The sequence below is a fragment of the Crinia signifera genome, chromosome 6 (assembly GCF_055691185.1).
Source record: "Crinia signifera chromosome 6, ASM5569118v1, whole genome shotgun sequence".
NCBI classification, from domain to species: domain Eukaryota; kingdom Metazoa; phylum Chordata; class Amphibia; order Anura; family Myobatrachidae; genus Crinia; species Crinia signifera.
Window position 1 is genome coordinate 227,194,173 of NC_139222.1, and position 72,089 is coordinate 227,266,261.

Consider the following 72,089-nt stretch of genomic DNA (forward strand, 5'->3'; position numbering starts at 1 on the left):
CTGAAAAGACCTAGATCTCAGCTAAATAATACAATATACAAAGAGTGGTGGTAACCTGTGCTCAGGACTAGTAGTGGCTGGTGTATAGTAATTCTGATGTGCACGTTGCTATGAATAGTGGTATTGGTACAAATATAATGCTGAACTGCACGGAAGTAACAGTGGTGACAGAGATGCAGTGTGGTGATGTGCACGAGGGAAATATGAATAACCAGAAAACATGAGATGTACAAACCATGAGATGCACAATATATGCTACACGGATGGTAATGAAGGAAATAGGCTGTATAGGCAAGCAGTAGATGGATTTATTGTGATAATGCACAACAATACTGGCAATGGTATGCAAGTGGGGATGGGGTATGGTGGGCTGCTGAGCAGCGGGGTGGTTATGGTGGGCTGCTGGGCAGCGGGATGGGGGTGAGTTCACAGTCCAGACGTGAGGGGAGAGAGAAATGTCACAGTCACAATGGGGGTGGGTGAGTGCACAGGGGTGGTGGTGCAGGGGGGCTGGCGTCCCGTCCCCTCCGCAGTGCACCTCTCACCTGTGTTCACCACTGCAAAGTTCCTCTTGGTCCCGGCTCTTCTGTCCGCTTGTGAAGTCCTTCTTGCCGGAGCTCGTTCAGCGCTGCGGCTGTGTGGCGAGCCCGACTCCACAGTGCCTGAGCGGGATTGTCACTTCCGGGTTGCGGAGCGGGGTTTCACCGTCACCCGGAGTCACTGTCCTGCCGGCTCCTGTGCACTCAACTCCCGGCCGGGAGGAGACTTGGGTGGATGGGGCAGTAGCTTGAAAGAATGGTGTTGGAGGGGTAATTCTCCTACGCGTGTCGGCTTCCTAGCCTTCTTCACTCCCTGAAGAAGGCTAGGAAGCCGACACGCGTAGGAGAATTACCCCTCCAACACCATTCTTTCAAGCTACTGTCCCATCCACCTAAGTCTCCTCCCGGCTGGGAGTTGAGCGCACAGGAGCTGGCAGGACAGTGACACCGGGTGACGGTGAAACCCCGCTCCGCAACCCGGAAGTGACAATCCCACTCAGGCACTGTGGAGCCGGGCTCGCCACACAGCAGCAGCGCTGAACGAGCTCCGGCAAGAAGGACTTCACAATCGGACAGAAGAGCCGGGACCCAGAGGAACTTTGCAGCGGTGAACACAGGTGAGAGGTGCACTGCGGAGGGGACGGGACGCCAGTCCCTCTGCACCACCACCCCTGTGCACTCACCCACCTCCATTGTGACTGTGACATTTCTCTCTCCCCTCACGTCTGGACTGTGAACTCACCCCCATCCCGCTGCCCAGCAGCCCACCATAACCACTCGCTGCTCAGCAGCCCACCATACCCCATCCCCACTTGCATACCATTGCCAGTATTGTTGTGCATTATCACAATAAATCCATCTACTGCTTGCCTATACGGATTCAGTATTGAATCCCGGCGGTCGGGATCCCGGCGTTCAGAATCCCGACGCCGGAATCCCGACAGCCGAAATGCCGACAAGGGCGGGGACGTGGATCGCCCCCCCCCTTGCGGGCTCGCTGCGCTCGCCACGCAGCGGGCCCGGTGCCTCGCTACGCTCGGCACACTAATTTATTCTCCCTCCAGGGGTGTCGTGGACACCCCAGGAGGGAGAAAGTGTCGGCATTTCGGCGGTCGGGATTCCGAATGCCGGGATCCCGACCGCCGGGATTGTAACTGCATCCCGCCTATACAGCCTATTTTCTTCATTACCATCCGTGTAGCATATATTGTGCATCTCATGGTTTGTACATATCATGTTTTCTGGTTATTCATATTTCCCTCGTGCACATCACCACACTGCATTTCTGTCACCACTGTTACTTATGTGCAGTTCAGCATTATATTTGTACCAATACCACTATTTATAGCAACGTGCACATCAGAATTACTATACACCAGCCACTACTAGTCCTGAGCGCAGGTTACCACCACTCTTTGTATATCCTTAAATACAAGCCTGTAACAGCGGAGTTCAGGAAATTCTGGGATAATAAATGTACTCATGTCTCCGGCTCTGCAGTAGACTAGTATTGGCCATATTTTTTGGCATGGTAATGGTACAATGAGAATAGGTGTGTGACATGTTAAGTGGGTGATGGTGTACGTCAGAGTAGGAAGCATTGATGCTATATGGAAGCCTTCTCACACTTTCCTATCATGATAGGAAAAGCACATGGGTGGTCACTATCCACTATGGATATTATTATCGTGGGTGATACCACGCTGCGGCTGCAGTCCCGGCTGGCACAGTCCCGTTCTTGCCTCCCCCTGTCAGCAGGCGGTGGGCGGTGCATGACGTCACGGAGGCAGCAGCACACACACTCGGTCTCGGGTACTGGAGTTAGGGGACATGACCTCGCCGCTATCACCGCGCAGGAGCCCCTCAGCCAGCCATTAGCGCCTCTGCCCTCCCAGCAATACGCGCAGCCCTGCGGGAGGAGGGAGGCAGCTGTCAGCAGCGGATACGAGGGACGCCCCCTCGCCGATCTTCTCTTTGCAGTGATGGGGGATCATGCGCAGCCCGAGGCGGCCTCAGCTTCGCACTTACAGAATGGATTCCATCCACCGGGTGCCCATCTACTCAGCAACGGGGAGAGCAGCCGTGGCCTGGGAGATCCCGGAGCGGTGCACCACCGAGCACTCGCTGACTCCCTGCATCATGGCTCCCCGGCCAAGAAGAGCAGGATCAGGAGGAGGTTAGACTCGGGCAGGAGGAGTAGACCCCGTAAGTGGCTCATCCAACATGTGTTCATTGTTCCAGCGTAACCCCCTGATCCCCAGGACTTCACTGGTCTGATTCTTCTAGTCACCGCAATGTCACATTATTGTATGCAGTGCATGACAGCTGTGCTGTAGCAGAGCTTCCCAGCTGCATAGGCTCTGCAGTGCTCCCAGCCCCACACTAATCAATGAGGAATCTTATATATTGGATAGTAAATACCCGGCCGATACCGTCATGGCCTGCCTTTCCAGGAGGAATTGGGGTTCCCCAGCCTATAGCTGGGTGTGGGGTGGATTTGAGTTTAGAACTACAGGTATAGAATACAGATCTGATTCACCACGTACCATTAGAGGCTGCTGACCTACAATAACACTGTTCTCAGTTCCACCCTGCTCCTAGTTATACCTGCACGACCTGTCGTGTGTGTCTGTGTGTGTGTGATATCACTGGATTTTCATTCGCATCCACACGCTCCCTTTTTCTATGTACCCTTGGCAGCCTACATACAGTCCCCAGTTGAAGTGTCCTAGCAGCTCCTGGGTACACTACAAATAGGACACATTTTTGTGTATGACAGGAATACTGAGGTTGGTCAGACATGCCTCCCTCCCACGCAATGTATGAGGAATTGCGGCCTCCCTGACGCTACAGTATAGCCTGGTGACGATACAGTCAGTAGACTGCTTAAAATCAATGCGGAGTTAAATGCCAGCTCTGCTCAGCCAATGGAATAAACGAAGGTGGTAACACACCCACTGACACCACAGGGGGCCGGGCTGCTAGATAGCCAATAAGGAGCCCGGGAGCATGGCTTTGTGGTTGCATGGTAAATACCTTGTGCAGAAAGCGAAGTTCACCGGGCATTTCGCAATTTACATGCAGACAAAATATGTGACCTTGTTCTTAAGTTGTTTCAGACAGGGCAGTCCTGAAATGCAGTGGTGCAGGCCACATCTTCTTTAAACACCCCGTGTTGTTTAGCGGAAAGGGCTTGTTTCTAGCTGAGCTCTCACCGCTGTACATCACAATGAGGATTATTGACGGAAAGAAACACTGTAAGTATACTGCAATCACAGCATTGCTCTGTGCTGCTGATAAGTGCATTATCTGAGACGTGCCTTACATTGTAGTGCATTAATGTGTGTCTAACTTTGTCCAATAATGCCACTCTAGTATAAGGTGACAGATAAGACCAGGGATTGTTGATGTTATGAGTTTATTCTGCAGGAGGTATTGCCAACACTTCATTTGTGTGAAGTGCTATGATGGCTAGCAGCCAAAATATTTCTATCCCTCATGTGAATGTTAGCCTGTCATTTTTCTTTATTTGTAGTGTATTATTTCTATTTTCTAAATCGTAAAGTTTTCTGTTTCTTAGGTTATGTTCTAATGTATTATTGTTTAGTGTTGCTAAATTATATAGTGTTAATTAGTGATCGTTTGTGACCTACATAGTCCTATTTTACAACTTTTTTTCATTATATGATACTTCAATCAAATTATAATACTATGTGTTTAAGAAATCTTGGAGACAGATAAAGAAGAGTAGTTGCCCATAGCAGCTAATCCACTGCTATATGTTATGTTACAGACTACACTTAAAACTGGTGATTTGTTGCTATGGGCGATTTCTGCACTTGTGTCCAAGTGTTGATAAATATTCCCCTATATCAGTGATTCCAAAACTTTTCTAAATCACAGGGCCCTAGAGTATAAGCATTTTTCCTAGAACCCGTAGGCCACTGCTTACACTATGGAACTTATGTACGTACGTTGATCCGTGAGCGTGGATCCACGCCACCCTCCTGTGTCCACGCCACCATCTATTACCTTTAGTAAAGTTGTGGCCAGGGGAGAGGAGCGAGCCACCGAGCTCGAAGCGTGGCAAGTGATGTGAGCCCGTGAGGGGACAATGATGCTCTTTAAGTAGCGGCTAACATAACTGTCGTAGCGGTGGCCACAGAGATCTGGATGTACCAATTCAATAAATTGTGCCTTCGTGTCATGCGGTCAGTTACGTGAAAGTGTACAGTTGTTTTTCGGATTGTCTGCATAGTTTATGATTGGCAGCCACTACCACTGATTTTGCCTATCACTTTCACCATAAATTATTTGATTTGGCTCTGGACAGCCAGCCTGAGACACCTCCGGAAGAGTTTGGCAACACCCAAAGGTGCCTAGAGACAAAGTTTGGCGATGGACTTGCTAATAACCTTAACGAAACATGAAGCTGCAAAATCGTGTTCTGGTTTGCTGTGGTATTTCAGTGCTGCACTTAGCTGCAGGCTATTGTGTCCTATAGATTGTAAGCGCGCGAGCAGGGCCCTCCTACCTCTATGTCTGTTTGTTACTACCCAGTTTTATCACTGTTTTTAATTGTAAAGCACAATGGAATTTGCTGCGCTATATAAGAGACTGTAAATAAATATTTGGTTTTCCATTTAAAAAGAAAAAAGTGCCATGAAAATCAGTATTTAAATGTTATGCATTTTCTGGTGCACTGAAGCCTACAGGCATTCAGAGCAGCTATAGATGGAATGGCATTATTGATAGGACAATGGGTTTACTTTAAATTGTGGTGATTAAAGTAAATACCTGTTTATCCAGTTTCTTACTTATTTTCCCCAGAAGGTTAAAGGCGTATAATCACTTGTACAATATGGGCCCATGTAGTTATATGCCACATTGTAACGCTTCTGCCTAATTACATCATTGTGTTTTGACCTGTTTTTTTTTGGTTACTGTAAACATACTTATTACTGATCTTCATTATATATTTCTATTTCCAACTATAATTTAGGAATAAAATGAACTGGAAATGAACAAATAGCAGTATAGATTAGCGTCAGTGCTGATTTAACCCTGCGGATATTTGGCACATCTCTCTCAGCCATGTTGGCACTCCGAGTTAAGGAATGCTAGAGGTGATTCTTCCGTCTTCTTTAAATACTAAATCTCAACATCAGTGTGAATAATAGTACTACAGGTTGAGTATCCCCTATCCGAAATGCTCGGGACCACGAGCATTCCGGATAGGGGAATTTTTCGGTTTTTGGAATAATTTTTTTTAGGCATACTTACCTGTCCCCTGATGGTGTCCGGTGGTCCCTCGGCGTCCACGTAGTCCCCGGGCGTCCACAGCAGGCCTCCGGCATCTTCTCTGGGTCTCCAGCGGTCCCAGGAATGCATTGCGCGAGTGTGCGCGCGCACCGGTGACGTCACCGGCGCGCGCCCACACTCGCGCAATGCATTCCTGGGACCGCTGGAGACCCTGGAGAAGATGCCGGAGGCCTGCTGTGGACGCCCGGGGACTTGGTAAGTATGAAAAGAGGGTTAGGGGGGGGTAAATAATAAATTCGAATGATTCCAAAAACCACGGTTTTTGGAATAATTCGGATAAGGGATGCACGGATAGAGGATACTCAACCTGTATATGTTTTCTAATGATGTGGTGGTTGTCATGACAGTGTATACTGTAATCTGTGTTGCTGGTTGGTTTTTAAAATATAATGTGGAAGAAGGGAATTCATTTTTATGGCAGTTAATGGTGGTTCCGAAAATGTAACTATACTCCTGTCCATTCAATTGTTTTCATTATACACAACAGGTAACACTTAATGTTTGGTGACAGAATAGGGATTGGCTCTGTTTTCGGTTAACACAAGCAATAAACAAAACAAATTCCACTCCCTTGAAATCTCCTACTTTAAACAAAATAATGGGTGAGGTGGGATAGAATTCTCCTATATGAAGTAAGCAAGAAGAAGACTGAAGTCTAAAGCACACTATGGCCTATATTCAATCCCGGACAAAATTTTCACCAGGCGAAACAATTTGGAATTCTATTTGCTCGATTCAATTCCACTGCTGATTTTTTGCCTGGGTGAAAAACCCAGTATCAGCAAAATTGCCTCAAATTCATATGATTTTGACGAATTTGTGGCTGTTTTCACCCATGCCGATTCGTCCTCCAAAAACAGTGAAAATGGGCGAAAATGTTCTCAAAAACTGCAGAAAATGCCTGTGATTTCAATACTGAATCTTTACCCTTTTTTCACCTGGTGAAAAACTTGGAATCCAAGGTGGAATACGCCCCTATAAGATTCTTTTCAATCTGGCTGGCTGGTTGGAACAAAAATTAGAATCAACCATTCGCTCCCAAAAGTTGGAAAATGAACAGTAATTTGCACACAATGGGTAATTTAAGATAATTTAACTAATTTGTCTGGCCATATTTGTCTGTTTTGCATGTTTGGGAGCAAACAATCAATTGTTGTTTGCCCCCAGAAATGACCAGATACCAGATTTTTGGTATTACTGCCTCACAGCGCTGAGGTCATGGGTTCGATACCCGCCATGGCCCTAACTGTGTGGAGTTTGTATATTCTCCCCGTACTTGCGTGGGTTTACTCTGGGTATTCTGGTTTCCTCCCACATTTCAAAAATATACTGGTGGGTAAATTGGCTTCCAAAAAAAATGAACCAAAGAGTGAATGTGTGTGCATGTACATGCGGTAGGGAATATAAATTGCCAGCTCCACTGGGGCAGGGACTGATGTGAATGTTCAAATATTCTCTGAAAAGTGCTGTGGAATATGTATGCGATATAACACTCTATTTCTACTTTCGATTCCGACGCCGTAAGGCTGGGTATCAGGATCTAATCGTATGCAGCAACACACAATGCACTTGCTTTCGATTTTGACTATATAGTCAAAATCGATAGCCCAAATTGCGCCATGTGCTTGTTAGGCGCACATACTGGCCCTTACCTGGGAGTCAGGACATTGCGCCTCTGTCTCCCCACCCGGCACCTAGCAACAGGTGGACACCAGGCGTAATGCTTCCTGCTCCCCTCCCGGCGCCTAGCAACAGGCTGATGCAGGGTGCTGGCGGCCGCCGGTTGCCTGGCAATGGGGACGCCAGGAGCAGGCGGCATTCCAGAGAAAAATCAGTACGTGCAGCTGGGCAGCTTCACTCTTTTAAGAATTAGTTGACTCATTGGCTACTGCCCCTTTTTAGTCTCTGGCTGGGCACTCCCCAAACTGCTGGTGATAGTTCCTGCTTTGTCCTGAACTTGTCAGCTGTGGAGTGTCTTTGTATCGGAGATCTTGCCGTTCCTGATTTGACCTGCTGTTGCCCAGATCTCGGGGTGGAGATTCCATTCAGGCTGGTCAAACTTCTGCTTATTGCTTATAACATCCTATGCATTGTTGCATTAATTCCCAAATAACATTCTATGGTAATATGGCTTATAACATCCTATGCATTGTTGCATTTACTCCCAAATACGTTCTCTGCTATTATTTTGTATAACATCCTGTTGCATTCCTGTACCTTAGGGCTCTGAGAACAACTCACTGTGTACAATTTCTTCTGCCCAGCCTCCAATAGCCACTTTGTCTATTGTAAGACCTGGGGGCATCTGAGTACAGAGGGGGGGGGGGGGGGGGGACACCTTATCTGTCCTGGAAAGGCGGCTGCTATAGGTGAAGTCTTTGGCTGCAGGAGGCTAAAGAACTGCTGGGCAGAACAAGAATTGCGTGAGCATACTAGGAGGCCGCCAGTTTGTGCAACACAGGGTAGAGTTGTTACAGTGCACACAGCATATGTAGTTCAAAATGCACATTGTGTACAGTCCAAATCGCATAGCATACATTGTATAGGATCAAATTGCACCTAGCACACATCTCAAGCTCGGTAAATCTGACGGCCTCCATAGAAATAGGGCTACCACTAATGTATCTGCTGCTTTCCCTTAATGGTACTTTCGGAGTATACAATATATTTCACTTGAGTCCACATGAAAACCAATTGTATGTTTGGTGTGAGCTTATACTCTATAAATGTGCCTGTATAAATGTATTACTTCATTGGTTACCATTTCTGCCCTTGCTAGTTACAAAATGTACAGAAGATTATCCCTATTCATCTTAACCCCTGTAAATTATATCCTTGGAACGGAGCTAGCGTATCATGGCCAATAACATTCCTTCTCCTCTATATAATTAGGATTTTTGAAATCCTATTGTATGTTCATTTCCTGTTGTACTACTGCATTTACTGTATATGATCATCATACTCCTCATTCATTTCAAATATGGTTCTAATTTACAGCATAGGTACAGTTACAGGCACATGGTAATTACATGTGTTTTATGTAGGGTATCATTTTTACTGTGCACTTAAATAGACTGATGCATAATTAAACTTTGTTCATTTGCAGAGTGTATATTTTATGAATTCGCACTACACCTGCCTCCCCTTGCAGTGCACATGGTTTTGTCTATTAGAGAGAAAATTTACTTTTGCGAGTGAACCAGAATCGGGCCCATAGTGTGTATATAGACCTTTTTCTGTGCAGTGTAAGCCAAATTTATATCCAGTTATGTATCAGACAATAGAGCAATATTTACACTCCTTATAGCTTCTACATCTTTACATGACCTATGACCTCACAATGCAACAAAAAGTGCATTGAAACAAATGTGGTATGTTTTGTTGAAATTCACTATGTAGAGGCTGGCATTGCCAAAGTACAATCTCATGTACATTGTATCCTAACCTGCAAATGGCTATTGACTACCTACCCTTTAAAGCTCTCTAAAGGCCCCCATACACCAGAACAAGATTGGACCCAACCGTCCAATCTCGACTGGTCGTGCGACTGATTGTGTGCACACGATCATACAATTCGCACTCCCGCGGGTCGAGTTGTTTGTCCTCTGATAAGAAGTTATCAGACTGTCCTGATGTATGACCAGTAACTCCATTGTACAGTATATCACATAACCCTTTCTGTATACAATTATACACTTGTATTTGAAAGCGATGTTAGAAAGACTCTCTGTCTCGGAGTTCCTGAGAGCAGGTTATTCATCGCCACCGGATTCAGACCGGCGGGACCGTGCATTTAAATCGCTGTGTGGTCTGCACACACACACACACACACAGCGATTTACACGTGTTTTCGGGCATTTTCAGAGCGATTTAGTAAAAACGCTCAGAAAATGCCTGAAAGTTGGCCCGTGTGTAGGGCCCATAACTTCCTTGGAAGGCTAATTACATTGCTTATCTGAACAATAGAGTTTAATTTTAACTTGCTGTGATATGCACCACAATGCACCTTAGACAGTGCCATAAAGTCTGGCCCTTATGTAACTTGTCACTTGATTAAAGGCTGACTTAAACACATAAATAACTTAATTCCTCGCATTGTTTAGTATAGAACAAGCAATTTGTTGTCATTAGTCTAGCTTGCATTATCTTGCTCAAAGCTCACAACAAGTAAACCTAATGTACGCTTGCGATTTTTAAGTCCTGATAGCAGAAAATGTATATAAAGTATTGTGGTTATTTGTGCACAATAATGCTTCATCGATGCACTGGATGAACTTGTGATCCCCGGCCCCATCATAGTGCTGGCCAGTGTTAAACATGTACAGCGGGAATTCTGCCAATTGGAGTGGAGGTGCTGCAGGCTACTTTGAACCCTAGCACAATGTGAAATAGGTTATTTGTGGTGGAATTCAGAGAAAGTTACTAAATTAAGTCTACAGGTAAAATATATATATATATATATATATAATCAGGGCTATTTTTGTGCAGGCTCTAGCAGGAACTGTGGCCCTTATTCTAGTTCACTCTTTCTGAAAAATATTTCTTAGATGGACAAAACCATGTGCACTGCAGGTGAGGCAGGTGTAAAACCCCACCCAAATCTAATTATCTCTGCACAAGTAACACCTGCCTCACCTGCAGTGCACATGGTTTTGTCCATCTAAAAAATATTTTGTCAGAATGAGTGAACTAGAATAATGGCCACAGTTCCTGCTGGAGCCTGCACAAAAATAGCCCTGTATATAATATTATAGTGTCAACGATTGCATACTTTGAGGTGTGGACAGTGGGGGATATTCTGATTCACTCGGAAAGGCACAATCACTCTCTAATGGACAAAACCATGTTCACTGCAGGTGGTGCTGATGTAACTTGTGCAGAGAGTTAGATTTGGGTGGGGGGTGTACTTCAACTGCATATTGCAGTGTAAAAATAAAGTAGCCAATATTTACCCTGCACAGGAACAATAAAACAAAACACCCAAATCTAACTCTCTCTACACATGTTACATCAGCCCCACCTGCAGTGCACATGGTTTTGTCCATTAGAGAGTGATTGGGCCTTTCCGAGTGAATCAGAATAACCCCCTATGTTGTTTGTAGCATTGCTTAGTGTGTATGCACTAAATAATTTGTCAGAGCGTTAAAAAAGGAAAACCTTGACAATATCACATCATTTGCAGTGTCCTCTAAATCAGTGGTTCTCAACCTCGGTCCTCAAGTACCCCCAACAGTGCACATTTTCCAGGTCACCCAGCAGGTGCACAGGTGCACTCGTTATTCACCGACACATTTTAAAAGATCACAGGTGGAGCTAATTATTTCACCTGTGATTGTCTGTGGAGACTTGGAAAACATGCACTGTTGGGGTACTTGAGTACCAAGGTTGAGAACCGCTGATCTAAACAAATATATCCAGTTTATGAAGAAGATGTTTTTTAATGGAAAAATAATTAACAAAATTGCAAATATCATGCTACAGAATAAATAAACTTTAATTAGATGAGTCTTCATTCACATACCTCTATATTGAGAAACTGCACTGACTGTTTCATATATATTGTCCATGTAGGATTGGGGCATGAAGGGCCCACCCGGAAACACAGTGGTAGTTGCCAGGGTTGCCAGATCAATAATAAGCGCACATATGATTTGCACAGGTTCTTGACTGCTCATTGGATGTAATGACAGTTGGTATGGTTGGGACGTGTCAGAGTTCAAACCAACTGTCATTATATCCGATGAGCAGTCAAGAACCTGTGCAGTTCATATTATTAAAGGGATGATCTGATAGCCCTGGTAGTGGCCCGTCCTTGGGGGTGTCTCCAGCCAAAATAGGGGGCTTTGCAAACCATTAGAAAGTGTACGGTCTGGGTCCCTTTATAAATATATTCCATGCATGATAAGTTACCAGTTTAATGCACTGTAGAAAATACACCGTAGTCATGTACAGTATAATATACTGTGGGCCAGTACAACCATGTATATTGTAGGCCCATTCTTTGTCCTAGGTAATGCTAGCTTAGCAATCTTGCTATGTTCCTTTATGTAGACCTACCATAGAGAGACAAATACTTCCATATGGTTCACAAATTGTAGTTCATCAACACCCACATCTTGGGCGAGATGCACCAAACTAAAAATGCCGTAAAAACCCCAGTTTTCGGGTTTTTTTACCGCATTTTCATATGCAGCAAAGCCCCACCGCCGGGGCTTCGCTATGGGGTTTTAAGACAGTTCTAGATGGCGTAACCCCATGGAAGCCTATGGGCTTCCCTTCGCATCCCCCCCCCCCCCCCTGCTGATCTGCGACGCACCTCCCTCACGTGATCCAGTGATCTCGTCCTTGATGCACCGGTTCTGGGTGCAGGGAGGAGGAAGCAAAGCCCTCACAGCCGGGTGAGGGTTCCCGGAGGGAGAGGGGACCCGCTGCACATTGCCTCCCATCGCCTTTACCCAGTTTTCGGGATTTTTACCTAATTTTAATTTACAGCAAAGCCCACACCGCCGGGGCTTCGCTGTGGGGGGTTACGACAGTTCTAGATGGCCTAACCCCATGGAAGTCTATTGCGTTAATAATCGCATATGTTACTGCATATGCGATTATTAACAATGCGGATGCCGGGGGTGTGGTATAGGGTACCGACAGTCGGGATCCCGACTGCCCGGACACAGCATGGTGAGCGCAACAAAGCCCCTTGCGGGCTCGCCTCACTGTGGGCACGGTGGCTCGCTACACTCGCCACCTATTCTATTCTCCCTCTATGGGGGTCGTGGATCCCTACGAGGGAGAATAGCCGGTGGCCAGCGGGCAACCGTCTGTCGGCGTTTTGACAGTCGGTATCCCGACGTCGGGTAAATGACTGTCGGGAACCCAACTTTCGGGACCGCGTCCGGCACCCGGATGCCGGTGATGTGCAGCCGGGGTTATTAGAAAATCCCGCCCCTTGTGTTTTATGTCTCATACAGATAGTTGCATTTTTGAAAAGAATACCGGAGCTATGGATCTGTAGCTCACAACAGACATGTGTCCTGCGCACCACAGCTTGTGTTCTTGTGGAAAAATACTACCTGTCTGTACAGTACTGTGGTGAATAAACTCTGCACTCCATACAGCTGAACTTTGATCTGCAGTAAGAGAAAGCAGTGGATTTAGTTAATGATGATACATTTATTACCGTGTCACCTTCACACCTTGCTGACCATGATTTGCTACATTTTTCTGTTTGATTTGAAACGAAAATCATTAGGCTTCAACATATGGAATTAATGATAGTCTATAGACTGTGCAGAACACAGAATATTAAGGTTTCAAAGTATCTGTGTAACAGGTGATGTGTGAGCAATCTTTACTGCATGTGAAAAGAACTAGGTGACTTGTCAGCTGATAATTTGTGTAAAATAAAGTCGCATTGTACTTTGCCAGCAATGCCAGTGCATGTTATAAAGCTGTGACAAGTGAACTGTAAACCAATCATACTTGCTTACCTGACCCTCTCCATGAGGGAGAAAATGCTCTGTTCCTGGACTTCCCTGGTAATGTATGATTGCCATCACCTGTTTGGAGCTAGGTAATTGATAAGAAAGGTGATTCACCACAGGTGATGGCAATCATACATTACCAGGGAAGTGCAGGAACAGAGAATTTCTCCCTCATGGAGAGGGTCACGTAGGTAAGTATGGCCTAACTGTGTTTAAGGGCACACACAGATATATATATATCTCCTTTTTCGATATCATTAGGAGGTTGCTAGCATATATTTGGCCAAAGATATGAACCTGCCAACAAACGTTGAGGTCGCCTATGTCTAGCAGGTCCCTAAAACTCTGGGGTAAAGTATGCACCAACTCGACTTGCACCAAAAGGCTCCCGGCGACCTAACGCTTGCTTATAACCTCAGTTACTGTCGATCTAGATTCGGTCGATTTATCTTTCAGTCTAACTAAATGTGGTGGACCATACATGGTTGATCTAGATATCATAGATCCGTTGACCGGATACGGTAAAGCACATACTGTACACAGTAACGCTATACTTCTAGCAGCCTCATTGCACTCAATGTTGAGTAGGTTACATTGGGGTGGAAGAAATTTAAAAGAAAATTTGAGAGATAACATACATTATTATTACAGTGTATTAAAACTGTACACAAGAGTCTATAGAGTACATTGATCCTCTGAATTAGAAAATTGGTTCCCAAACTCTGTCCTCACACATGAATATTTAGCTCCACATGTGGATCTTTTAAAATGTCAGTGAGCAATGAGCGCACCTGTGCACCTGCCAGGTGACCTGGGAAAAGGGAACTGTTGGGGGACCGTGTTTAGAAACCACTGCGTTAAGACGGTGGTACACTTAGATGCCGTACAGTTTGTTATCCGTATATAGGTCGTTATTCAGACCTGATCGCCCGGCTGCAAATTCACAGGCCGGGCGATTGCTAGACTGTGCACATGTAATCCTGCAAATTTATTTAATCGCTGGCCTTACGCAAGTTGATTGACAGGAAGCTGGTGTTTGGGGGAAGTAGCTGCTTTTTTTGGGGGGGGGGGGAATGCAGGCGTACCCAGATGTTATAGGGGAAGGCGCGTGTCTGATCTGTCTGTTTCTATCGCAGACTGCACACACAGGATAAATTATGGGATGGTGATTGGCTTGCAAATGGATTTGTAGCTATTCGCCAATCCAGGCAATTTTTTTGCCAAATAAGCAATTTGCAGGCTTGCGCAGAGTTTTACTCTGACTGTGTGCCGATTAGCTAATCTCCGAGCTCTGCAGTTTATCAGAGCAGTGATCAGGTCTCAATAACCCCCATATTACGCACATACATCTGTTAACTAGCCTGGGACATGGATAAGACGGGATGCAGTTCAAATCCCAGCAGTCGGAATCCCGGCATTCAAAATCCCGACCGCTGAAATCCCGACACTTTCTCCCTTCGTGGGTGTCCACGACGGATTCAGTATTGAATCCCGGCGGTCGGGATCCCGGCGTTCAGAATCCCGACAGCTGAAATGCCGACAAGGGGGGACCTGGATCGCCCCCCCTTGCGGGCTCGCTGCGCTCGCCACGCAGCGGGCCCGGTGCCTCGCTACGCTCGGCACACTAATTTATTCTCCCTCCAGGGGTGTCATGGACACCCCAGGAGGGAGAATGTGTCGGCATTTCGGCGGTCGGGATTCCGGCGTGGGGATTCTGAACGCCGGGATCCCGACCACCGGGATTTTAACTGTATCCCGTCCACGACACCCATAGACGGAGAATAAATTAGTGTGACGAGCGCAGCGTGGCAAGCCCGCAAGGGGGTTTGATCCACGTCGTCCCCCCCTTATCGAGATTTTGAGCGCCGGGCATTTATATCAATCCCGTTAAGACTACTTTTGCAAATGCTCAGCTGCCCCAATTACTTTTTCATGATAAATTCTCAAAAAAAGCAGCTCTTCTCTTTGGAGGTACCTATTCTTTATTTATTTATTAACAGTTTCTTATATAGCGCGGCATATTCCGTTGCGCTTTACAAAAGGAGACCGTGATACAACAACAGGGTATTTACAGACAGTCAAAAGGTAGGAGGGCCCTGCTTGCAAGCTTACAATCTATAGATTGCACTGGTTTTGATGTTTTGCTTTTTGTTTTCTTATTTTAAGGTGTATATATAACATAACAAATACACAACAAACCATGGAAACGTGTGCGCTTTTATTAAACGCATCTGTACATAGGACGAGCCCTGTTAACGGTTTAATATGTTATGTTGTTCTTTGTTTCATGTTACCAGTGTTGTATTATACATGTTAGACCTTTCCCCCAGATAGCTATCAGCCGAAGCCTAGATCAGATTTCATCCTTTTAGAAGCCACCTGCTTGGCCGGTCATGTGATTGATCATAGACTGTAAGGTGCACAGAACAAGATTAATTTCCTGCCGCTGTTTTCAGCTGTTTCTCTCTCTTTTTCCCTTCTTGCAAAAATAAGATCTATTTTAGTGTTGGGCTCATAGAAATAAACTTCACACTTTATAAAATTAAAAAAGAAAAGAAAACTTTCTGTTTCTTAAGTTTGTATTCTTAATAGGTTTTGTTTCCAGATAAACTTTTTAAGTGAAGGTCTGCTTTTCCAGGTACATATTGTGACCATTTTATTATTAATTTATACCCCTTTTACGCCGCAACAAAAACCTGGGTCAACGGAGGTGTAAATGGGTCAAACCATGTCCCTTCTACCCAGGTCCTGACCTGGGTTGAACACGGCTAGGACCTGGGTAGAGGGCAGTGTAAACAGGAGCGCTGGGTCAGCTGGGGGGGGGGTACATGGGGGCGATCGGCGGTTCCGGTGGGGGTGATCGCAGTCCCGGCGATTGGAGATGTCAGCTCCAAGCGCCGCCTCAGTCTACACTGCGGGTAGACACCGCAATGTAAACGGTGCAAATTCCAGATCTGACCTGGCTTGGATCCATGTTCCAAATGCCGGGTTGGATCCGGCATTTTTGGTGTAAAAAGGGACTGACCCCAAATATTTAACAGACTATGGGGGAGATTCTCTAAAACTCGCCGCCCAGCTCTGCCCCCCTTCGCCGCCCATCGCAATCATAATTATCGCATATGTTCTAACATATGCGATAATGATGGCAAAGGACAGCTCTTGCGTTAAGAGCTGTCCTTTGCGGTGATAGTCGCCGGGTCCCAGCAGGTCCGGCGGCTCCCCCCTCCCTCCCACACCCGGCGCTGCTGCTGTTGCGCCGGGCTCTCCTCCTCCCTGCACCCAGAAGAGGATCAGTGCAGGGAGGAGGTCACAGGTCCGGGCAGCACAGCTCTGTGCTGCCCGGACACAGGTGAGTGGGGAGGGGGGGAGGCGGGGGTCCGTGCAGGGCGGCGGTCTGTTTGCGTTAGAAGCCCGATAACGGGGTTTTTACCGCATTTTTACCTTAGAGAATCTCCCCCAATACTTGTGTGTTGGCAATGTGTTTAATACATCCTGTATAGTTTCTGTATGTTTGATGGATCAGTGAAAAAGAGTTCAGGTATGCTGTATTACTGTATAGGGCTACACTGTCCTATGAAAGCCTACCATGTGCTGAATTGTATGGGTCACTGGGTCGACCCACATTGGGTTGACACATGAAATAGGTCGACAGGGTTGAAAGGTTGACGCAAGCATTAGATCAACTATACGAAGTTTAACAGTCAAAAGGTCGGTATGACTTATTCACATTTCTTTTGTCCCGAATGCCGACGTAGTCGACATGGACACCGTCAAAGTGTACTGTTTCCCTTCGCATGGCTCACTGCGCTCACCTGGCTTCGACCTAATGCTTGTGACGACCTTAGCTATTTCAACCTATTTCAAGTGTCAACATAAGCAATGTCAACTTTCAGAGGTCTACACAATACTTGTTACTCTAATGACCATATGACCGGAGTAAAGAGAGATCCCTTCTACTGTATGTTCTATGGATGTGACGATACCAGCTAAGCTGTGCCTTTAAAACTTAAAGGCATTACTCTGATGATTTGTCCATGATTTCACCCTATGATTAGGGAAAAGTTACATGCGTTCATTATGCTGTCACCCCTATATTTAGAGCCACATCACTTGGCTGTTTTGTTGTGGTTGCCAAGTTAACAGGGTATAGAAGAGCAGGGTGGGCTTGTCCTGCATTTCTTTGTCCTGATTGGCTCTCGTACAAGCTGAGCTGCCGGAATAAGTATTCAGTTCTCGCCTCTCCAAAGGCAGCAGATACTTCTCTTATCGTGATTCTCCCACACATTAACATCCTCTGTCACTTGGATTATTTCATAGATGTTTGGGGAAATATTTAAAATGTTGTAATTAGTGTTTTGTTAGAAGGGAATAATTAGGTCTTCAATGTCCTTACTGTGTAAATAAAATATTTGGCATTAAACCTAAATAGCTAAGAAATGCTGGTACTGTATGTTGTGCAGGATATCCGTTTCTAACACATGCATTAAATCGGTATAACATGGGAGCACGTAATACCTTGTGTCTGTACACTAGTGTTCTTATGGCTTGTTCAGTTTGTCTTATATTGTATAATAATTATACTGGCTTTGTCAATCTATGAATACTGTCAATGGATATTTGCTGTATTTATTATTATTTATACACAGGGCCTGATTCTGGTTCACTTGCAAAAGCAAATCTCTCTAATGGGCAAAGCGATGTGCACTGCAGGTGGGGCAGATGTAACATGTGCAGAGAGAGTTAGATTTGGGTGGGGTTTGTACTTTAAACTGATATCTATATTGCAGTGTAAAAATAAAGCAGCCAGTATTTACCCTGCACAGAAACACAATAACTCACCCAAATCTAACTCTCTCTACACATGGTACATCTGCTCCACCTGCAGTGCACATGGTTTTGTCCATTAGAGAGAGAATTTCCTTTAGCAGGTGAACCAGAATCAGGCCCACATTGCAATATGATGTGACCACAGGATATGAGGTTTATGTTATCATTACAATGAATACTATAATAACTAGTGCTGACATTAGTGGCTGATCAGGGTTTAAAACCTAAAGGGGTGGATAACCTTTCCTTGTGGCATGGGGTAGGTTCCCCCACTATGTGCCATAGCAGGTGGAAATAGGGTTTTTATAAGGGGATCAAAACCTAAAATATTATCTTGTGTTTATTAACCCCTTCAGTGGCAATCCCGAGAATTTTCTGGGCTGTTCCTCAGTACCCAGTCTGGCAAGCCCGGAAAATTCTCGGGATTGCCACTGTTTAGAGCCGGGCAGCGCTGCTAAGTTCAATCTCTGAATTTAAGGCCCATACACACTAGAAGATTTTCATTTCAAAAGACTTTGCCAAAATCTTTGATAGATATATCTGTGACCAAATTATTAAGCAGCTTCGGCGCTGCCTTGCTCCCTCCCCTCTGCCATGCCTCCTCCTCGCGCCTCCTCCTCCCCTCCGGGTTTTCTATTGATGCCTCCAGCGCCGGCTTATGACAAGCCGGCTGCCGGGAGCAGGGACGGGGTGGCGGGGCGCAGGGCCGGGCAGCGGCTGATGTACAGTTCTGCCGCGCTGCCCGGACCCGGGGAGAGAGTGGTGGGGTTTTTTTAGGCAGCGCTCCCCATAAAAAACTCGCCCAGTGGAGAGCGCTCCCTAAAAAAAAAAACACCACTGAAGGGGTTAAGACCACTTAATGTCCTGTCTAAAATGCACTTTTTTAGGTTTAATATGGATTTTCATTTCTTTCTTAAGCATTCCCATGGTTTGGTATGGATATTGGTGGAACCCTGGTTAAATTGGTCTACTTTGAACCCAAAGACATCACCGCAGAAGAAGAGCAAGAGGAGGTTGAAAACCTGAAGAGCATAAGAAAATACTTGACATCAAATACAGCCTATGGTAAAACTGGAATCCGAGATGTCCACTTGGAACTGAAAAACTTGACCATTTGTGGCCGTAAAGGCAACTTGCACTTCATCCGCTTCCCCACATGTGCTATGCACAGGTTCATCGAGATGGGGAGTGAGAAGAACTTTTCCAGCTTGCACACTACACTATGTGCCACGGGAGGTGGGGCCTACAAGTTTGAAGAGGACTTCAGGACGGTATGTAGGACAAAGGGCACCATTTCACAAGTGGTCTGTTTAACAAAGTCTCAGAGTCCAATACATAGAAAAGAACCCAAATAAACATCACAAAAAGCACCTAAATTCTAAAGTACAGTAACAAGAAATATGGTAAATAAGCACTGCAATAGAATATAGTTCTTTGAAATATTGCCATATATATTTTTTTCTGAAAATAAAATTGTGAGGACATACTCATACGAAATGCTGCAAGTTACAGATCCCATAAAGGGGGTAATTTGCAGCCTTGTGAGCCCACCAAACCCTGCTTTATGAATGGTGGCCTGCCCGCCACCCATTCGCAAAGACGATTCCCTCACCGGGCCTGCGAATGTACATCCATTCGCAGGCTAGTGGGATCCACCCACATAATTAAGTGGTCGGCGACCATCAAATGATGGTAAGGTGCACACATATAAAAGTGACTCTCAAATCGCTTTCATATGCAGGGACACTCCAGAGGAAGTGGGCGGGCAGCTGACATCTGGTGATGTCAGCTGGCCAACCCCCGCACCATCAGGTCATTTGCATGAGAATGCCCAGAGCTAGTGACCTCTTCTGGTTGGCTGTGCAGCGTGGCCAATCAGAAGATATGGTATGCAGCGCTGTGCATGTTAATGAGGGCAGGGGTGCCAAGAGGGGGAGGGAGCAGGTACTGTTTACCCAGGCCCAGGCCTGTCAGGGGGCCCGGGTCTGGACACACAGTTTTTTTTTTTATTTGGTGGCAAGTGCGCCATAGTCAACTTTTCAGTGGCGGCATTTGGAGTACGGATGTGGGCGGATGTGTGCCGGCATGGGGGCAGCAGCATCACCGAGGTCTTCCACTCTCCGACACCAGGGCCTGCTGAGAGCCCGCCACGTGATTTGGGAGTTTACTCCTGGCAGAGCATGTTAACCTCTGGCAGAGCATTTTAACCTCTGGCAGAGTAGGTTAATCCCATGGCAAACAGCATGTTAACCCCTGGCAGAGCATGTTAACCTCTGGCAGAGCATGTTAACCTCTGCCCTGGCAGAGCATGTTAACACCTGGCAGAGCATGTAACTCCGGGCAGAGCCGGTTAATTCCATGGCAAAGAGCATGTAACCCATGGCAGAGCATGTAACCGGTGTGGCATAACGTGTAATGAGCATTACGGCATGTGGTATAATATGTAATGGGTGTGTGGCATGTGTAATAGGCATTACATTTTTGTCCCTCTATCCACCTTGGAAGCAGTGGCGTAACAAGGGTCAACAGAGTGTGCGGGGAGCTCCATCTGTGGGGGCCCCAGGAAGTTGCTGTACCGGGGCCTACGATTTCTCTTGGTGGCCCTGAATGAGGTTCTGTCAGTCATTGTATCAGGCAGCGTGTACTGCCAATCTTGTAAGGTGCAGGACGCATGGAACAGTATTGGCTTCAGTGTTGGGACTGCAGCACAAAATTCAAATAGAGGAGTCACATCGGTACTTGTTTCCGAATCGCATACCATAAGGCATACGATGGTATGCGATGCGATGTTACGCGATGGCAGCTGATGTTATACAATTTTAAATTGTATACCATCACCCTAATGGGTGTTTTCAATGTTAAATGTGCCCCCTATAAGAAAATTAATTGTATAAGCACCGTAATGGGTGCTTACAATGTTAAAAGCACCCCCACTATCAACACCAACCCGAAGCGTGGCGAGCGGCAGTGGTACGCGTCCTCCGACCTTTTCATACCCACACTATCCACGTCGGCGTGGAGTTGATTTTAGATAGTGTGGCGAGCGCAGCTAACCACCAAGCCCGAATCGTGGCGAGCGCACTGGGAATATATGTGAAGTAATCCGCGTCCCCTTGCGGGGCTCGCCACGCTTCGGGCACTTTATAAAATCTACTCCACGCCGACGTGGATAGTGGGGGTATGAAAAGGTTGGAGGACGCGTACCGCCGCCGCTCGCCACGCTTCGGGTTGACGTTGATCGTGGGGGTGCATTTAACATTGTAAGCACCCATTAGGGTGCTTATATTACAAATCGTATAGGGGCTTATACAATTTAAAATCGCATCACATGTGGGCATATGGCATGCGATGCGATGCAATGTCATACAACTTAATATCGTGGGTGCCGTGCTAGGAAACAAGTACCATCACATCCACTGCCACTAACTGCCATTCCAAACTGACTAAAGGGGCCTACACACAGGGAGATGTTGCTGAGCGATCTGAACAATGTAGATCGCTCAAGATCACTGAGCACACAGCACTGCACAGTGATGTGTCAGCGCTGTGAGCTGAGCGATCTGCCAGGGCCAGTGTTTACTGGTGACAACACTGGCCCTGCCCGGAAATTAAGTAGATTTATCCAGCATGCTGGATCTTAATCATCGGACATTAGTGATGCGCGGGGCCACGCAGCACTATCACTGGCCCCTAGACATGGAGCGATGTGAGAATGCATAGAAAATGCCCTGAAGTTGCCCAGTGTGTAGGCCCCATTTCTGGCAGTTGGTCTGGGCCCGCCACTGATCCCGACTATCGCAGGATTGCCGGTCAGCCTGATGTGTACCCAGTTTAAATAATGTTTTTCAGGTAAACCTCCCTCAACCAGTTAATTTATCATTTTGGGGGTATTCTGTTTAATTTGCAAGGCTGCGAATTCGCAGCCTTGCGAGTCCACCAAACCACGCCTTTGCGAATGGTGGCCTGGCCGCCACCCATTCACAGCGTGTGTATGCACTCACTGGCTGCGAATGGATGTTTAACATAAACATCCATTTGCAGGCAGCGGGGAAACTCCCACATCTTTCGATGGTCGCCAACCATCAAAAGATGAGGTGCGTGCGTGCGTGCATGCACCTATAAAGTAACTTCCAGGTCACTTATATATGCATGCACTTTTGGACTGAAATGGGTGGGCAGCTGACATCCGGTAATGTCAGCTGCCCGCCCACGTCACCCTGTGATTACCATGGGAACGCCCAGCGTTTTCATGGGAACGCCCATAAAATGCTGGGCGTTCCCATGACTGGGTACCCCGGCCCCCCTGCCCACTGCCCGCAATGTTGGGTGAGTGCACCCGGCGAACAGTTTGTTCGCCGTGGCCACACGCACCTGGCCACACGCACCTGGCGAATGCACATGTGCAGAAATGTGGCTGCGCATACACAAAACATTGAGCACACATGCGACCTGAATAAGGTCCTTTGTGTCTCCACCACTCCATATAGCGCTGGAGCTAGTGCTTGGTGTCCAGCACTGATTGTTACCTGCAGCATGTGACCTAGTGATATAGACATAGATCACGTGCAAGGAGAATACAAATCCTAGCTGCACTGTACACGCTGCCACTATCTGCTGTGTATAAGAACATGTTGCAGATAGGTTACTGATGTATTGCTCCCTCTGTCCCTGTGTTTGGCTGATACAGGGGCATAGTCTCAGACTCTGAAGATCCTCATACCTGCCGTGCAAGTCTACCTCTATACACTTTGGGACAATGAGTAACAAGCCAGATAGGTGCTTCTGAATAGGCAGGTTTAATAGTAAAGGAAAATTAAAAGCCTGATTCTGGTTTGATCGAATGGGGCCAAATTTGGCCCTGCTTCTAATGGTGCAGATCTGCGCATGAGCGACTATGAGCATGTGCACACTGTCAGTGGTGGGAAGGGGAAGGACAGGGGGCTGGTGCAGGGAAACGCCCAGTATTTTATGGGTGTTTCCCTGGGAATGCAGGCGGGTTGACACCTGCTTGGGAGGAGCAGCTGATGTCACATGATGTCAACGCCCGTCCCCTTTTTGGCCATCTCTATCAGAAATAAATTTCAGTCTAGACTGACTTTTATTTAGAATGGGGAAAAAAATTATTTGATGGTCAGCGGGGATTCGCGTGGCAGGGGGACAGGTGGCGTTTTCCTGTTGGCTAGGCTGCGGACATACACAGCCTAGCGAACCAGTTTGAATCAGGCACTAAGTGTACGGAACAGACACGGAGGGGTCAATCCTATTAGCGCTGAACGGTGCGTGGTGGTGTTTAAATGCTGAAAAATGGCACCCAAATTAAGCCTATCTCGCACCCTTTGCTGAACTGATTTTGCTTAAAATTGCTCGCACCCCTATGGAGGTGCGAGCACTTTTAAGTGAATTCAGTCCGCCATAAAGTGCGCCTGGTGCCATGATGATTCGCGAGTGTGAATCGTCCACACCTGATAGGACCGACCCCAGGGAATTGTAAAGGCCGATAACTCTACATAGTGCTTTCTACATGACTCTGTAGTACCGGCACTTAGTATTCTTCATATATCATGCTATAAGAGCAAAGGCACATAGGATACCCCCTTTGGACACTGGAATTTAGTTTGTGATGTAAACTTTCACATGCGATACGATTCGCAGCAAACAGGGCCCATGAAAGCTGCCAGCTATTGGGGTCTTTTATTTATTTTTCCCGAAAATTCACATTGCAATGCGAATACAACGTACAAGCAGACTCTACTGATTAAAATGATATGTGACGTATGTGTATTAAGTGTGACTGTAGCTGTATATGGAATGTTACATTTGTGTCACTGACCCCATAACATAGCATTTTGTATGCAAATATAGCTGCAGTTGCACACAGAATATACACCAGTCCCTTTAATCAGCATTGTCCGCTAGGACATCTAGGCCCCCATACACTATGCGATTTGGTCCCGATTTCACCCGATTCAGATGAATCGGGCAGTGAAATCAGGCCAAATCGCATGTGCAGACACCCGGTCTGACCCGATGCGCGGTCCTGTGCGCATCGGATCGGAGTTGGGAGGTCGGCCCGGCTGCACATAAGATTTGCAAAATCTTGTGTGCAGCCTGGCAGGGGACGCTGTGAGGCGGGCAGGGGCGTCAGATGCTGCGAGGTGGCTGACGGGGTACACAGAGGCGGCAGACGCTGGGCAGGGGAAGCCGGAGCAGCAAGCTGTCAGTGAGGTGCTGCAAGGGGAAAAAAATGCCCATACAGTGAATGTGCAGCCTGGGATTGGCTGAGCGCTCTCTTAGCCAATTGCTAAGAGTGTGAGAGTGCTCAGCCAATTACTGGCTGCCTATTCAGGGGGCTTTTTTTCCCCTTGCAGCACGTCACCAAAAGCTCCCTGCTCTGGCTACGACGTCCCTGCCCGACGTCTGCCGCCTCTGTGTCCCCCGCCTCACAGCGTCCGCCACCTCGCTGTCCGACGCCCCTCCCCCCCCCGCTTCCTACAACATGCAGCTCCCAGAGAGTTGTATATCATAAATCACATTTAATTTATCATATGCAAAACTTGGCACATCAACTGGTTAATCGTGTCTCCCCCTCCTGGGGAGCTGCAGGGGAAACCAGGTACGACTTGAAGTTTGAATATTGGGTCTTATTATTATTACTCTTTCTGACAAAATCCTTCTTAGATGGACAAAACCATGTGCACTGCAGGGGGGCAGATGTAAAATGTGCACTCAGCCCCCTATTTCTTAGCAAAACATGCAGTTTTATTGCATACGTCATGAGAATACCGCCCAACCCCCCTACTTGGGAAGATGATGGCAGGGCCGAAACTAGGGTTTCCGGCGCCCGGGGCAAGGCAGTCATTTAGTGCCACCCCCCCCCTTCCCCTGAAAGGGGGACGGGGGGACCGGACCAAATGACCGCCTTGTCCCTGGCGCCGGAGACCCCCCCTCCCCGCACAGTCCTCTCACCGCCACGGCTGCTGCCCTTCTCCTCCTCATTCCATGCTGCTGCTGTTGTCACCAGTGACCCGCCGTCCGACTCAGCCATGTGCGTCCTGCTGTGAATGGCCGGGCTGGGTCACGTGGGGCGGCGGCGGACAGCTGGGTGTGGCTGATCGCGGTCTACTCTGTGCAGCCGCCTGCTCTCCGGGCTTCCTCGCTCAGCCTCCTCTCCTCTTTTCACGCCGCAGCATGTGAGGCAAGAATGGTGTAGCCACTGTAGCGGCATCTTACTTTGACTCCGTCCGTCTCCTACTAGCGTGGCGGCGGGAAGCACTGATGACTTAAAAAAAAAGACTTGCCGGACGCTGATTGGCTGAATTCAGCCAATCAGCGTCCGGCAAGTCTTTTCAAAGTTATCAGCAGCCGCACTAGTAGGAGACGGACAGAGTCAAAGTAAGATGCCGCTACAGCGTCTACACCAGTCCCCGGAACCCTGCTACCTGTCACCGGACCTCACAGCGCCCCCCACCTCCAGCGCCCGGTGCGCGTGACGGTACTCTTTACCTAGCACGGCGCCCATCGCGGGCATTGAATGCACTAAAAAATCGGGTGCGACGCGATGCCCGCGATTTCCCATAGGGAACAATGTTAAATGTCTCAATTGACCCAATTTTACTGTTCAATGCCTCAATTGACCCGATTTTTCCATAGGAAACAATGTTAAATGGCCCACAGAGGCCAAATAGGCACCCTGAAGTGTGAAATGGCCCCCACAATTGTTAACGCCACCCCACGATCAACGTGAACCCGAAGCGAGCCCGCGAGGGGCGGCGGTACGCGTCCTACGACCTTTTCATACCCCCACTATCCACGTCGGCGTGGAGTTGAGAATAGAATAGTGTGGCGAGCGCAGCGAGCCACCGAGCCCGAAGCGTGGCGAGCGCACGCGGATACCTGTGAAGCCCGCGAAGGGACGCGTTTACCTGTGAAGGTATCCGCGTCCCCTCGTGGGGCTCGCTGCGCTCGCCACACTATTCTATTCTCAACTCCACGCCGACGTGGATAGTGGGGGTATGAAAAGGTCGTAGGACGCGTACCGCCGCCCCTCGCCGGCTCGCTGCGCTCGCCACGCTTCGGGTTGACGTTGATCGTGGGGTGGCGTTAACAATTGTGGGGGCCATTTCACTCTTCAGGCTGGCTATTTGGCCTCTGTGGGCCATTTAACATTGGTTCCTATGGAAAAATCGGGTCAATTGAGGCATTGAACATAAAAATCGGGTCAATTGAGACATTTAACATTGTTCCCTATGGGAAATCGCGGGCATCGCACCCGATTTTTAGTGCATTCAATGGCCGCGATGCCCGCGATTTTTTTACCTGCGATGCCCACGATCAAAATCGTGGGCACCGTGCTAGGTAAAGAGTACCCGCGTGACCCCCCAGCCCCCCCCCCCCCCCCCCCCCCCCCCCCAGTTACGGCCCTGATGATGGGACAGCCCTCTCAAATTTGTAATGTCCGGCTGAAATATGGATGGTAGGCAGCCAAATGTATGTATTTATAAAGAAATGATTTGTTATTCTAGTCACATGACATTGAATATGTTGCAATAAAGCAATTCCATCCTGTAACGGGGATCAATTTTGTAAATGTTTTAATATTAAGGGTTAGAGAGCACATGCATAAAACTGACGTCTTTTTCAGTGTATAGTCATTATAATAATCCTTTCATCTTTATTTAAAGTAAAAGATCAGCCATCTCATTGCAGCCTGTTGCATAGCAACACAATTATCATGATGAGTTAGTAGAACCGGCCTATCTGGCTTATTGTATAATTGCCAAACCTAACAAAGAGTTATGGATCAGCCCTCATTGAATAGACCAGTGATGGCTAACCTTGACACTCCAGCTGTTGAACTACACATCCCAGCATGCCCTGCATCAGTTTTAGTATGGGAAAATAGTAAAACTGTAGCCGGGCATGCTGGGATGTGTAGTTCAGCTGGAGTGTCAAGGTTAACCATCACAGGAATAGACAATCTTTTAAAATACAATAACTTTTTCCAGATTAAAAAAGGGTAAATAATGGGACTGATTATAGAGTTTATAGAGTTTGCTGCATTATGCGACCCCCTGCCGAAAATTTTGCCGTTTTCAAGAAGCTGCCGCCTCCTCTAGCATCCTCAAAAACTGTCTTTTGTATGGGGGCAGCCATTTTCCAAATGTCACTTTTTTTTTTATAAGCAACAGGAGAGCCGGGACCCGCAAGACAGAATCGCTGACGGCAGGGGCAGACGGCAGTGGCTAACTTTAGCCCCGCAGCCCCCCCAGCGCCCCCACACCTTCTCAGCACCTCCCCGCCACCGCAGGGGCTGCGTGGTTATAGTTACGCCACTGCTTTAAAGGTTTCTCCCTGAGAGCAGTCCAAAATAAGTCAAGTATGTGCTTCTGATTTTGTCATCCTCTTCACATACAGCAAGCCTTCAGTATGGCAAATATACATGTTCTAAGAGGAGTAACTCGATATTCAACAATGTCTAATAAAGCTACAAAGGGGTGCAGTCAGTGCTATTTTTGTAGGAAAATAGGTTCAGGAACTGTGGGCGGGGGCAGAAAGTGGGCAGTGACGTGGGAGGAGCTACAAAAGGGGCGGGGCATTACATTTAAAAAAAGAGAGAGAGAAAAAAAAGAAAAACTTAATTCCTCACTCCGTCACGCTTATTATACATATGCCACACACAGAGATTTGCATTATACATATGCCACACACCGTGATGCCCATTATACATATGCCCCACACCGTCAAGCCCATTATACATATGCCCCACACCGTCAAGCCCATTATACATATGCCCCACACCGTGATGCCCATTATTCATATGCCCCACACCGTGATGCCCATTATACATATGCCCCACACAGTGATGCCCATTATACATATGCCCCACACTGTAACGCTTATTATACATATGCCGCACACAGAGATGCCCGTTATACATATGCCACTCACAGAGATGCCCATTATACATATGCCACTCACAGAGATGCCCGTTATACATATGCCACTCACAGAGATGCCCATTATACATATGCCACTCACAGAGATGCCCATTATACATATGCCACTCACAGAGATGCCCATTATACATATGCCACTCACAGAGATGCCCGTTATACATATGCCACTCACAGAGATGCCCGTTATACATATGCCACTCACAGAGATGCCCGTTATACATATGCCACGCACAGAGATGCCCGTTATACATATGCCACGCACAGAGATCCCCGTTATACATATGCCACTCACAGAGATGCCCGTTATACATATGCCACGCACAGAGATGCCCGTTATACATATGCCACTCACAGAGATGGCCGTTATACATATGCCGCACACAGAGATGCCCGTTATACATAAGGCCCACACAGATGCCCATTATTCATAAGGCCCACACAGAGACACCCATTATACATAAGGCCCACACAGAGATGCCCATGTAGCCCACACAGAGATGCCCAAACATATGGCCCACACCAAGATGCCCATGCTGCCACACTTAGATGTTTCAGACAGCAACAGCAGTGTTACAGATAAAATTGCATTAATCAGTGATGTTCAGTAAATTACTGTACCAGGCAATTGAGGCTACCGCTCAGCTTGAGGGATCAGATGGGACTGGAGAGTAAGCTCCCTTAGGCAGGCAGGTGGAGGGAGAGTGGATCCTGAGGGCACTTCAGACAGGCGGGCGGGAGAGAGGAGCAAGAGAGGCGGGCGGGCGCCGGCGGGAGAGAGCTACAAGAGAGGCGGGCGGGCGCCGTGCTTGACAGCGTGTCTCAGCGGGTGGAGGGCGCAGGAGTCACCATGGATGCGCACTGACGTCAGCCGCATCCATGGAGTAGGAGGCCAAGGGGCAGTGGCAGGAAGTACATCTTCCTTGCCACTGCGGAAACAGAGATTATCATTGTAGTTAATCTCTATGCGTGCAGGCACAGTGCAGCCTGCACCCGGCGTTGAACTTCCGGAACGCCGTTCCTGGTGAGGTCATTTTTCAATTGAACTTCAGGAACGGCGTTCCGGACCGTTCCACCACAAAAATAGCCCTGGGTGCAGTGTTGTATTACCAGCACTGTAGACCAAGGGCAAAGTCTTCCACCAATCAGCAACCTCACAGCCATTCACGCTCTGGCTGCAGGATGGGAGGCAGGTAGAATCAGAGCCAATGGGCAGCATTCTCTTTCTGCCTCCCAAGAAGCTTCGGATGCACCAGTCTGGGAAACAGATGCCCCTAAAGTCCTGGGGACCTAAGCAGCTGCCCAGTCTTCCTATATGTTAAGATGCCTCTGAAAGTATGTGCTACACTTTGGAGAACAAACCTTTTGATATGGGTCTCTCTCCATACATAAGTTTCTGCCTAGCGAACAGGTTAACGTCGCCCCTCCGAACGCATGCCCCTTCCCCCTGCCCGAATCCCTTTGCTATGTGCCCGCACTGTTTGCAGATAAAAGTAAGCCAGGACTTTTCATCTGGTCTTCCGCTAATTGGAGGCGGGTGCTGAACTTCATCCGCCCACCTCGAGCCTGCGTTCGCAGGGGTCCACCCTGCATTTCTATGGGCTTTTTGTGGGCACGCCTAGGAAACACTAGGTGTCCACACCGAAATGCCCCCTGCCTGTCAATCAGGCAGCGAGCGCCCTGGCGAATGAAAATTTTGCCGAGCGCGTTTGCTGCGGGTGGTTGCACATGCACCTTTACACCGATGCACACGCACAGACCTCTTGCTGCGCTTGGTTGCACATGCACATTTACACCGATGCACACACACAGACCTCCACCTTCTTAGCAAATACCAATATCTAAGGCTGCAGAGACTTTCTTTGGACAGTTAAGCATGCAGTTTTTTTTTTATTAGTTCATAAATAACCTTTTCTGAGCATCTTTCACAGCGTTTCCTGTCCCACATCAACAGCTAATCTGCAGGCATTTGTTTTCATTGTTTCACTTGCCCTGTTTTAGTCAGCTATTTACTGATTGGTTGCTATGAAATAATCCCCTCTACAGGAAGGGCTCTGCGGCTCGGACTATTAGCATTGTAATCCAGCAGTTTAGCATGCTAATCAACTTGACAAGCACGTTAAGCAGCCGAGCTAGTATGCTAATCACGGTCGCTGCTACCTTCCAGCTCTGCACCAGTAGGAAGGAATGTCATGGAGCAGGACAAGGGGTGATAGACACTTCCCAATATAATGCAGTTTGTACACTAACATGCTTTCCCCTGTTCCTCTACCAGTAAAGCTAGGTTGGGGAAATTACAGTGAATTGAATGTCTTTGGGTCTTGACGATCTTCCTTTTATGAGGCCAAGTCAAAGTGTAGTGTATGTAAATGACAGTGTATGTACTTTGTTTATATATGTTTTTTTTTTTATGCCATATCTGACTTGTACAGGAGGGCAAAGTGCTGTCTGATAGCTCTTTGCCCTTGTATTTGTAATAATTGCATCCTCTTATCCTCTGCTCTACTTTCATCTGCTTATTCATTAACCTTATGTTTTTCAATGTTTTAGATAGCTGACCTCCAGCTCCATAAACTTGATGAACTGGACTGTTTGATCCAGGGCCTGCTCTATGTGGATTCCGTGGGGTTCAATGGCTGTCCAGAGTGTTACTATTTTGAAAACCCAACAGACCCGGAACAATGTCAGAAGAAGCCATACTGCCTTGCCAACCCTTACCCTATGCTGCTGGTTAATATAGGGTCAGGGGTCAGCGTCCTTGCAGTGTATTCTAAAGACAACTATAAAAGAGTAACTGGGACCAGGTAACTTGATGTATGCTTTGTGTAAGATCCTATAAACACTATCATAGGTGCTTACCGCACAGCTTTTATCCCTGTGCATGCCATAGGACGAACATGGTGGAACTCTGGGGTCAAAGTGGGCCTGAATGGAGCATTCCGGCAGTTCTGTTTGGAGGTGGAACGCCCACCTTTCCTGTAGATGAGTGTCACGGCAAACAGGGCACAGCGGGCAGCCATGGGGATAGCACTGCCAGCATTTGCTCATATTATCACCTACCGGCTGCTGCAACCACCAGTGGCGCCGCTGATGGCTGCCTAGGCGCTGTGCAGCTCGGCGGGTATGTGTTCCCTACATGTAATGTCCTCAATGTAATGTATGCAATGTCCTCTCCCCCCATCCCTGCTTGATGCTGCACTGTAAATCCGCAAAAAATTCCTAGTGTGCGCAAGCACACATTGCCAATAAAGTTGATTCTATACCCTGCACAGAAACAAAATAACTCGCCCAAATCTAATTCTCTCTGCACATGTTACATCAGCTCCACCTGCAGTGCATATGGTTTTGTCAATTAAAGAAGGAGTTTCCTTTTGTAAACCAACCAGAATCGGGCCCGGTGTGTATAAGCGGCACTGCAGATGTGGGCATTTATGTGTATAAGGGGCGCTGTGAATGTGAGCATTATGTGCATAAGCGGCACTAGGAATGTGGGCATCATGTATACAGTATATGCAGCATTATGAATGATGGCATTATGTGTATAAGCGGCATTACTGTTGTGGGCATTATGTATGTAAGCGGCATTGCGAATGTAGGCATTATATTTATAAGCGGCACTGCTACTGGGGAATTGTATGTAAGGGTCACTACTGTGTGATGTAATGTATATTAGGGACACTTCATATGATATGAGAATGCACTTGTGCTACTTTGTGATCACGCCCCTTTCCTGTGAAATCACACCCATTATTTTTTTGCTTTGCTGTGAGGTGGAGGAAATGAGTTCCACCACCTCTTCAGGACCACTTTAATCAATTTTGATACTCTATGCAGTCCTAAGCACCCACTGAGCACCACTGGTCAGCTTGTGACAGATGTGTATTGCTTGTTACATTGGTGATTTTACTTCATGTACTAAAGGTGAATTTGGAAAAGTATATGCTCCACATCACACAATATGGGGCATGGGCTGAGACCATAGTTGTTCTTCTACAGAATGATAAAAATATCCATAGTAGAAAGGGGCAACATTTCGGATTTCTTACATCTACATAATAAAGAGGTTTCAACGATAATGTGTGGATCACAGTCATAAAGCCATGAGGGTTGCTTATATAATGTCAGATATAACAAAAAGGAGATTGACACTCACTGCAGAATGTCACAGTCACAATGGTGGCACTGGGATCCTTAGACTGGTGTAATGCTACTTCGGACATTGTAACCATGGGAGAGATACCAATTTAAATGTTGATAAGAGGAATATTTAAAATGATAGCACAAGAGTGGTTAAAATGCTGTAAGTACTATGACACCCATGTCAGGATCATGGCATCGGCATGGCGAGGTCTTAAAGTAATTGTTATGAGGCAGTGTCAATGATGCAATGACAGCACCCAAAATGGCTGCCACAACTTGTCTCAAATTCATGCAGTGGATCTGCTGCTTTGTCATGCAATGCTAAAGAAACTATTTCTGGTGTTGTGTCTACTGTATATAGAGCATATACAATGTTATGTGGCGTCTCCATGGACTTTTATTCTGCAATATTTGTTCATCTTTACAGCCTGGGAGGAGGAACATTCCTTGGTCTGTGTTGTTTGCTGACCGGTTGTGAGACTTTCGAGGAAGCTTTGGAAATGGCAGCCAAAGGGGACAGCACTAATGTTGATAAACTGGTTAAAGACATCTATGGCGGGGACTATGAGCGCTTCAGTCTCCAGGGCTCTGCAGTTGCTTCTAGGTAATTCTGTGTATGTTATTTCCTATTTTTATGTAGACTTTGGGTCTCTTTTGAAGTGCTAACTGAGTGAGGGGCTGTAGCCCCCAACTCCTGATATCTTGGTTCACGGGCAACTTATACGCCTTAGCATTTTTATCTGTGCCATCCCAATACCCAAATGGACAGCAAGTATGTGAACATACTTTTATTGATCTTGCCCTATGTTGAACGGACACTTGCTTCTCCTTGTAGCTTAAAACCAATGGTTAGGCCCACACTTAAGGGGTACCAAGCTTCAAAAAAAGTTGGAGAGCGATAAAAAAACAGCCAATCAGCTACTACCTGACATTTTTCAACCCCAGCCTGTAACAAGAGAGCTAGGAGCTGATTGGCTTGCTGTTTATCATTCTCCATTTTACAAGTGTGAGTGTACTCTATACTCATACGAGAAATCAGGAAAGCACAGAAACCGCACTAGAATATAAATGTATTTTTAATTTTAGTAAAACAGTATAAATATAACTAATAATACCTGGCCATTGTACATTAAAACTGCACAAACTAAAACCACATTCCAGATAAAAAATATTACTTATAACATATACTACATATACTCGTATATATAAAAATCTATTTCGCTCGCTCGTGCGCTCTATTTTTTCTTTACTATATAATCCATATGGGTGCATGCAAATAGTAATGTCATAAATCATTACAGATAAAAAGTCTGAGTAGAGATACGCCTATGATGTTAGTGGGTAAACCGTCAGTGTGTCCGAGTTGGTATACTTTCACTGTACATACAGCACAATATTTGTTGAATATTCTTCAATTGTTTAATGTTTCCAAATATATTAGTAGGATTAGTTATAGTTGCCACTGTACAGGGTTGTTTATATTAACAGGCTAACAATTAGCCTGTGTAGGCAGACATCCACCTCCAGTACATCCACAAAGAACATCCCCCCGGCTGGTTAGCACTCCGCCTTTATCAAGAGTCTGTCCTCACAGGTAAGTAAAGGATAGCTGGTGGTGCCCGTTCAGCAAAGGATCCAGATCGAACGTGTTTCTCCGCCTCTATCATCAGCGGCTTCCTCAGAGAAATTCACTTCACTTCAGAGAGCGGAGAAACATGTTCGAGACTGTGGACCAGATTCTCTAAGCTTCAAAAGTGATAAAATGGAGAGTGATAAACAGCCAGCCAATCAGTTCCTACCTGACATTTTTCAAACACAGTCTGTGACATGGCAGGTAGGAGCTGATTGGCTGGCTTTTTATTACTCTCCATTTTATCACTTTTGAAGCTTAGAGAATCTAGCCCTAGATCCTTTGCTGAAAGGGCATCACCAGCTATCCTTTACCTACCTGCGAGGACAGACTCTTGATAAGGTGGGTGCTAACCAGCCGGGGGTGGGGGGGTTACTATTACTTTTCTATAAGATTCTCATGCGGAATGGAGTACAAAGCATGTGAAGTTACCAACTCCTAAATGACAGTTAGGAGCTGATTGGCTGGTGTGTTATCACCACTCACTGTATCACTTCACAGAGTGTAATAAATCTACCCCAGTGTTCCAAAAAGATGCAACGATCATACACCACTGACCTTTACGGCAAGCCATCTATGCTCTCCACACAGACTAAGGCAGGTATGTCCAAACTGTGGCCCTCTAGCTTTGTGAAACTACACATCCCAGCATGCCTTGCCATAGTTTTAGCATTCCCTAATAGCAAAACTGTGGCAATGCATGGTGGGACGGACTTGTAGTTTCACAACAGCTGGAGGGCCATAGTTTGGACATGTCTGAACTAAGGTGATTTACACAGGTCAGGTAGGACTGAAAGAAAATTATGTGGAAACTTTTTTTCCACATAAATTAGGCACTAACCTTTGCCATAGAGATTTCCCATAGAGGTTATATACCTAGACCATATCCTGGAGCGTAACAAAGAATAGGTGCAGAGAATGGATATATAATGGATTGTAGAGTGTATGTGCCCTTGTTTAAATTAACTCTTTATTGATCATTTTTTAAAAGCTTTGGCCACATGATGAGTAAGGAGAAAAGAGATACCATCAGTAAGGAAGACCTGGCAAGAGCTACGCTGGTCACCATTACCAATAATATAGGATCAATTGCTCGCATGTGTGCCCTTAATGAGGTAATTGAATTTTCATTCATATGTCTTCGTTTCTTATGTCATTAAGAGATTGGTCTGGCAAAAACAATCTTTATTGCTTATTATCGCATACAGGGGTTCTGCCAATAAAAATGTACAATGGTTCATTTTAAATATGTAGGTAAAGGTGCCACCAGTTATGCCTATGCCTCTCATGTGCAGTGACCAGTCCTAGAACAGGCATTTCATGATGTCCTATGCAGCAGAAATATACAGGGACCACTGTGGGGAAATAAAATTCCACCAGAATAATTGACATTTCGTAGAATGCATTTCTGTTCTCCGCTTTATATAGACCTGTTATTTTTTATTTATTAGTTAGGAAATTACAAGCAAAGTTCCTTTTGGCACAAACGTTTTAAGAGCAACAACTGGACTCTACAAAGCGGAAGTCTCCCGAGCACTAGGCTGCTAATAGGCATACTGCACTCCTATTTCTTTTGTGTGCAAGCTATGGTTTCATTATGCAGTGCAGATTGTGGTTCCCTTTCAGAGACCAACTATGTAGAGAATCGTATAAGTAACCTGTATAGCTGCTAAGACGGACAACTGTCCCCCTGTGCAAGGCCGCATTGCATTATGGCATTTCTCATTTTGTCTTGAGGGGTCATGGTCACGCCTCTCTTCCCTGTTACCGAACCGGGGCCCATGTCCGCTTTCACCGTCCTGATTGGGTGTGTATCTAGCCAGGGGCCAATAAAGGTGGTGTTCAGAATGGTAGTCTTCTGCCTACTGCTTGTGCATTTCGTTAACTTTGATAGCCATTATATGAAGGCAAAGGGAGTGTTTAATAGTGATGTAGCCACAGTGTATCTATCTAGCTATAGAAAGAGAAATGTATTCATGTTAAGTTATTTTACTGATAAGTCCAGTGGTGGCTTTTACCTATGGGCTGCAGGTAAAATCCACCCCTGTTCTCTGCCGAAGTGAAGCCAGATGCAGTCTGTGAAGATTGCTCTGGCTTTTCTATGACTGGCAGTGACTTCAAGTCCGACCTGCCAGTCACTCAAGGCAGTCCCATTGGGAGCTGGTCCCTCCCTCTGGGATGCCTCTATATGGGCTGCTGAGCAGCAGCCCATAAAAACTGGGTTCTGCGCATTCGCAGTACGAGGACGATACTGCGCATGTGTCAACCCCGGGACCCTGAATATGCCTCTGTGGGCTGCAGCAAAAGCAGCCCATAGAGGCTGGGGGCCAGTGCATGCGCAGTACCGAAGTAGCTACTGCGCATGCGCCGGCCTCTCAGCGGGGACCGAGACCGGTGGTGGGGACTGGGAGTGGCAAGGACCGTGAGCACGACGACAGCGGAGGAGGGGCGCATCGTGGTAGCCCCTTCTTCCAAAGAGGTAGGACACTAAATAAGTCTCAAAATAATTTTAAGTTAATATTGAGAACTTCAAAGTTAGCTCACATAAGATTTCATGTAACACATCGCTCTAAGGCAGGCCATGCCTTCAGCTGTTGTGAAACTACACATCCCAGCATGCTTTGCCATAGTTTTAGCATTCCCTAATAGCAAAACTGTGGCAAGGCTCGATGGGACTTGTAGTTTCACAACAGCTGGAGGGCCATAGTTTGGACATGCCTGCTCTAATGTGGTTATTCCGACCTGACCACACGGCTGTGAATTCTCAGCTCGAGCGATTATCGAACGACTGCAAATGCATATGGATCATAGTGTACATGCGCAAGGCCATCCTGCGCTAAAATAACTTGCTACTTTTTTTAATCACTGGCCATACACCGGGTGATTGACATTAAGCCGGGGTTTATGGGTGTCACCCAGCCGTTTTCTGGGAGTGTCAGTAAAAAACGCAGGCGTAACCATACGTTTAAAGGGAGGGTCTTTGACTCGATCCTCCTTTTTTCTATAGCACTGGCTAAGTAAGTCTTGGGCTGTGTACATACTGCGCACACAGTGGGGAAAATCATTCAATATGAGTGAGTGGCAAATGGATTTGTAGCTGATCGGAGGCCTGTGATATCTTTGCAGGGGATTTTCAGTCTTGTACAGGGCAGCCACTATCTACGGTAATCACAGGGTGAACGCAGGGTGCTGCTAAATCGCGCCTCAGCGATCCGGTCTGAATAATACCTTAAGTACACATTACAGGATGTATTAGATATTACATTTAGATGCCTCCTTTAGCTATAGATGTGTATCTGTGTGTGATACGTGTGTATAATATATCCATGTGTGATACCACTGCATATGTGTTCTAGAGCTGTTCTGGTTAATACTGCACTAATCCCGTAAATGCGATTGGCAAGCACCGTGACTTCCGCCTCTTTCTGCTTTCAGCTTCTTTACAGTGTTGCCTTGTGGCATGGAGTTCAAGCAGCATTGTACAGGGCTATCAAAGCATTGAGAACCTCAGCAGAATCTCCCACACGGGCAATAGAACTCCCGGTTCCTCTGTGCATTATCTGCTGTGCATGCCGTTTCACAATAGCTGTTTATTATCAACAATAACAATGATGCTGCTGTGTTTTGGTTGGTTGCTGTAGTTAACCAAATCCTTAAGAATCCCCTGCATTTATTATGGATGTAGCTCGGTCATTCCCAGCTTGTTTTGTGACTCGCACATCACAATATATAGCAATTTAGTTAAATTCATACAATGGGAAGCACAGCTAGTTTTTCTGTTACACGTGTTATAATAGTGCCCTGATGCACCAACGGATGTACTGAATGGCTGAATAGATTAATTTTCCTGAAATATTTGTTATGACCTTATTCTTGATTTAAAAGCTAATGCAAACAAACAATGGGGGGATTTAGTAAGGCTCGGGAAGCTACATTTTCAGATTGCCGAGCCATCAGACACCGCCTGTACAAATGTAACCCCGCATGTGGCAGCAGTCACAACGTACGCTGTTTTTAAAAAAATATATATATATATATATTACATTTCTAAATATTTACACCCATGCCATTATATTCGTTCATATTCAGCACTGGTATGGCTATTTGCTGAGCCTTTATCATGGTGCATAATCTACATTCGTATTTAAGACACAGGGGGCGAAATGTAATAGGGTGCGATTTTTTAGACTAAAAAAAAATCGCACCAAATCGCACCTTTAAAAATCGCATTTTTTGCCGCGAATTCGCATATGTAATGAGATGCGAATTTGCGGCAAAAAAATGCGATTTGCCGCGATTTCGGGCGATTTTTAGTCATGAAAATGTGCGCATTTTCAGTCATGAAAATGTGCGCATTTTCATAAATGCGATTTTGTGCTAAAAAAAAAAAGTTTAAAAAAAACGGCGTGGGGTCCCCCCTCCTAAGCATAACCAGCCCCGGGCTCATTGAGCCGGACCTGGTTCCAAAAATACGGGGGAACAAAAAGCATAGGGGTCCCCCGTATTTCTGAAACCAGCCCCGGACTCTTGGACCGGTCCTGGTTCCAAAAATACGGGGGACAAAAAATCTGGGGGTCCCCCGTATTTTGAAACCAGCACCGGGCTCCAACAGCCCGCGGTGTCATGCCACAGCCGGGGGACACTTTTTATACAAGGTCCCCCGGCCAAAACATGAGCACCGTGGCTGGTCAGCCTTGGACGGGGTACCTGGAGGAGTGGGGACCCCCCCAATAAAGGGGTCCCCCCCCCCAGGCTTCACCCGTCCAGGGCTGAAGCCCGGGGCTGTCACCGGCGTCCGTGGCCAGTGGACGCCGGCCTGATAGGGTTAAATCCATCATACATATCATTACATTGCTTTTTACCGGCGAACTACAAGTGCCAGCAGACCTCCCCCGCATGCTGGGACTTGGAGAACCACAAGTCCCAGCATGCAGGGCATTAATGGGCCCGCTGGGACTTGTAGTCCACCTGTAAAAAGAATGTTTATAAAAAACACACACACAGAGAAGTACAAGTTTATTACACACACACACCTCAATTTTACACCAGCATACTTACCATTCCTGGATCCAGCGCTGGTCTGGCTGCTTTACAGCCGGCTCCCCCCGCACTGACAGGCAGCGGGTTAGAACCGGCTTTCTCCGTTGCCTGTCACCGGCTTTCTCCGTAGCTTCTGTAGCTCTGTCCCAGTGCTACAGAGGCTGAGAGCGTGATTGGCTGAGCTACAGTATGCGTCTCCATGGAGACGCATAGCTCAGTCCTGATTGGCTGAGCTATGCGTCTCCATGGAGACGCATACTGTAGCTCAGCCAATCGCGCTCTCAGCCTCTGTAGCACTGGGACAGAGCTACAGAAGCTACGGAGAAAGCCGGTGACAGGCAACGGAGAAAGCCGGTTCTAACCCGCTGCCTGTCAGTGCGGGGGGAGCCGGCTGTAAAGCAGCCAGACCAGCGCTGGATCCAGGAATGGTAAGTATGCTGGTGTAAAATTGAGGTGTGTGTAATAAACTTGTACTTCTCTGTGTGTGTGTTTTTTATAAACATTCTTTTTACAGGTGGACTACAAGTCCCAGCGGGCCCATTAATGCCCTGCATGCTGGGACTTGTGGTTCTCCAAGTCCCAGCATGCGGGGGAGGTCTGCTGGCACTTGTAGTTCGCCGGTAAAAAGCAATGTAATGATATGTATGATGGATTTAACCCTATCAGGCCGGCGTCGACTGGCCACGGACGCCGGTGACAGCCCCGGGCTTCAGCCCTGGACGGGTGAAGCCTGGGGGGGGGGGGACCCCTTTATTGGGGGGGTCCCCACTCCTCCAGGTACCCCGTCCAAGGCTGACCAGCCACGGTGCTCATGTTTTGGCCGGGGGACCTTGTATAAAAAGTGTCCCCCGGCTGTGGCATGACACCGCGGGCTGTTGGAGCCCGGTGCTGGTTTCAAAATACGGGGGACCCCCAGATTTTTTGTCCCCCGTATTTTTGGAACCAGGACCGGTCCAAGAGTCCGGGGCTGGTTTCAGAAATACGGGGGACCCCTATGCTTTTTGTTCCCCCGTATTTTTGGAACCAGGTCCGGCTCAATGAGCCCGGGGCTGGTTATGCTTAGGAGGGGGGACCCCACGCCGTTTTTTTTTTTATAAAAACACTTTTACACATTTTTATTAACAGAACCATGCACAGATCTCAATGATCTGTGCATGGTTCTGTCAAATTCGCCTGTCAGAACCTGGTCTATTTTTTTTGCGATTTTTGGTAACATTGACCAAAAATCGCACCCTATTACATTTGCGAGTTGTATACTTTATAATGGGAAAACATCTGGATGCGAATTGAAATGTGACTAAAAATCGCACTTCTAAAAGTGCGATTTCGCGGTAAAAAGTGCGATTTTTTACCGCGATTTTCAACCTATTAAATGTGCGATTTTCGGAAAATGTGCGATTTCGGCCGTTTTTGACCAAAAATCGCACATGTCTAAAAAATCACACCCTATTACATTTCGCCCAGGGTGGGATGTTTTTTAATGGGGCAACAGTCAACTCTAGGCTGCATGGTGCCCTCCTACCTTCAACTGTGGCCCCAAGCTCCGATCTGCTTTATTGTCAGATTTTAATTACCAGGTCGTTGTGATTGGACAGCCAGCGCCAGCTTAGATATTAGTCCATCACAATATCATGACAATAGGCAAAACCAGTTCCAATTGAAAGCAGCTATTTTGTTATTGTAGGTTATATTGGGCCATGCCATTACTATAGTGTTTAAGTAGGAATTAATCTGTCTGCCTATATCCAACGTCACTATAAATCAAAGCAGTGGGATATCCGCCGTGCATGGGATCGGGGAGTGTGTTACATACTAGTGCCTTTTACTTTTCCTATTGTCACATTTGTTTGTTATAACATATAATGCTTACTTCTTGTACCTTACCACTATGATTAATGCTAATGTATGGGTCCTGTGAGGTTATCAGGTTGTCTATCACTACTTTATCAAATACTGTACAAAGCCCCCACTGGAATTAACACTGGAAACATCAGAAACGTGTTACTCTGGGGTAGATGTATGAAGCAGTGATAAGGGAGGAGAAGTGATAAAGTGCCTTGAACTTTATCACCGGCCAATCAGCTCCTGACTGTCCTTTTTTAAAATCAGCCTGTAAATTAACAGTCAGGAGCTGATTGGCCGGTGATAAATTACCAGGCACTTTATCACTGCTTCATTCATCTACTTATTAATTTTGTACTCCCAGCTTGTTTCCTTCTAAAATAGTAAAAATACGATTTGTTGGGAGTCTGCTCACATATGTAGAATGGCGCCATTTAAGATTGCTCGCATTGTCCCTCAGGGGCCACATGATTGACAGGGGCTGCAACCAGGACCGTTCCACAAAATAGTGGCATACACATTCCCCAATGTTTGGGGTTTGCACATGAGTGAATGGCTTTGAATGGTTTCGCATTCGCCAGGCCGTTTGCTCCAGAGGAGGGGAACAGGGGCCAGAGCAGGGGAATTCCCAGCATTTTACTGGCATCCCCATAAAAATGCTGGGCGTTTTCCTGGGATTGCACACGTGCCATTGCCTCGGGGCAGGCGGCTGATGTCACATGATGTCAGGGCCCACCCCGTATTCGGCAATCAGCGGCTGAAATAAGTCAGCGACCATCAAATGTTTTCTCTCCCCTTCGGCTGCATGCGAGGGGATGTGTTCCAGTGCATATATCCCCTCGCATGCTAGTGAGAGGATTCGGCAGTGGGGTGGGAGGTGGGAGGCACCTTCGAACACAGCACGTGGATCGGAGATGCTGTCAGGAGGTGTCCGTTTCCTACAGATGCCTCCTAGAACATTAGAAAAATAAATTGGTGCAGTATTGCACAGATTAGAATATGGCATAATGCGTGTCAGTAAGACATTCCAATAGGTTATAAAAAGAATACCATAATTCTAGCCTACCCTTGTGGGTATATATATATTTATTCAAAAAAATCAAATGCTCCACTAATTTAAATGTAAATATTTTTTAAGTGGATTATATTCTTTGGACATTTTTAATTGAGGGCCGTACTGAAAAAATACCACTGTACATCGTTAATTTAATGTCACTTTCCTTGTAGAACATCGACCGAGTGTTGTTTGTGGGGAACTTTCTACGAATCAACATGGTTTCAATGAAGCTGCTATCTTATGCCATGGATTACTGGTCAAAAGGACAACTAAAAGCCCTTTTTTTGGAACATGAGGTAAAGGAAGATTAACTATATAGTGTTTTATGGGTAAAGGGAATTTGTTGTTCAGGGAAAAATAACAAGATCCCATACCATATGTGTTGCTGCGGGTACTAGTACTAGGTTTGGAGAACTAGTGCTCAATCTTGGTGGTCTTACTGATTCACCAGGCTCTTATAGTGGGTACACATCAGGCTGGTATTCGGGCAATTAGCTGTATTAGAACAACAAATCCTGCATACGGTATAGTTTGATGTATACGCTCAATTGCGCGCTCCCTCGGGTCACATGCAAAATCTTCGGGTTGGCCGTGGTGCATGTCCAACTAGATGATACTGCATGTGGCGCTGTGCATATTAATGCAGGACATAACAACATGTTATCCTGTCCTTTATTAAATTATCTGATGTGTGCGGCCAAATGAATTGGTGTTGCTCATGGACAAAGAGACCATCGACCCAATTAGCTGTTACTCTGATGTGCACCAACCCTCAGGCTCACAACAGGTGATAGATGTACTCTTTACACACAAAAAAGTTGCCCTAGAAAAAGAAACACTATCTGTTTTATTTGAATTTATGTGCGTTGGACCCATGTATTAAGATGAGATAGGGTGTACAAATTAAAAAGACCTATCCCTCTATATTTCGCTTATTTATATGTATTGTAGGGATTTCTCTGCCTTTAGCCATACACACCAAAGTCTGTCACTTTGGCTGGTTGTCAATAAAGTTTGCAGCAACAAAAAAAAACTAAATCTCCGCAGCAGCTGCACGGGACGGGAATTGGGACTCAGTGGGGAGTCACACTGTTCAGAAGGAAGAATGTGCCATGGGGGTGACTCTCCCTTCACTCTCCTCACTGAGATTATTTAATATCTATAGTGGCAGCTGCATCCTGGTTCCCAAAGATAACTGGAGAATCAGGAGCAACATTACCTCCACTATGTGGCATCTTAGTACATAGACCCCAGGATTTTTATAGGTCTGATAACAACAGGTAAGTGTCACTCTCACACAGACATAGTTTTAATTCAATGCTGTATAACTCGATGCACTGTTAACACAATGTTGTGTGCTTACACTGGTGCACATACACTCAATGTCAATAGACCTTCTGCAGAAACCCCGGTAACTAATACTCTGTACTGGTTGGGGATCCAATCACTGATCCATTCACCAGCAAGTTAGGTTACACTAAACGTGCCCATACACGGTGCAATGCGATGCGCGCTCCCACAGGCATCTTATTGCAAAGTAAAAAAAGTGTGCTGCACATACTTTTTGTACGGTCTTCTAATTGCGTTGCACGCAAATCGCATGTGATCCGATGTGATATAGTTCAAAACGCACAGGAAAAATCACAGAGCTTGATTGAGATGTTGACATCTTTTTTCTGCAGCAGTGTCTTGCAGTCAGAAGCTTGCCCTCAGAAGCGTAACCTGATGACAGAACTATTTAATGTGTCATGGCAAGGTTGCTCATTGTTTATGGAGCACACTCACTGTGACCATGTGATACAGTTCTAAATCATGAATTGACAGAACCATGTGAGTTGACAGAATTGTGGACAGCAGGGGAAGGAAGTGTGTGTGACCTGTGGAGTTTTGATGTGCTGCAAAAACTGGAAAGAATCTGATACTACTTGAGATACCCTTGAAAGGGAGTATAGGCAAGCTAGAATCACCAAAATGATATAGTGGTTATATAGGGCAGTGTACCTGATTGCTGCGAGCAAGAGAATGGGGAAGGTTGCTAAATTGGGGGAATCGGTGTTCTGAACAACATGTACGCACACACATTTTACATGTGCTGAGGGAAGTGGTTATCTACGTGCTAGGGGCGAGATGCACCAAACTAAAAATGCCGTAAAAACCCTGTTTTCTGGGTTTTTACCGCATTTTCATATGCAGCAAAGCCCCATCGCCGGGGCTTCGCTGCGGAGTAACCCCATGGACGCCTATGGGCTTCCCTTCGCGTCCCCCACTGCCCTGCGCGCCCCTCGCCGAACTACGCCCCGCCCCCTCACCTGTGTCCATGCAGCCTCCTGCTGTGCTGCCCGGACCAGTGATCTCCTCCTCCCTGCACTGCTTCCAGGGAGGAGGAAGCGGAGCCCTCACAGCCGGGTGAGGGTCCCCAGAGGGAGGAGTGACCCGCTGCACACCGCCGGCCATCACCTTTGCGTTAATAATCGCATATGTTACTGCATATGCGATTATTAACAGTGCGGATGCCGGCGATGTGCAGCCAGGGTTATTAGAGAATCCCGTCCTAGGTGAGAGTAGTGCAGCAGGGGAAGCAGAATCTCCATCCAGGCTGGTCACAGGTTCGTCTTCAAGAAGCTATTTTTAGACAACATTATTGAAAAATAGAGGCATCTAATGAGGTTTAGAGTTAGGAGAAAATTAGCAATAAAGTGCAATATGGTAAAATTATTTACCAGGGGGCAAATTGTGTAGAAGGAAGGGTGGATACTCAACCTTAAAGCCCTGAACACATGCATCGGTTTTTCCCGATTTTCGATTCAATTTTGCTTATAGAAGCAAGATCAAATCGAATCCTAAATAAAATCGAATGGTTTTTATGTCTCTTTTGATCTGCATTCGATGCGTGCTCCCGTTTTCAAAAAATCTAATAGAAAAATCGGTACTTGTGTATTAGCACGGCACCCGATTTTACGATGTACGCAAACGTAGTGAAATCACATTGCATCGCATGCCGTTATGGTATGGCATGCGATTCGATTTTGATGCTTATAATGGCATTTAATGTACTATAGCATTAAATGACCTATAATGTCATTTATTAAGCCCCCCCAGTATCGACGTGATCCCGAAGTGTGGCGAGCGGCAGCGGGGCGCGTCCGACCGACCTTTTCATACCCCCACTATCCACGTCGGCGTGGACTCGATTTTATATAGTGTGGTGAGCGCAGCGAGCCACTGAGCCCGAAGCGTGGCGAGCGGACGTGTATTATGTTACATGTATTATGCGTCCTCTCGCGGGGCTCGCCACGCTTCGGGCTCGGTGGCTCGCTGTGCTCGACACAATATATAAAATCAACTCCACGCCGACGTGGATAGTGGGGGTATGAAAAGGTCAGTCGGACGCGTACCGCCACCCCTCGCTGGGCTCGCTGCGCTCACCACGCTTCGGGATGACGTGGATAGTGGGGGGCCAAAATCAATTACATTATATGTCATTTTACCATTAAATGGCATTATTCTAGGTTCCATCAGAACCAATATCTCATCGCATCGCATGCCATACAATAATGTAATCTTTTTAATGGATTCACTGACACAGAGCAGTGAATACATTAGATAGGAAAATCGCATCGCATGCCATACAATATGGCATGCGATGCGATTTCACTACCGTGAATAGCCCTCTACGCAAATGGAGTAGTGGGTGCCGTGATAATACACAAGTACTGAAAAATCTACTGTGCAGCCAAGGAAATATCGAATGTGTACAATGTACCATGAATGTATATCGAATTCGATATCTAATTCAAAAGTACAGATCTAATGCCAAATCTAATAGAAAATTGAATCTAACTTTGAAAAAAAAGCAAAACGAAGTGTGTGTACATATCTTTTACCTCATTTAATTTGTAAACACATTTGCATTGCAACATAGTTTGATATTGTGCAAAGTTGCGCCCTTTATCTAACTTGTACTAATTTGGTCATGTGACTTGGGCCCTTATTCTGATCGGTGCGGCCGGAGCCGAATATGCGGCCAGGACCGTGCGTGCGAAACCCCGCCTTCCATACGGATCGCCAACTCCGTCCGTATGCGGTAAGAAGCTGGCCGAACGGACCGCACGTGTATTTTTCACGGAATACGCCTCCTCCATCTAAGGGAACCTCCCCCATCATTCGATGGTCGCAGACCATCGAATGCAGGACCGAATGCTCCACCAGCTCCCGCAACCTCAGACCACACGGACATGTTTCCGTGCAAAAGCAGGGATCTGGGCGGGCAGCTGACATCCGGCGATGTCATATGTCCGCCCCCTACACGTGCGTCACGACTGCATTACCATACGTACGCCCAGCGTTTGCATGGGAACGCCCATGAAACGCGGGGCGTATGCATATGGTAATGAGCCCAAATAGCCCTTCACGCCCCTCTCCACCCCCTGTTCGGAGTGTTCACAGATCATGCGGGATTTGGCCGTACGCCCCGCTCGCACATGCGCAGAGACGCCTCTGCACAAGCGCAGACACAAAACATCGGCGGGCAGAACGCACGCGGATATATCCGCACCGATCAGAATAAGGGCCATGATGTCTGTAAGTACAGTATCAGGGGTTATTTTGTTTTAAAAAACTATCATCTATATAATAAGTTGAAGAGTGTGTGTGTGTGTGCGTGTCTGTCGCATTGCGTACACACTGTGGCACTCAGAGCCACCAAATTCAGCAACAAGGTACCTCTGGACCCGGTAGTGTGCACCTCAAAGCCGTTTTTAACTTCACTTACAAATGTAAAAAACACCAAGGTTTAATTTGCCTTTATTGATGATCTGGGAAACCGATGACTAAGGAACAACTCCACACCTGATTTCATTGCTGTCATTGAGTATGAATGACACATTCTAACATTATGGTGGAGGATTTAAACAATTAGGAATAATTGAGGATATACATATACCACACATCACACACACACATACACATTGGCCCTTATTCAGATCTGAGCTCAGTACATATTTGTATTGTCTGCGGTACTGCACATGCGCAGAACCCGTTTGGCGGCTGCCTCGCATTTGTGCACAGAGAGGCGTCATGGAGGGAGGGAACACCTCCCAATAGGACTGCCTTGGGTGACTGGCAGGTCGGACTTCCAATAGGAAGTCACTACCAGACACATTGAAGCCAGAGCAGTCTCATAGACTTTATCTGGCTTCACTTAGGCAGAGACCGTGGCGGATTTTACCTGGGGGGTCTGCAGCCACTGGCTACAACACACACCCAAAAACAGTACAATTCACAGAACACACACACTTAAACATTGCCAGGATACGCATAGCACACTACACCAACATATATACGTAGCGCAACTCACACACTTACACATTGGACAGATATACACACACATAACACACCACTCACAATACAACACACACCCACATTCACTGCAACACACACCCAAAAACAGTACAACACACAGAACACACACACACTTAAACATTGCACAGATACACACAGCACACTACACACATATACGTAGCACACCTTACTCACTTTCACATTGGACAGATAAACACAACACACACACAAAACATACACCTCTCCTCCCCTTCGAATCAGTTAGCTGAAAGCAGTTGATATTGCTAATGTGGCTGACTCCCCCTTCTAACATCATTTTTGCAAGTGTCACACCCTGTGTTAGATCCCATGACCTTACTAGAGACAGACACCTTATTGAATGAGTTATTTGGGGGGGCACCAATACTTACCTTGCCTCCGGGCAACTGGGATGAACTTACTCCACTGGTTTGACTGGGAGCGGTACACCTGTCAACAGGGCTGCCATCAGGAATTTGGGGGCCCAGGACTCATTTCCAGTTCCAGGCCCTCTCCCTCCTCACTTGACTTGCAGTAACCCAGTTCCTGCTCCCCCATCTCCTCTTCCGCTGAGCTGCAGCCCGGAGGTCCCAGAGTGCAGGCTTCATCAACTCAGAATGCCGGTGGTCAAATTACTGAGCTCAGATTGGCTTAAAAGCATGTGCAGCATTTTAATTGGCCGCCGGTGTACTGGGTTGAAAAAAAATGCACTCCAGGACCTGCTTTGTTCAGTGCACTGAGCGCCGAGGGGGGGGGGGGGGGGGGGGGGGTTTGCAGTGGGCAAAATGAGCTGCCTTTGCCCTTCCAGCGCCCACTGTTGGCAGCCCTACTGGACAAACCAGGCTGGCGGCGTCCTAAGGCGAGCTCATGGAGGACAGAAAACTCCCGTGGATTAGAACAGCTATGTCACTGCCCAGTTCCAGCTCCGAAATACCCTATTTAAGAGCAAGACAGTTGCTTCCAGTTCAGAATATCACAGACACAGAAAAATGTTGCTGTCCACACACCAAAGTTTATTTGTTTATGTACGCTGTAATTGGGCATTACAAATCCCTGGTGGCGCCATATAAATAAAGGCTAACAAAAATGATACACCTAAATCTGGTATTGTCGTTCTCTTTTATGCAGATTTATTAAATCATCACTGTGACCATTTGCTTGTATACAAAACAACATAACAAGGTATGTTTATATCTAATTTTAATCTATTTGAAATTAATCTTTTAGGGTTACTTTGGAGCGGTGGGAGCCTTCCTGGAGCTGCTGAAGATGCACGACGAATGACCTTTATAGAAGAAACGCTGTATATTTGCACTCCTCAGAGAGAGGACCCTTCCGAAGCTTCCAAGAGATGCATACAAAGCCATTTCACACCTGTATGTTGTGTCTTGTAAAGAGCTCCTTACTTTGAACAGACACTGAGTTACTGTATATATACCTATGTATATTTTATTGTAAAAACAAACTGTGCAACATGGCCAAACGTACTGTAGTGATTTTAGAACTAATTTAATGCAGTAATTATTTGTATTTATTTTAATTTTTTTTAAATGTGTATATAGTCTTTTAAACCTGTCCATGTGCAGGGATGCTGCTGTTTTACACCTATAGATCTCAGATTTATGCTTCTCTAGCATTTAATATAGTTTAAAGAGGGGCTAATCAGTAATTGCAAGCTTCAATAACGTGGTTTGGGTTGGAGGGTTTAGATGCAATCTTGCTTGAAAATACAGTTTCATAAGCTTTATGGGTAATGCCCCATGGAATCCTACAACCTGATACTAAAAGTAATTTTAAACATTGTATGTTTATTTATACACCCGACATTCACTTTCCTTTGATGGGCAGCCAGTTTTGGTGGAGAGACTAGGGTTTTGTAGAAGTAAGCACATTGGATTCCAACAATCCTTAAAGATCATGTGAAGGCTTCGCATTGGCTTCAGATGGCTATCAATGCTAAAAGACCAGTGGAACAGCCCATTACAGTGTATCAAGCTACTAAGGAGCCTCTACTGTTTGTACCCCCAGCTTCTCACCACCACAATCAGCAGGTAGCCGCTAAATACAGATGTTGGAAGGTATTTTTTTTTTTTTTCATGAACATCGCACCTGTGCAGCAAAAAAATTTTTTCTCTTGTGGAGGATTTTTAAAGGTGAATGCTAAAAACAAACCAAGCAAAACACAGTCTATAAATTAGGATGGGCTAATAATGATATTCTCCATGAACTAATTCACTGCATAAACACACAATATCCTGCATACTGTACTTGTTTTTGTATTCAACGTCTCTACAGATAAGAAATTCATGGGGGAGGGGCATCGACAACTTGAAAGAAGCCCACCTAAGGGACCTAGAGGGTAGAATACCTGGAACATTAAATCCCTCAGGCCCAGCTTGGGAGGACCTCACTCCCCAGTTCAGGAAATTATGATAAAATACATATTTCTACTGAACACCCACACAAAACTAAATGTTAGATTTTTGTTGGTGTCATCATTGCCCAGAATTAGCTGGATTTAAAGTTTGGGAATTCCAATCTCTACTTGTTACTTGTACATGGCACAGGTACAACAGGTAGTGAATCATGCATAGCACTGACTACCTATTTTCTAATGGTGCATGCTCCTTCTGTGACTCAGACAATCGTAAAGGGACTGGGTGTTATATGTTTGTCCAATCGGAAAGTTTTATTTCTGAAGCTTTTCTATGGTTATATTTTGGTATGCACAGTTTGAAAAATCTGAGTAAAGGTGGGTAAATGTAAATAGGGGCTAAAATAATTTCCACTTTAAATTAAGGTTACTTTAAATAAGGTTAACCGTAATGTCCGCGCCCAAACGGAGAAACACTTGAATTCCCCCCATAGGAGTGAGGAGCAGCATTAGCCTTTTATTATATAGCATAGCTCACTGAAATACAGTGATTACAGAGATGGTTTCATTAGTTGCTGCTCCAGGTTTAGAACCTGCTTATAGTAATGACTATATCCTGCATTGAACCTGCACCAGTCACTGTCCAACAGGAATTCCTGTGCACAGAAGATGCCTATGCACTGCATCATGTTACCTTGGCACATTGTTGGTGTCCTCCTCAGACTTAGGGGGTTATTCAGACCTGTTCACTGTCGTACAACAGCTTTCAGGTCTTGATAACCCCCTTATTTAGAGAAATTTCTGTTTATTTTCGCGTAGCGGGCGAGAAGTACTAAGCCTTGAAAAGTGATAAAATGGAGACTAATAAACCACCAACCAATCAGATCCTACCTGTCATTTTTTTTAAATAAAATCTTTTTAGTGAACAAAAATAAATTGCAGAACACTACACCACAGCATAGACAATATGAGAAAGATTGACGTAGAAATAGAAGTGTCAACCCCAACCGGTCATTTTTTTTATACACATGACAGGTAGAAAGTAACTGATTGGCTGGTGGTTTGTCACTCTCCGCTTTATCACTTTTCATCCTTAATACATCTGGCCCAGAGTGATTTAAATTATTTCAATTTATTTTAGTTATTATTGACAAATCCTTTCTTGTTGAGCTGGATGCAGGAACACACATGCAGGGTAGCGCCAGATGTTTCATTAGTATAAAGGTGCCCATACACGTTACAATTATTGTATACAATATTGTATACAATATCACATCTCATCCGATCTCGGTTTTGCGATGACATCAGATGAGATGAGATCTAGTACAAAAAGTATGTGCAGCACGTACTTTTTGTACTAGATCTCATCTTATCTGATGTCATCGCAAAACCGAGATCGGATGAGATGCGATATTGTATACAATATTGTATACAATAATTGTAACGTGTATGGCCACCTTAAAGGATTTTCTACCTTCCCTTAGAGTAGCCCCTTCCCTTTCTCAGCCAAATGACCAGGGAGCATAGATAGTGGGGGCATCTTTGGATTTACCACAGGATAAAGCATGATATTGCTACTGCTTCATTCCACTGCACCTATTGCTGGATACTGTATATTGCTACGTGGCTAACCATAAAGTTTGATGGTTCACTGAAACTTGGCATTTACATATCTTGAATAACTTTAACATTTTTATCTTTGATTATTGCCTAAATACATTTTTCTTACAATATGTAAACTACTAATTCACATGTATGAGATCCTGGGGCTTGTAGCAATAACAATGCTTAATATATACCACAAGCAGACTGCATGGTTCCTACAGTACAGAATGTCACACATTAGTTAGTCTGTATGGGCAGGGTTGTTCAGTCATCAGGCAGATATGTGCAATTAATTAAATACAATTTAATGGTATATAAATACCAGATTTGCATAAAAGTATCAATGTAAAATGCCTGTAAATATGTGCGTATGTCAATTGTGTGTGCTTTTTGGATGTATTTACAGATATCAGCTACATTTTATTTCTATTTCCAAACATGCATAATCAGGCTTTTATAAGTCCATGTTCCACCTGTTATGAATGTTCCAATACTGTTGGAATTTAGATTTACTGTGCCTGCCCCACCCGGTGGTATGGGTAAGGCAACATTTACTGTACCTGGCCTCACTGGATGGTATGTGTAAGGCAACATTTATTGTGCCTGGCTCTGCCGGGTTGTACATGTACTGTACCCTTGACCCACCTGATGGTACATGTTGCAGCAGTGGTGGGGAGAGGGGGGGGGGGGGGAATAAAAAAATAAACTTAAATGAAAGGGCAGCCTTCTGACTCCGATCCAATGCGTACGGGACCACGTATTGGATCGGTTGTCATAAACATGCACTTTGGGACGATTTCACCTTATTTCTCTACCTGATCTGCTGGAATCGGGCCCAAATCACATAGTGTATGGGGGCCTCAAGGCAACATTTGCTTGCCTGGTCCCACTGGTTATACATGTAAGGTAACATTTACTGTCCCTGGCCCCACAGGGTGTTACATGTAAGGCAACATTTACTGTGCCTGGCCCTATGGGTGGTACGTGTGAGGCAACAATTACTGTACCTAGTCCCACCAGGTGGAAGGCAACATTTACTGTACCTGGCCCCAACAGTTGGTACGCGTAAGGCAACATTTACAGTACCTGACCCCAACTGGTGGTAACCGTAAGGCAACATTTACTGTACCTGATCCCAACTGGTGGTAACCGTAAGGCAACATTTACTGTACCTGATCCCAACTGGTGGTAATCGTAAGGCAACATTTACTGTACCTGGCCCAACCGAGTGGTACGTACTGTATAAGGCAACATTTACAGTACCTTGCCCAACCAGATGGCACATTTAACGCAACACTTACCATTCCTGGCCCAACCGAATGGTACGTACAGTACAAGGCAACATTTTATAGTACCTGGTTCCACCAGGTGGTACGTGTAAGGCAAAGGTTCCTTTAGAAGACTTCTGACACCAGCAGTTGACATGGCAACTCTAAAGGGCCCCATACACTACAACAAATTGTCTGACCCTGAAGTTGGATGTGTCTCTTGAACTCCCCCTGAACTACTCAGGAGTTATTCTATACGATTTTATACTTTTGTTCTATTTTTGCATAAGATACTGTAAATATCGTATGGGATTGATCAAGACATGATAAATCGCATGTAATATATCTTATGGTATACAATTGTACTATAGCTATATCTGATGGGCTGTATTAGGGGGCTAGGGGGACTGGAAATGGCAATCAAACTTAAGCTGGCCATACATCAGAAAGATCGATCTTAAGATCGATTGTGCTCATGATTGTGTACAATTTCCCTTGAAATCCCGGCAGTCCTTGGTGGTTTTTGGACACACAATCTGCATACAATCCATCATACAATCAGTCATACAATCCATCTGCAGCATGATTGTGTATACAAGATGTGCATACAATCCGCATACAATCCATCATACAATCAGTCATACAATCCATCTGCTGATTGATTGTATGATTGTGTACATAAGATGTGCACCCAATCTGCATACAATCCATCTTACAATCAATTGAGATTGTATAATTGGGTACAATATCTTTCTGATGTATGGCCACCTTTACTGTGATACAGTGCATGCACAATAAACACTTCTTTTTCCATCTAATTCCTTGCGATTCCAATAAATTAGTAATGCAGCACTAGCGATCTAGGGGCTCCGAACCGACACTCATGGGACTGCGTAACGGTTGGAAAACACATAGGATTTTCCACTTTACAAATGATATATCGGCAGGAAAGGTCAGAATTGTATTAAATTGTGCAAAATCATTGTAGTGTATGGGGCCCTTAAGACTTGCCTTTTTATTGCATGACATAATCCACCATGAATCTCTCCAGTGTTTAAATAACACATTTACAATAATGTATGTGACCACCTAGCACTGGATTTTTCAGATGGTAATCCTATTTATTATGCGGCCATCTGATAAGGTGTTTTGTGTATGAAGAAATTGTTCTTTGTCTTTTTTTTAAATATGCCATTCGTTATTTGAAGAATAAGGTTTCCATTGTAAAGCTAAACCATTATGTTAATGAAGCCATTGTAAACTTGTAAAGCAGAATTTAGGAACAGATGCTTGATTAGGTTAATTTTGTTCACCTTCTATATCTCACACGTGGATGGCCATTTGAACGGTCCTTAAAAAACTAGATCCACCAGTGACAGAATGTTTTTTTTGGAAGAAGTGGAAGAAGTTTAAGGGCAGCCAACCCCAGTGTGGCTTGACCATGTCTCCTTACCCATCTTTGTCCTGGTTCAAGTCCTTATTGGAGAACATGTAATGGAACAATTACGATGGGGGATATTCAATTCTGTGCCAGACTGAATTGAATATCCCTTCTAAAGCAATAATTAAGTCAGCTATCACATTAACAAAGTAGGCTCACAAAATGTTTCAAACAACAATGTGAAAAAACCTTTGATGTCTTTTTTTAATGTTAAATTTTTTTCCTGAACCAGCTTGATTTAAATAAAAAATGGCACTAAATTCTTTATTTTTATGTAAATGATTCAAAAATTGGTGTAGTTTTTTTTTGTATAAATGACAAAAATTATTTTAACAAACCAGATTTTTTTTTACATTTTCATTTGGAAACCAAATAGATTTTCTGAAAACTTGAATGAAATGTTTCATCATCACAGACGTACCCGCTAATGTTTCATAAACATATCGTTTTATTAAATTTCTGTGGCTTAAAGCAGAGTAATATTTCATAGTACTTTGCATTTGTTTTTGTTTATCTTGACAGTACATTTGATTCCGAATTATCTTTATATTTTTCCTTAACTGGTGTGTCAAACTCTTGTCAAAAACTATTTGGACATTTTATGTATTGTAAAAATTTGTATATTTCATTTATCATAATTTCTACCTTGAGGTTAATAATACTTGCCAACATTTTGTCTGCTTCTAATAAAACCGCCTCAGTTGATGTTGTTTTGTTTCCTTTTTGGAGCACTGATTTTAAGTATCAGCCAATCATCTATGTTACAGATTGTGTTTAAAAAAAGTATCCATTGTATCACTCTCCATGGCTTAATACATCTGCAGCATGGTATACAAGGCCTTGTACCCACAGATAATACATTTAGTAGCATTCTTATTGCATACCTCCCAACGTCCCGGTGTTTGAGGACTTTCTCGCATCCCGCCCGGGGCTGCCAGTGTCCTGCGGTGTGGGGGGTGTTCAGTTGGGAGTCCCCCAGCCTGAAAGGAATAGATGCATGCGCACAGCGTCTATTCAGCAATGCAGAGGGGTGAAAAATGGGGGTGTGGTCTGAGGACATGGCATCCCATGATACCACCGCCCTACCCATAGGCCACACCCCATTTTTGAATGCATGCTCCGCCACATGCGTGTCCGATTAGGGAGACCAAGATGTTGGGAGTATGTTATTGGTGTTTTGGCGTGCTTTGTCTAAGTGTTGATTTGAAACACTTCTTGCTTTATTAAATGTGCTTAAACTCCAGTGACTACCTGTATAAAACGATTCGTAAACAGCGCATCACATGTGAAATCCTTTGGCCTAAATGTTTTAAAAGTTTTGAACCACACTGTTCATTTTACATTTGTCACAATAATTCAAAGCACATCTGAATTATTTCTAATACATGTGAACTCAAACAAGTTGTTGTGCAGGTGGATAGTGTGCTATGGGAGAAAAGAGGAGGGGGGACAGTTAGGATTGGAGGGTGGTGCCAATGGGAGACTCCTACAATGGGGAGGACAGAGACGGGCACACATTCAGGTTGGAGACAGACAGATTTGCAAATATAGTGACTGACACAGAGGGGTAACAGAGATGGGATTAAATGGTTGGCAAGGGAGGGGATCCCTCCTGCAAAGCATCCAGCCATATCCCCCATAGGTTTCTATGGGGGATGCAAAGCTGCCCCTGTATTAACATTAAGCAGCATTGCTTCAGGTCCCTGGGCTATCACCATTGGCAGTGGCCCACATAGCGTCCAACCCCACCTCTGCAACTGCCACTGGCAAGGAAGACCAGGAACAGAGCATTTTGTACCTAATGGAATGGGTCATGTTGGAGGGTATGGGCCCACTCTGCATCGGTAGAACCCCTGGCACCCGGCTGAGTGCATGGCTGGGATGGGCTCCTGTACCTGCATGTACAGGATAATATATCCCTGCGATAGGTTCGCGTATTACAATGTGATCCTGGGCAGTAATATTCTGCCCAGATCACACTGTATATGCAATCATTGATAAATGAGCCCATCAGGACCCCAAATAGTTCATGTTTTATCAGTCACCCAGCAGGTGCACAGGTGTACTCAATAGTCACTCGCACATATTAATGATTCAAAGGTGCAGCTAATCATTTTGATTCTGTGAGGAGACCTGGAAAACATGAACTGATCAGAGTTCTGAGGGCCAAGTTTTAAAACTTATGGTCTATGAGGATATTGCAAATACTGTAATATTGAATGTCAGATCTGTTGTGAAGAATATCTTCAGGGTGACACAGAATCTTGAACACTTTCCAGTGCAGGATGTCTGATCCTGATGGGACTAGCATGCAATATGAAACACTATCATATACCTTTCACATTGCAAATGCCGGGTGCAGCAGGATTTGGACGCAGGTTTGTCCAGGGAGCAACCTGGCATTAGGGGTATGATTGTGTCATTGGGGGGACGGGGGAGAAGGCAACATTTAGAGCTGATGCTGCCTCCTCCCTATAGTGTGAACGGGTCCCGGGTCGCTCAACCTGGGTTACCTATCCACCATACTTGCCTACCTGACCCTCTCCATGTGGGAGAAAATGCTCTGTTTACAATCACCTGTGGGGAGCTAGGTAAAGGCGTTTCACCACAGGTTCTAGCAATCATACATTACCAGGGAAGTCCAGGAACAGAGCATTTTCTCCTGCATGGAGAGGGTCAGGTAGGCAAGTACGCCTATCCACACTGCCCAGCAACCTGGGTCTGACCCGGATAAAACCATATCTCGCAACATGACCCTCTCCAGGAGGGACAGAATGCTCTATTCCTGGACTTACCATTAATTTATTATTGATATCACCTGTGTTAAAGCACCCTTCTTGTCAATGAACCTGTTTAAAACAGGTGATGGCAATATTTAATATTCATATATTAAAAGCGATGTCCAGAAACAGAGCATTATGTCCCCCCTGGAGTGGGTCATGTTGGGAGGTATGACATAAGAGAAAAAGGAGATTGAGACCGCGCTCACTGAAAATATGCAACAGGTGTGAATATGTATTTAAATCATTTAATAAAACAATCCTAAAACATTCAGATATTACGATAAAACATATATCTCATTAAAATTTAGGGTACCACAATGTAGCAATGAGAGCAAGGATAGTCACCCACAGTCTGCCTGTTTTAATGTCCTGTGTCCGTTCCTATGATGTCTCCAGGTAAACGTCCCATAAGGATTACCAAAATGCAGGGAAACTTGTAATTAGGAGAGGTGCTGATCTCCAACCCAGGGAGCGCCTGATGTTGTGAGGTGCTCTACCTGGTGTGCATGGAAGTGATGCTCTTAGGTTCCTGGTTGTGGGAATAATTCTGGAGACTGGTCCGGTTTATGGGAAGTGCAAAGTTTGGCGTCTGGGTAGTATTGGGTGTCCTTGCTCCACTTCACCAACGTGTTTCGCTCATAGGCTTTTTCAAGGTGATGTGATCATACTTTTTTTGGGTCCGACTTCCCAAAGCTTAGAGACCGCTGCTCCAGCGGGACAACTCCTCCCAGGCGCCCCTACAGGACACTTCGGTGACCGATCCTTTCTCTACTCTTTTTGACTGAGGTATGACATAACCCTTCTTTTAACCCTTGAGGGAGGAGGGCCCCAAACAGGTATCTTGCCTAGGGCCCCATGAGATCTAAATCAACCTCTTGCCTGGTGCTCATAATGCTGTCATGAAGGTGGCCGGCCTCTATTTTTATGTGGAGGACTGGAGCTGCAGTGCCATCCGCCCCATTGATAATCTGGCCCTGATGCTGTGTATCATTCATAAATAAACATAACAAAGGCACCACTTGTTTTTTTTTAACAAATATTAGTATTTGCGGTGTGCACTTCACAGACGGGGCACCATTGTGGCCTTCAACCAGGAACAGATCATGAGGGGTGCAGACAGTGCAGTTGCTCGCACCACTTTACAGCCAGTAGAGATTGCAACTGCTGTTCAGTGGCCCTGACTGCCTAATTAGTTACCAATCCCCTCCCCCCACACACATTCAGCACCACTGTACAGACACCCACAGTGCACACCATGTAGGGCAGGCATGTCCAAACTGTGGCCCTCCAGATGTTGTAAAACTAAACATCCCAGCATGCCTTGCCATAGTTTTAGCATTCCCTAATAGCAAAACTGTAGCACGGCATGATGGGACTTGTAGTTTCACAACATCTGGAAGGCCATAGTTTGGACATGCCTGATGTAGGGTCTTGCACAAGGTATACACTCAGGACTTCTCTTTTAATGCACCCTTTAATTAACCTTTTGAAATAATTCAGTCACCGATCATCGTCATCTTTAAAAAACGATTGAAACCCGGTTTGCCCTCTTTATAATGGGCGACCCAAATTTAGGGCCTTATTCTAGTTCACTCTTTCTGACAAAATCCTTCTTAGATGGACAAAACCATGTGCACTGCAGGTGGGGCAGATGTTACTTGTGCAGAGAGAAATAGATTTGGGTGGGGTTTTACATCAAAGTGAGATCTATATTACAGTGTAAAAATAAAGCAGTCAGTATTTACCCTGCACAAAAACAAAATATCTCACCCAAATCTAATTCTCTCTGCACATTTTACATCTGCCCACTGCAGTGCACATGGTTTTGTCCATCTTATACCCCGCTCTCACTGCCGAAAAAACCCAGGTATTTGCCAGGGCAAGCAGTAATTTCCCGTGTCCTGTCTCAGTGTCTTTGTGAAATTCCCGGGTGTTATGCCCTGTGAATTAGACACTTTTTTTTGCAGGGTTTTTCCTGTGTAATACACGAGTGTACGGCAGTGTGAACAGCACAGACCCGTGTTTTTCTCACAAAATGCAAAAAAGCAAGTTCATTGGGGGATGTAATCATGTGATATGTGACAGCCAGCCAATAAACGCTGATTTTTAAACAGCCAATCACAGCAATTTGTACAAATTTCCCAACACCCAATCAAATTCCACACACTTGTTGTAAGGCAGACCATGGAAAGCAGTGTGAAAGGGGCAGACATGGGAAATTCCTGGGTCTGAGGTGTAGTATGAAGGGTGTCTGTTGAGCTAAGAAGCTCTGTGCCCCGACAAAAATCCGACAAGAAAAACCCGGGATTTTGTAGGGGCGGCAATGAGAACACAGCATAAGAAGGATTTTGTCAGAAAGAGTGAACTAGAATAAGGCCTTTAATGTGAATGTGCCGGACCATGGTCAGAGCCGGGTCTGACCCAGCTTTGCGATCTGAAAAGGGGACGTGGCACTTTCCCATCACTATGGGGGGCATGGCCAGTGCTGTGTGAGCTGCTGGCCATGCCCAGAGCCCCTCTGTCTCACAGAGCAGCGGCAGGCAAAGGGAACTCCCAACTACACCCCCTCCCCCCACCACGGGACACTGCGGGCCCCGGGTGGGATGTGGGACAGTCCCAAAAAAACAGGACTATCCCTCGAAAAAGATGGGAGGTATTGCATATCAACAAAAAGGGGTGGAGTCCTTCAAAAAGGGAATCAGTGCTATAATCATCTTCCACCTTTTTGTGACACAGGCCCCCTCAGAAAATTAGGGGGCAAGGGAAGGTTTTTATTTTATTACAACTTTCAACGAAATACAATAGGGACAGAAGTTGTAGATGCTTATCACTGTTAGTTTATGTTTATGTTATGCTTTGGCACTTCCTGACCACACAGAGGTGCTAGTCACTCACATATATCATATGTATGCTGATACATGACCAATGAGGAAGTCTTTACTGAAACTCCACAACAAGAACAACGTAATGGCTGAATAGACCATGTAGTGAATTAAACATGATAGGAGGGGTGTGGCTAGCCAGAAGCATGTGACTTAAGGAGCCTATGGGTTTGGGATAGATGTCTGGTCAGTTGTAGTTATTAGAGCTGAAGTAGGTGGAGTCAGCCTCTTTTCTTCAGAAAGTTTTGGTGAGTAGACGTGAGAACCGTAGTTCTAGTAGAATTGCCTGGTTAGGTCCCCTCTATTTGAGATTTAGCTAGCGCTAATCACCGTGAGGTTTTGCTGTGATGCCCCGTCCTAGGCAGTCCCCCTCCCCGCGCCCTAGGCGTAATGTGCGCCCGCCCGCCCGCCTGCGGCAGGATTCGGGCCTAGGACAGGAGGCGGCCGGTACACCTGAGCCCAGAGACGCTGCGCTTGGGGCCTTACCTGCGAGCGGGCGTTCTGCCTCAGGGGCTCGCGGTCGCGGGTCTGCTGCGGCGGGACGCCGCGCGAGGGGTAGGGCGGCTGAGCGTGGTGGGATGGCGTCACGCGGCGTGCGCCCGTCGACGGGACGGACGCGCCGCAGTCACTCAGGAGAACCGGCGGCTCCGGCCGAGGTAGCTGAGCCGGAAGCCGGCGGGAGGCGGCGGGCTGCTGCCACCAGGAGTGGGAGAGCAGGGGCTGGCGAAGGGGTGACGGCGGACCGCTCTGGCATGGCGCGGCCAGCCAGGGGACGCGGCCGTTCGCCCAGGGGCACGTGCAGCGCGCCAAGGGGGGACAGAGTCACCGGGCAGGAGACACCGCGCAGCCCCCCCTCTGATAGCCAGCGATCCTCCTGGAGCGCATTCTATAGAGAGGCCCTTGAAGCGGGGGGAGAAAGTGAGGAAGAGGGCAGTGAGAGGAGCAGCAGGCGTCACAGAGGGCAGCCCTCTGGACGTGGTGGAAGACAGGGTGCTGTTCCTGTGCGCAGAGCAGCTAGTAGGTCAAGGATTGCAGCCCCCTCTTTCGACCCTGCTTTGTTATCAGCAGCATTATCCTCAGTAGCTGGTGCCCTGGCCCCACTCGTGGATGATCCCCCTGACCAGACAGGGCGCTCTGCTTCAGGCAGGCGCAGGTCCTCTAACGCTAGGGGAGAGACCATACCCGGATGCGCGGCATTTGTGAATGCATTTAGGGAGTTAGACTCGGAACAGCCAGGTCCTTCCCGGCCGGTGGGCCTGGGGGTGAGGGCTTCCCAATCATCCCGCTCTGGTAGCAGACGCGGGGGGAGGCGCTCTTCTGCTCTTTTACCTGCAGATGTGCGGATGCAGGATGAGGAAGACGACGAGGAAGAGGTGTTTGAGGCAGAGGAGGATGATAATGACGACGACACATGGGCTGCGCAGCCCGAGGACACAGGTGAGGAAGACACTGAGGAGGAGGTTGATGATAGGTGTGATTCCTCCACGGTAGGCTCACATTCCACACGCCACACATCTAGTTCCTCCTCTTCCTCTGCAGCGGGTTCAGACGTGGGTAGTACCACGAAGGCAAGGAAACGTGCTGCGAAGTACGCAAAAAAGGAGGCGGGCCGCCAGTTAGGCCGTGGTAAGCGCAAGAGAGGTTCCATTTCCCGCAGGGAGAGGAAGAGGAGGAATTTGCCTTCAGTGGTGCACTGCGATTATACCAAAGTGCTTCGGGGCCTTAGGGAGAGCTGCCGTAAAAAAATAGAGAAAGGTGACTTCGTGGACTTGTTCAGCTTAACCGATGAGTCCAAAAAAGCATATAAGGCGGCAAAGGCCAAAGGTGGAATTGGGTCAGAGGCTTACCGCTCGTACGATAATTGGCTTGCAGGCTTCTGCGTCTTTGCAGCTTGTTACCTAGAGGACCGTCCAGACGAGCATATGAATATCATTAGGTATATTCATATGGTGCATGATATGTACACGAGGTACGGGGGTGTAGCATGGAGGTCATATGACGACCAGTTCCGCAGAAAGCAGGACTGTCTTCATGTTATGGATTTCGGTTGCAAGGACGTTGAAGTCTGGATGGAAGTGTTTAGATTGCATACCGAGGCGGCCGAGGGATCTAGGCAGCAGGCGGTAGTAGTATCCGCTACACCTAGTCAGCAGAGACCGGCGCAAGACGCTCAGTTGCAGAAGCGCTTTCCTCCGGGGGGCAGGGCATTCAACCCAGGTATGGCAAAGGGAAAGTGTTATGCCTTTAACAATTCCTTTTGCCAGCAAGGCCAGAGATGCAAGTACAAGCACGTCTGCATAACCTGTTCTGGCAATCACCCGGCGTCGACCTGCTTTCGAGGTAACCGCCCCACTAGAGGGGCGGGAGGACAATCGGCCCACAAACCCTCTCCTGCAGGCGCACCTCGCTAGGGCGCATACCCCGGTGCAGGCTGATGCCATGCGCCAATGGCTACGCCTGTACCCAGATAGAGAGGTTGCTGAGTTCTTGTTAAAAGGTTTCACAGTTGGTTTTACGTTACCTGTTCAAGGGGAAGTTCGGGGTGGGTCCTTTCGGAACCTGCAGTCCGCCCGTTCCTTTCCGTCAGTTCTCATGGAGAAAGTTGAAAAGGAAATTCGCCTGGGGCGCATGGCAGGCCCCTTCCCATCCCCACCCATAGAGGGGCTTGTCATTTCTCCGGTGGGGGTAGTCCCGAAGAAGGTTGCCGGAAAATTTAGGTTAATCCAGCATCTTTCTTACCCAGAAGGCTTCTCTGTGAATGACGCCATCCCAGAGGAGGTTTGTTCAGTGACTTACCAGTCATTTGATGAGGCATTGGGCATGGTCCGTTCATTCCAGGAGGGGGCCCTTATGGCGAAGGTGGATGTGGAATCTGCATTTCGACTTCTTCCCTTGCACCCCAGCGCATTTAGGTACATGGGCTTTCGCATAGGAGAAGAATACTTCATTGACAAATGCTTGCCAATGGGGTGTTCGGTATCCTGTGCTTACTTTGAAAGGTTCAGTACCTTTTTGCACTGGTGCATTGAAAAATCAGCCGGCGTGGGCGGGATCGCCCACTACCTGGATGATTTTTTGTGCGTCGGCCCTCCGAACTCGGGACACTGCGCCCACCTCCTTGCAACCATGCGTTCTCTTTTCCAGCAATTTGGTGTGCCAATTGCGGAAGAGAAAACGGAAGGTCCTGTGACTTGCTTGTCGTTTCTGGGGATCCAGATCGACACCCGGCTGGGGTTATGTCGCCTTCCCCCAGATAAGATCTTGAGGCTGAAGGGAACTATTGACACATTCAGGGAATCGCGCAAGGTCACATTGTGTCAAGCTCAGTCCCTGCTAGGCCAGCTTAACTTTGCGTGCAAAGTGATTCCTATGGGAAGGCTTTTCTGTAGGAAGTTGGAGCGGGCAACGGCGGGGATCAACAGATCTCATCATCTCATACGCCTCTCGGCAGAGATTAGGCGAGACCTGGCAGTCTGGTCCTCCTTCTTAGAGGATTTCAATGGCATAAGGATCTGGATGGCTCCCGCCGTTGACAACTCCTCGCTTCAGCTATACACCGATGCTGCCGGGGCGACGGGTTTCGGTTGCTTCCTGGAAGGTAGCTGGTGCGCGCAGGCGTGGCCTTCAGAGTGGTTGCAGAATGGGCTGAACAGGGATCTGCTCCTACTGGAGCTGTTTCCTATCATGGTAGCCATGGAGCTATGGGGCCCCCGCTTGGCCAATCGCGGCGTCTTGTTTTGGTGTGATAATTTCAGCACTGTCCACGCAATTAACAATCAGAAGGCCAAATCATCACTGGTACTAAGGGTCCTTGCGCAGTTATTTTTGCAGTGCCTGCGTCACAACGTTATGTTCAAAGCTAGGCACGTACCAGGGGTGCAGAATGAGATCGCGGACGCTTTGTCTCGTTTCCAGTGGGAGCGTTTCAGGCAGCTAGCTCCTCGCGCTGACGCTGTTGGGGTCTCGTGCCCGCTTTATGTTTGGCAGGTGATCGGGCCGGACTGGAGGGGTTAGCGGAGCGGTCATTGGCGCCAGCTACCCTTAGGACCTACCGCCAAGCATGGGCAGAATGGCAATCGTTTTCCGGAGATGCAGCGCGGCAAGGTAGGCGTGGCCATAAGCTTTTGGTTTCTTTTGTGTGGAAGTTGTACAACACAGGCAAGTCTAGGGCGGTGGCAGTGCGCTATTTAGCCGGTATTTCCTTTTTTGCGCGGCTTCACGGCTTGACGGATTATACAAAGGGTTTTCTGATTAGGAAAGCCATGAGAGGTTGGGCGCGTGTGGCACCGGTTGCGGCCGATCGCAGGCGCCCTATTGATTCCTCGCTTCTTGTTTTACTTTGTGGTAAGGTTAGTTGTTATGCGGACTCCGCGTTCGAATCATTGTTATTTAGAGTCGCTTTCTCGATTGCTTTTCATGGGGCGCTGAGAGTGTCAGAACTGGTAGCGCCGGCGAAGCATAAACATGCGACACTGCTTTGCTCGGATATACGCTTAGACCAAGGGAATATGTGGTGTAGAATCAGACGCTCAAAAACAGATCAGTTAGCCAAAGGGAATTGGGTGAGGATGGCCCCTGGGGTCACTCCTACAGTGTGCCCCGCGAGTTTATCTGCGCAGTACGCGTTAGTCCGTCCTGAGGTTCAAGGTTCATGGTTGGTTCACTATGATGGAGTGCCATTGACCAGATACCAGTTCAGCTGGATGTTGAAAACGTGCGTAAAGGGGTTGGGGCTGTCGGCCCTTGATTACGGCACCCATTCTTTCCGCATAGGCTCCGCCACATCTGCAGCGGGCGCAGGGTGGTCGGTTTCAGACATAAAGAAACTAGGGCGTTGGCGCTCCGCGTCGTATAAAAAGTACATACGTCCACACCTCCTTCCCTGATGGTCTGTGCGTGTATGGTTTCCAGTGATGACTGCACTCCTATGTACCCCCCCCCCCCCCCCTCTTAGTCCTACTCGGGGATTAGCTACGCTCTGTTGTTGGGCCAGCGTCCGGAGTTTTCACGCTTTTTTGCCTGACCTGACGGACTGAATCTGGCTTCACTCAATTCGGCTAATTAGGTTTTTAATTAAGAGTCCCTCAGCAGGTTCAGTCGTTTTTTCTCCGGCCGAGTAATCCCCTTTTTTCCCTCAACCATCCAACTACCCTTCCCCTTGTTTGTGATTATCCCTGTATTCTTGAGTGGCTTCAACTAGGTTGAAGCAATGCTACAGCACCAAATTTGTGCAGAACCCAAATTTTTTCTTTGGCAGATCCTCCTAAAACGCATTATACTTATCCTTAATTAACGCATTCTAACTCCTTTCTACGCAATTTCTCCTTCAGGTATGGGCAAGGACAACTTCAGGGTATGGATAGTGGGTCACTCATTTGTATATTGGGCTGAGAAGTTGGTGACTGCAGGTGAGGGACCTGTCTTTGATTGGAGTGGCTTGGTGCGTTGGATGGGAGTGAGGGGAATGTCCTGGCGCAAGCTAAGGACTTTCCTCATGGAGAAGGTGTTGCTGTTTGGGTTGCCTCAGGTGCTGGTCCTTCACCTGGGAGGTAATGACCTGGGGAAAATGTCCCAAATGGAATTAAGGGCCTTGATCCTCGGAGATCTGGCCGCAGTGAGGGCAGCTTGGCCTGAGTGCATCATTATCTGGTCCTGTATGGTGCCTCGACTGTGTTGGAGAGGAGTCAGAGACTGTAGGGCCATTGACGAGGCTAGGAAAAAGCTAAATGCAGCGGTCTCTCGATGGGTAATTGAAGCAGGTGGCGCAGTTGTGCGACACGAACGGATAAGATTCCGTTACCATCAGTTGTATAGGCCCGATGGAGTCCACTTAGTTAAGGCGGGATTAAGATTGTTTGTGGAGGATCTGTTGGTAGTAGTAGGATCAGTTCTTTAATTGGTGGCGGGGCGGGGCCTCAGGGATCCGGGTCCCCGCTTTGGCGGAAAAGAACGGCTTGTTGATCATTTTGAGATGTTTCCCTAAGTTATTTTGCAGCGTATTTGGTGTTGTTTCGGTGCGCTCGCCTCCCATTGGCTCAGGCCTTTTCGCTAGACCACCCGCCCCGGGGGTAGCGAACCCACCCGGATGGGTGGGCAGTCAATGGGGAGGTGGGGAGGATACCGCTTTTCTGAGTTAGACTGAATAGCGTATGCTTGTTGGGGGTTGAGTTTAGTACATAGCCGTTCTTTCTGGCCACCATTAAAATTAAAATAAATTAACTAATTAAACCAAACCAAAAATTAGCTTAAATAATTTTAAATAAATTTCAGCTGACAAATTCTGCCAAATCCAAGTCTCCGTGTCTTTATTTCTGAATAGAGTGTTAAGTTCTAAGGTTGTCATCACACACATGCTTCGGGTCACACATCTGCTATTACAATGTTTAGAACAACGTAATGGCTGAATAGACCATGTAGTGAATTAAACATGATAGGAGGGGTGTGGCTAGCCAGAAGCATGTGACTTAAGGAGCCTATGGGTTTGGGATAGATGTCTGGTCAGTTGTAGTTATTAGAGCTGAAGTAGGTGGAGTCAGCCTCTTTTCTTCAGAAAGTTTCCCACCCTCCCTTCCCTTGTTTTTTGGTTAGGGGTGGTTATTTAATTGCGTCGGCTGATTGGCGGAAAAGAACGGCTTGTTGATCATTTTGAGATGTTTCCCTAAGTTATTTTGCAGCGTATTTGGTGTTGTTTCGGTGCGCTCGCCTCCCATTGGCTCAGGCCTTTTCGCTAGACCACCCGCCCCGGGGGTAGCGAACCCACCCGGATGGGTGGGCAGTCAATGGGGAGGTGGGGAGGATACCGCTTTTCTGAGTTAGACTGAATAGCGTATGCTTGTTGGGGGTTGAGTTTAGTACATAGCCGTTCTTTCTGGCCACCATTAAAATTAAAATAAATTAACTAATTAAACCAAACCAAAAATTAGCTTAAATAATTTTAAATAAATTTCAGCTGACAAATTCTGCCAAATCCAAGTCTCCGTGTCTTTATTTCTGAATAGAGTGTTAAGTTCTAAGGTTGTCATCACACACATGCTTCGGGTCACACATCTGCTATTACAATGTTTAATGTAAACAATTCCTTACCAGAATGCACTGTAGTATATCCAGCTTTTTTTTTTTCGAAAAAAAGAAACATGTGGAGATAGTAAAAACTGTAACAGATTGTGATATATTTATAAACCCATATTTATACACCCATTTTAAATAAATACACTGTATGGACAAAAGTAGGCCTGACCACTACTCCAACAGGGACTGTAATGACATTGTATTCAAAAACATATACTTTCAAATGGAGTCCACCCCCCTTTTAAAGCATTAGCAGCTTGACTGTTCTTTGAAGACTTTCCACAAGGTTTTGGAGGTTGTTTGGGGGGGAATTTGTGCCCACATATTCTGTAGTAGGGCATTATGAGATCAGTCACTGATGTTAAACAGGATGGCCTCTATTGCAACCACCTTTCTAGTACATTCTTAAGGTGCTAGATGGGCATGGTGTCAGGGCCCCTGAAGGCTAATGAGGTAGGGTGTGTATGGAAAGGTCTACAGTATCTAGGTCAACAATCAATAGGTTGACACCAAAAGATCAACATGTCAACATACCTCTGACCATCGCAGGTCAGGACACTCGCGTATGCCCAAGGCGTGCCCCTGGAAATCCAGGGTTGTGGCCTACTGTCACTCCCACACGGCCATGCCCCAATTTTTGCAACTGTGAGGGCATGGCCAGATCTCTCTGAGCTGCTGAAACAGGAAGACGCTGCCCCGTTATACTGACGTCCCGCCTTGCAATTTAATGTGCACACTGTGCCAATGGAGGGCAGCCATCATGGGGGGGTTTGCGGGGACTCCAATCTTGGGGCCAAACAGAAAGGTAAAATTTTGGGGCGTGCCCTAATCGTGGGAGGTGTGGCCACCTCCTACGATTAGACCACACCCCCATCCGCAGGTCAGGACAGTCGCGCATGTCCAAGGCGTGCCCCTGGAAATTCAGGGGCATGGCCTAGTGTGGCCAGCGTTGTGGCCTACCATCACTCCCACGAGGCCATGCCCCAATTTATACATTGAACATTGTGCATAATATGCACAGTTCATCAATAATCAGCCACTATGCAAATTTGTTCAACAGCAGTCAGATCTGAAACAGGCCCTACAGTATATATAGTATTAGGTATAGGACATTGGAATCTATGTAGAGGGCCCAGCTATGGTATCTGGTAGTGGGACTATGCACAGTAGTAAGTATAGCACACTGTAATCTATGGTACCTGGTAGTGGGACTATGCACAGTAGTAAGTATAGCACAATACAATCTATGGTACCTGGTAGTGGGACTATGCACAGTAGTAAGTGTAGCACACTGTATTCTATGGTACCTGGTAGTGGGACTATGCACAGTAGTAAGTATAGCATACTGTAATCTATGGTACCTGTAGTGGGACTATACACAGTAGTAAGTGTAGCACACTGTATTCTATGGTACCTGTAGTGGGACTATGCAGAGTAGTAAGTATAGCACAATGCAATCTATGGTACCTGTAGTGGGACTATGCAGAGTAGTAAGTATAGCACAATGCAATCTATGGTACCTGGTAGTGGGACTATGCACAGTAGTAAGTATAGCACAATGCAATCTATGGTACCTGTATTGGGACTATGCACAGTAGTAAGTATAGCACACTGTATTATATGGTACCTGTAGTGGGACTATGCACAGTAGTAAGTATAGCACACTGTATTCTATGGTACCTGGTAGTGGTACTATGCACAGTAGTAAGTATAGCACACTGTATTCTATGGTACCTGGTAGTGGGACTATGCATAATAGTAAGTATAGCACACTGTAATCTATGGTACCTGTAGTGGGACTATGCACAGTAGTAAGTATAGCACACTGTAATCTATGGTACCTGGTAGTGGGACTATGCACAGTAGTAAGTATAGCACAATACAATCTATGGTACCTGGTAGTGGGACTATGCACAGTAGTAAGTGTAGCACACTGTATTCTATGGTACCTGGTAGTGGGACTATGCACAGTAGTAAGTATAGCATACTGTAATCTATGGTAACTGTAGTGGGACTATACACAGTAGTACAGATGGAGCTGGCCTTATTATTGCTGGCGGAGCGCCAGGACCGTGTCCCTGGCGATCCGCCAGCAATCTGGCGCTCTGGCTGAATGAGACGCTCGTGCGTCTCCCACGCACGAGCGTCTCAATAGCCGGGCGGCGAGGCGGCGCGGCGGGTGCAGTCCTGCCCGTCTCCAGCTTCAGGGAGACGGGCAGGGCTGCGGGGGGCTGCGGGGGGGCGGTGTGGACCGGCGGGGACCCGGGGAAGCTGGCGGGGACCCGGGGAAAGGCACCGTCGGAACGGGACGCGCGTGCACCTCGTGCACGCGCGTCCCCTTCCGACATACAGATGGCGAGGGGCGGGGGATGGCGGGTGGCGAGTCCTCCGCCATCCCCAGCAACGACAAGCCCGGCGCTATCTGTAAGTGTAGCACACTGTATTCTATGGTACCTGTAGTGGGACTATGCAGAGTAGTAAGTATAGCACAATGCAATCTATGGTACCTGTAGTGGGACTATGCAGAGTAGTAAGTATAGCACAATGCAATCTATGGTACCTGGTAGTGGGACTATGCACAGTAGTAAGTATAGCACAATGCAATCTATGGTACCTGTATTGGGACTATGCACAGTAGTAAGTATAGCACACTGTATTATATGGTACCTGTAGTGGGACTATGCACAGTAGTAAGTATAGCACACTGTATTCTATGGTACCTGGTAGTGGTACTATGCACAGTAGTAAGTATAGCACACTGTATTCTATGGTACCTGGTAGTGGGACTATGCAGAGTAGTAAGTATAGCACACTGTAATCTATGGTACCTGGTAGTAGGACTATGCACAGTAGTAAGCGTAGCACACTGTAATCTATGGTACCTGGTAGTGGGACTATGCACAGTAGTAAGCGTAGCACACTGTAATCTATGGTACCTGGTAGTGGGACTATGCAGAGTAGTAAGTGTAGCACAATGCAATCTATGGTACCTGGTAGTGGGACTATGCACAGTAGTAAGCGTAGCACACTGTAATCTATGGTACCTGGTAGTGGGACTATGCACAGTAGTAAGCGTAGCACACTGTAATCTATGGTACCTGGTAGTGGGACTATGCACAGTAGTAAGTATAGCACACTGTAATCTATGGTACCTGGTAGTGGGACTATGCACAGTAGTAAGTGTAGCACACTGTAATCTATGGTACCTGGTAGTGGGACTATGCACAGTAGTAAGCGTAGCACACTGTAATCTATGGTACCTGGTAGTGGGACTATGCACAGTAGTAAGTATAGCACACTGTAATCTATGGTACCTGTAGTGGGACTATGCACAGTAGTAAGTATAGCACACTGTAATCTATTGTGCCTGTAGTGGGACTATGCACAGTAGTAAGTATAGCACACTGTAATCTATGGTACCTGGTAGTGGGACTATGCACAGTAGTAAGTATAGCACACTGTAATTTATGGTACCTGGTAGTGGGACTATGCACAGTAGTAAGTATAGCACACTGTAATCTATGGTACCTGTAGTGGGACTATGCACAGTAGTAAGTGTAGCACACTGTAATCTATGGTACCTGTAGTGGGACTATGCACAGTAGTAAGTATAGCACACTGTATTATATGGTACCTGTAGTGGGACTATGCACAGTAGTAAGTATAGCACACTGTATTCTATGGTACCTGGTAGTGGGACTATGCACAGTAGTAAGTGTAGCACACTGTAATCTATGGTACCTGGTAGTGGGACTATGCACAATAGTAAGCGTAGCACACTGTAATCTATGGTACCTGGTAGTGGGACTATGCACAGTAGTAAGTATAGCACACTGTAATCTATGGTACCTGTAGTGGGACTATGCACAGTAGTAAGTATAGCACACTGTAATCTATTGTGCCTGTAGTGGGACTATGCACAGTAGTAAGTATAGCACACTGTAATCTATGGTACCTGGTAGTGGGACTATGCACAGTAGTAAGTATAGCACACTGTAATCTATGGTACCTGGTAGTGGGACTATGCACAGTAGTAAGTATAGCACACTGTAATCTATGGTACCTGTAGTGGGACTATGCACAGTAGTAAGTGTAGCACACTGTAATCTATGGTACCTGTAGTGGGACTATGCACAGTAGTAAGTATAGCACACTGTAATCTATGGTACCTGGTAGTGGGACTATGCAGAGTAGTAAGTGTAGCACAATGCAATCTATGGTACCTGGTAGTGGGACTATGCACAGTAGTAAGTATAGCACACTGTATTCTATGGTACCTGTAGTGGGACTATGCAGAGCAGTAAGTATAGCACACTGTAATCTATGGTACCTGGTAGTGGGACTATGCACAGTAGTAAGTATAGCACACTGTAATCTATGGTACCTGGTAGTGGGACTATGCACAGTAGTAAGTATAGCACACTGTATTCTATGGTACCTGTAGTGGGACTATGCACAGTAGTAAGTGTAGCACAATGCAATCTATGGTACCTGGTAGTGCGACTATGCACAGTAGTAAGTGTAGCACAATGCAATCTATGGTACCTGGTAGTGGGACTATGCACAGTAGTAAGTATAGCACACTGTAATCTATGGTACCAGTAGTGGGACTATGCACAGTAGTAAGTGTAGCACACTGTAATCTATGGTACCTGTAGTGGGACTATGCACAGTAGTAAGCGTAGCACAATGTTATCTATGGTACCTGGTAGTGGGACTATGCACAGTAGTAAGTATAGCACAATGCAATCTATGGTACCTGGTAGTGGGACTATGCACAGTAGTAAGTATAGCACAATGCAATCTATGGTACCTGTAGTGGGACTATGCACAGTACCAAGTATAGCACACTGGAATCTATTAAGAGAGCCCAGCTATGACACCTGGTACTGGGACTATGCACAGTAACAAGTACAGCACACTGGAATCTATGGAGAGAGCCCAGCTATGGTACCTGGTACCAGGGCCGCCAAGAGCCCCAGTAAAATTTTAGGGCGTGACTTAATCGTGGGAGGCATGGCCACCTCCTACGATTAGGCCACACCCCCAAAATGTTTAAATGGGGGTGAAAAAACACTCTAAAGTCGAGGGGGAGGGATTTACCCCCCCCCCCCTCAGTAGCAGCACACACCTATGAGCTCTCACGCTGTCAGTGAGACGCTCATGCTGAGCCTGATGCTAGCACAGCACATGCTGTAGAGGTGTGTGCTGCTGCTGCCCGGGAAGAGATACCAATGAAGAGGTGGATGGAGTGTGTTTGATGAAGAAGATGAAATTGAGAATAGATTGAGAATAGATTGAGAATAGATTGGAGAAAGACATTTGTCAGGGATTCCACATAGGAGATTATAGTGGTCAAGTCTGGAGGTAACCAGTGAGTGTACAAGGGTTGTGGTAGCATAACTCCCAACATTAGACCTATATGAAGAGGGACATTTTGCACATCTAAGGCGCGTGCCTGAAATTTTGGAGGTGGACC

General features: G+C 46.4%; 1 protein-coding gene across 2 annotated transcripts; it reads left to right on the forward strand.

The window, feature by feature from the left end:
• Positions 1-2,314: 2,314 nt before the first annotated feature.
• On the forward strand, positions 2,315-54,582 carry PANK1 (pantothenate kinase 1). Of its 2 annotated transcripts, none has more exons than XM_083149037.1 (8): positions 2,315-2,744; positions 19,088-19,440; positions 30,673-30,926; positions 32,690-32,866; positions 34,884-35,007; positions 42,002-42,127; positions 48,417-50,787; positions 51,028-54,582. In XM_083149037.1, exons 1-7 carry the CDS (start codon positions 2,522-2,524, stop codon positions 48,471-48,473), a joined length of 1,314 nt encoding a protein of 437 aa, XP_083005163.1. In that variant the 5' UTR covers positions 2,315-2,521; the 3' UTR covers positions 48,474-50,787; positions 51,028-54,582. The 2 variants fall into 2 exon arrangements, with proteins under 2 accessions (XP_083005163.1, XP_083005164.1); XM_083149038.1 differs by lacking the exon at positions 2,315-2,744 and adding an exon at positions 3,581-3,796.
• Positions 54,583-72,089: the final 17,507 nt, after the last annotated feature.

Bases quoted from the DNA above. Each gene is read 5' to 3' on its own strand.
- PANK1 (XM_083149037.1), top strand. From the start codon at position 2,522: ATGGGGGATCATGCGCAGCCCGAGGCGGCCTCAGCTTCGCACTTACAG. The intron at 2,745-19,087 runs GTAAGTGGCTCA...TTCTTTCTTAAG, and splicing joins GGGCAGGAGGAGTAGACCCC to CATTCCCATGGTTTGGTATG. The intron at 42,128-48,416 runs GTAAAGGAAGAT...TTAATCTTTTAG, and splicing joins CCCTTTTTTTGGAACATGAG to GGTTACTTTGGAGCGGTGGG.